This window comes from Miscanthus floridulus, chromosome 1, assembly GCF_019320115.1.
Source record: "Miscanthus floridulus cultivar M001 chromosome 1, ASM1932011v1, whole genome shotgun sequence".
NCBI classification, from domain to species: Eukaryota; Viridiplantae; Streptophyta; class Magnoliopsida; order Poales; family Poaceae; genus Miscanthus; species Miscanthus floridulus.
This window is the reverse complement of record NC_089580.1, coordinates 82,199,240-82,270,903: the sequence shown is the minus strand read 5'-3', so window position 1 is coordinate 82,270,903 and position 71,664 is coordinate 82,199,240. Positions and strand designations below refer to the sequence as shown.

At 46.8% G+C, this 71,664-nt stretch overlaps 2 protein-coding genes across 11 annotated transcripts; one reads left to right on the top strand and one right to left on the bottom strand.

The window, feature by feature from the left end:
- Positions 1 to 17,933: 17,933 nt before the first annotated feature.
- Positions 17,934 to 20,934, top strand: LOC136488426 (PTI1-like tyrosine-protein kinase 3). Of its 10 annotated transcripts, none has more exons than XM_066485377.1 (7): positions 17,934 to 18,196; positions 18,930 to 19,045; positions 19,574 to 19,692; positions 19,743 to 19,780; positions 19,894 to 20,020; positions 20,133 to 20,215; positions 20,334 to 20,934. In XM_066485377.1, the coding sequence occupies exons 3-7, from the start codon at positions 19,680 to 19,682 to the stop codon at positions 20,745 to 20,747; spliced, it is 675 nt and encodes a 224-aa protein (XP_066341474.1). In that variant the 5' UTR covers positions 17,934 to 18,196; positions 18,930 to 19,045; positions 19,574 to 19,679; the 3' UTR covers positions 20,748 to 20,934. The 10 variants fall into 10 exon arrangements, with proteins under 10 accessions (XP_066341474.1, XP_066341481.1, XP_066341491.1 ...); XM_066485384.1 differs by having other exon boundaries at positions 19,578 to 19,780; positions 20,334 to 20,351; positions 20,444 to 20,570; XM_066485394.1 differs by having other exon boundaries at positions 19,578 to 19,780; positions 20,308 to 20,351; positions 20,444 to 20,538.
- A 20,620-nt stretch (positions 20,935 to 41,554) lies between these two features.
- On the bottom strand, positions 41,555 to 43,207 carry LOC136488418 (UDP-glucosyltransferase UGT13248-like). Its single transcript, XM_066485357.1, has 2 exons — positions 42,456 to 43,207; positions 41,555 to 42,291 (listed from the first exon to the last, which is right to left on the bottom strand). Exons 1-2 carry the CDS (start codon positions 43,128 to 43,130, stop codon positions 41,560 to 41,562), a joined length of 1,407 nt encoding a protein of 468 aa, XP_066341454.1. The 5' UTR covers positions 43,131 to 43,207; the 3' UTR covers positions 41,555 to 41,559.
- Positions 43,208 to 71,664: the final 28,457 nt, after the last annotated feature.

The following is a 71,664-nucleotide window of genomic DNA, read 5'->3' as shown; positions in this document are numbered from 1 at the left end:
CAAACTACCAAATCTGTCCGAAAACCCTCCCAACTTGAATTATAAAGCAACAATACTTTTACTTCATGTAAGCATTCAAATTTTGACAACACAAAGTCTACCAATAGTTCAAGCATACCAAATACACTCAAGAAAATATAATGGTAAAGCCCAAACTATTTATTTAATTGCCTTTATTATTTTATTTAGATACTTAGGCTAAATAATAAACATATACCAAATGTGCATCATAAATTCTCAAAAATTTACAGTGCCTTACTAATGCTACCAAAAGACTTCTGTAAAATGTTCATGCCATTCTACCAAGTAAAACATCCTATGCAAAAATGACAAGGCAGAAAGGCTTGAAATAGCATAAATAGAAAACCCTAGTGAAAAGTGTCAAGCAACAGATTTTATATTTTTGTTAGCATCCATAGGGTACTAGGACAACCTCCAACAAATTTCATGAATATTGGATTCATAAATAATTTATAAAATTCATACAAGGATTACCTAATCATAAAAGGAAAATCTATAACTAAAAATCTACTCATGCACTGACCCTCAAATTTTTGCCAGAGCTCATACATGTCAAGAATAGCTTACCACAAAGATTTCATAATTTCTGGAGCACAAGAACTCTACATATAAAATAAACAAGTTTACATACATTCAAAAACACATTTCAAGTTTCAATTTAAATCCTCCAAAAACTCTGCTGCATATGCTGATATCATATTTTTCCTAAATACTACACTTCACCAAGATCCTAACAAAATTTGAATCACCAAATTTGGATCTACACAACTGGAGATATAAAATTTACAAAACCGCATGAAATCAGGGATTAAATGAGCTATCCTAATACTCTTCAGTCGATGACAGGCGGGACCCGCCTGACAGGGGACCCCACGCATCAATGACACAGAATAGGGCAGTGGCGCTGCTTGATACTATGCGGCCACGGCTCGTCGACGGCGAGCTTCACCGGCGATGGCATCGACACATCATGACCCCCACGACCTCTCGGACCTATTGACCTACTTGACCAAGCCTATCGTCGGAGCTAAGCACGGTGGTGGCATTCATGGCAGCACAGCGGAGCCGGACAACGGCGCTACGCCAGCGGTGGCCATGGGGACGCAAGTTCAAGCTCGGACGAGCATCTACTACCCAAGACAAACTCAACGCACAAGCTAACGCATGGAAAGGTGGACGGTGGCACTCCAGCCATAGTGACGGGCACGGCGGTGATGCTCTGGCAAGGTCAAGCGTGGCATGGAGGCTTACCGAGCATGGTCAGCGAGCATGGGCGGATGCGGTGAGGCTTGGGGATGGAAGTGGAGGGGTTGTGGTGGTGGAGAAGCGACGAGGGCAAGCTGGCGCCGGCAATGGCGACGGCGGTGAGTGCTCGGTGCTATGGCTGCTACTGCGGGTGAGCGCTGTGGCGACGGAGGGGCAGAAAAATGAAATGGGTGCGTGGGGCTTGAGCGGGCGAGGGTAGGGGGTGGTAAGGCGCGCTCTGGCCTGGCTTGGCCGCATGGCGTAGGGCGCCGGCGGCACACAGCGTTTGCCTCCTCCACACGGTAGCCCTATTCTGCGCCGGTCAGCCACTGAATCTATCGATTTAGTCGGTTCAGTGATCACGCTTTTGGCCTGACAGCGGGTTTTTGCGGAGCTAGATCTTTGAAACCGTGAAGTATTAGTGCCCATAATCTAAACAAAAGTTGTAGCTCTATGTACCAGCTACATTTTCTCTTCAAGAATCATGTGCCAACTCATAACCAAAACCGAGTTAAATCATCCCCAAGGTCAGCTCGTCAGACTGTCTAAAAACCCAGACTTGGAAAAATTTTCGAAGTGTAGCAAACAGTGCATTTGTGATTTTTGTGAGCTCCAAAAGACAAAGCTATGCACCTTATCATCACATGACCCAAAAATAAAAGTTGTTCCCCATACCAAATACTACAACTTTGCTTTAGTGACCACCTACATGCAAAGTCTCTAGCATATGATTCAAACTTGGTCAAACATGCTTCCTTAAAAAGATGACTCATACATGAACTATGACTTAGTGACTCATTTAGCCCTAGCCATGAATACCAAAGTTGTTCATAATGATACTCTAAACATGTTTAAGCTATTGGCAAGGTCACACAATCATTTCATGCATTGGTCACACATAGGGCTATCCAGGTCAACACATGTAACATCACTTAAGTGCTTGATCATCAAAGGTGACCTTCATGAACAATGTTCCATTTGCTAACCTAAGTGTTGCTAATATGTTTTTGTGACTCATATCAACCAATTACATGTATACACTCATGATCATATGCATATATACCAGGAAATATGAAATAACAAGCAATGTCGCATATGTTTCAATCAAATGTTTCAAGTGTAAATGGTTATATATGAATGCTTGATGCTCATGCTCATGCTATGCAAGTCAATTTATGCAAGGCTAACACCTAGGGTCTTACAGGCCCCTCCCCCTTATAAAAATCTCATCCCGAGATTTGCAAGACCTACCATTCTTCGAAAAAGGCGGAATAAACCTCTCGTAAATAATCCTCTCGTTCCCACGTAGCATCTTGTTCACTGTGATTGTTCCACACCACCTTATAGAACTTAATGATCTTACTCTGTGTTACTCTTTCCATCTCTTCTAATACTCGGATTGGTTTTTCTTCATAGGTCAAATCCGATTGGAGTTGCACGTTGGTGGGTGCAATAGCTTCTTCAGGTACATGAAGACATTTCTTCAACTAAGAAACATGGAAGACATCAAATATTGCACTCATCTCTGGTGGGAGTTGTAACTTATAAGCAACATTTTCTTTCCGTTCCATAATCTTGTATGGTCCTACATATCTAGGTGAAAGCTTCTTTTTCATTTCAAATCTCTTCACCCCTTTCATGGGATACTTTCAAGTATACATAGTCACCTACTTCAAAAGTCAGTGGTCTTCTTCTTATATCAGCATAACTCTTTTGTCTCGATTGAGCTGCCTTCATATGCTATTGGATAACATGCACTTGCTCTTCAGCTTCATTGACAAAGTCAATACCAAAGTATCTCCTTTCACCGCGCTCAATCCAATTCAACGGAGTTCTACATTTTCTGCCGTACAAAGCTTCAAATGGAGCCATCTTGATACTTGCTTGATAACTGTTGTTATAGGAGAACTCAGCTAAAGGTAACCATTTCTCCCACGAACCTTTGGAAGATATAACACAAGCTCTTAGCAAATCTTCCAAGATTTGGTTACTCGCTCCGTCTGACCTAAAGTTTGAGGATGGTATGCTGAACTTCTGATTAGCTTAGCTCCCAAAGCCTGGTGTAAGTGCACCCAGAAATGAGTTACGAACTATGGTCCTCGGTCTGAGATTATGGTCCTAGGTACTCCATGTAGCCTCAAAATCTGAGAAACATACATCTCAGCGTACTTCCCCTTCATGAACAATGTTCCATTTGCTAACCTAAGTGTTGCTAATATGTTTTTGTGACTCATATGAACCAATTACATGAATACACTCATGATCATATGCATATATACTAGGAAACATGAAATAACAAGCAATGTTGCATATGTTTCAATCAAATGTTTCAAGTGTAAATGCTTATATATGAATGCTTGATGCTCATGCTCATGCTATGCAAGTCAATTTATGCAAGGGTAACACCTAGGGTGTTACAGTGTTTCTGGATCGAACTTTCTAGGATGCGGGCGGATGGCTCGTGGACGTCGTTGATGAAGACCCCACTCGAGGATCGATCCCGCCTAGCGGCCAATTTTGCAAGGAAATCGGCAGCGACGTTGTCCCTTCGGGGGACGTGGTGCAGTTCGATCCCCTAAAATTTATATATGAGCTTGCACACCTCTTGGCAGTATGCTGTCATGAGGGGGATTTTGCAGGAAGACTCCTTCATGACCTAATCGACGACCAGTTCTGAGTCACCGTGAACATAGAGTCGCGTGGCACCAAGCTCGATGGCGATGCGTGGTCCGTTGATAAGGGCCTCGTATTCCGTGGCATTGTTTGAAGCTGAAAAAAGGAGGCGGATGGTGTAGTGAAGCCTACTACTGTCTAGGGAGATCAGAACCACTCTAGCCCTCGAGGCGGGCGCCATTACAGACCCATTGAAGTACATTGTCCAGTACTCGTGGGTCATGTCTAGGGTTGGTAGATGGACCTCCGTCCATTCGGAGACAAAATCCACAAGAGCCTAAGACTTAATAGTGGTACGAGGGGTGTACCTGATGTCATGGCCTATGAGTTTGAGTGCCCACTTGGAGATCCACCCCATGGCGTCACGGTTGCGGATGATGTCTCCAAGCGGGTATGAAGTGACGACCACAACTTCGTGGTTGGTGAAGTAGTGTAGGAGCTTCCTCATCACCATTAAGATGGTGTATAGGAGTTTTTACACCTAGGGGTACCAGACCTTGAGGTTGGTAAGTACCTCCTCAACGAAGTATACGGGTCACTGTACCTTGAGCTCGTGTCCCAGCTCCTCCCTTTCGACTACCAGGGTGGCACTAACCACAAGGTTGCTTGCTGTGATGTAAAGGAGGAGGGGTTCTCCTTGTTCAGGAGCAACAAGGATTGGGGCCAATGTCAGGGATGCTTTGAGGCTTTCCAGAGCCTGCTGGGCTTCCTCGGTCAAAACAAAGGTGTCTGTCTTTTTGAGGAGCTTATAGAGTGGCATCCCCCATTCGCTAAGCCGGGAGATGAAGCGGCTCAGGGCGGCCAGACAGCCGGTGAGCCTTTGTACACCCTTGACGTTGTGTATGGGGCCCATGTTGGAGATGTCCATGATCTTTTCGGGGTTGGCCTCGATGCTGCGCTCGGACACGATGTATCAAAGCAGCTTCCCCTTCGGAACCCCTAAAACACATTTTTTGGGGTTCAACTTGATGTTGAACCTTCGAAGGTTCACGAATGTCATGGCCAAGTTTGTGATCAGGTCACAAGCTTGGGCTGTTTTGACCACTGTGTCATCAACATAGATGGCGATTGTTGGTTTCGGCCACTCGGCTTGATCAGGCTGATCGAGCGGGTCGATTTGGTCGGCGAAGCATTGCTGCATGCAACTTTAGTAGGTGGCGCCAGCGTTCTTCAAGCCAAAAGGCATGGTCACATAGCAGTACGAACCATATGAGGTGATGAACGAGGTCGCGAGCTGATCAGATTCTTTCATCGTGATCTAGGATAGCCTGAGTAGGCATCCAGAAAGGAGAGGATCTCGCAACCCGAGGTGGAGTCAACTATCTGGTCTATGCGCGGTAAAGGAAAGTGATCCTTTGGGCACGCCTTGTTGAGCCCAGTATAATCAATGCACATTCTCCACTTCCCGGTCTTCTTTTTGACAAGAATAGGATTGGCGAGCCAGTCGGAGTAGAATACCTCTCTGATGAATCCAGCTGCTAGGATTTTGGTGATCTCTTCGCCTATGGCCCTGCGCCTCTTGTTGTCGAAGCGACGTAGGCACTGCTTGGTGGGCTTTGAGCCTGGGATAAGGCACAGTGCATGCTCGGTGACCTCCCGCGGTATCCCCAGCATGTTAGAGGGCTGCCATGTGAAGACATCATGATTGTCGCATAGGAAGTCGATGAGCTCACATTCCTATTTGGCCAGGAGCTGGGTCCCAATCCGAACCAGCTTGGTTGGGTTGGTGGGGTCAATTCCCACTACCTTGGTTTCTTCGAGCGGATGGAAGGCCGTTGAGGAAGTTGGTTTGTTGCAGTATGGAACTACCAGGGTCGATGATTCCCCAAGCTGTGGAGCTCTGATGAGTTGACGACCACAGTGGCGTGCTCGTAGTGCTCACGGTCGCACACGAAGGCATGCGAAAAGGCGCTACTCACGGTGAAGACATCGTTTGGTCCTAGCATCTTCAGCTTGAGGTAGGTGTAGTTGGGGATTGCCATGAATCTTGCATAGCATGGCCGCCCCAAGATGGTGTGGTAGGACCCTAGAAAGTCCACCACCTCGAAGGTGAGAACCTCTGAGTAGAAGTTGGCTCGACTGCCGAACGTGATGGGTAGATCGATCTATCTGAGCGGGTATACCTGCGCTCTCGGGATTACCCCATGAAAGGGGGAGCCCGCCAGGCAGAGCTCCGATCAGAGGATGCGCATGGCATCAAGGGTGTCAATGTATAGGATGTTGAGGCCGCTGCCTTTGTCCATTAGCACCTTGGTAAGGTGCTTCTTGTGGATGATGGGGTCGACGATGAGTGGGTAGCGTCCTAGTCTCGTGACGTGGGAGGGATGGTCCCTCTGATTGAAGGTGATCGGAGATTCTGACCAACTGAGGAAGGAGGGGATGGCCGTCTCGGTGGTGCATGCCTCCCTATAGCAAACCTTGTGCTGTCGCTTAGACCAGATGATGTCAGATCCGTCAAAGATCATGATGCATTCGTCAGCATCGGGGAAAACATCCCCATCCTTGCCTGTCGTGCCTCCTTTCTTGGCTGCCACCTCTTTGCCGTCTCCCTCCTTTGGCCCATTGGCCTGTCAGAGGAAACGTTTGAGGAGCTCGCAGTCCTTATAGAGGTGTTTGACGGAGTAGGCATGGTTGGTGCATGGGCTATCCATGAGTTTGTTGAAGTGGTCAGGCAGCCCTTGTTGGGGTTGCTTGCTCGTGCGATCAGCTATGGCTACCATCGTGGAGTTGTCTGATCGGCGCCGATCCTTTTTGTTCTTCTTGCCCCTCTGTGTGGAGGGGCCCTCATCTGGGTCCGCGCACTTGACCTTGCCTTTGTCCTGGCCTCCACCAAAGAATGCTCCGACCGCCTCCTCGCCAGAGGCGTGGTTAGTGGTGATGTCAAGCAGGTCGCGGGTGGTATGGGGTTTCAGGTAGCCAAGCTTGTGGATCAGGGACTCACCGTTTGTCCCGAAGAGGAATGCGCTGATGATGTCTGCGTTGACGACATCAGGGAGGGAGTTGCATCATTGGGAGAACCTATGGATGTAATCCCGCAGGGACTCACTGGGCTCTTGCTGACACCTCTTAAGGTCCCAAGAGTTTCCAAGGTGGACATACGTCCCCTAGAAATTCCCGACGAAGGCCCTCTTGAGGTCTGCCCAGTTGCGGATGCTGTCGTGCGGGAGGAATTCAAGCCATGCCTAAACATGTTCCCCCACGCAAATGGGAAGATACTAAATGATGAAATAGTCATCATCCACTCCTTCGGCCCGATAGGCGAGCCGGAAGTCTTCGAGCCAAATGCTTGGGTTTGTCTCCCTAGTGTATTTGGTGATGTTGGTAGGTGGTCGGAATCGATGTGGGAACGGTGCTCTCTAGATACGCCGGCTAAAGGCCCATGGTCCTAGGACCTTAGTGCTGGGGCTTTGATCGTCTGGCCAGCGACCGCGCCTGGGGCGTGTTTCTCCACTCCCCTCGATGGTTTGGCCAGGATCTATGTTGCCTGCTGCCGTACGGTGGACATCATTATCGTGTCGGGCCCGATGCCGGTTGCTGATGATGCTCGGGTACTGGCGGTCAGTGTGGGGTAGGCGCCAGGCTGAACCATGGTGCAGCTGTCGCCACTGAGCCACGCCTGACGGCTGTAGCGGCGAGCAAATGGAGCGATCCGTCTGGTGCGTCCTCGTTCCCCGGTGGGGAGAGAGGGCACGGGTCGGAGTTGCGACGTGGAGCTTTCCACCTATTGAACGGCGGTGGCTTCTACTAGAACCCAGAGGTTCTAGTAGACTACCTGCTCCCAAGGGTCAACGGGCTCAGAAATGCCGCGTAGAAGCATTGCTGCAGTAGCGATGTTCTGGCCAACCTGAGCAAATTATGGAAGATCGTTCCCCTCATTCATGATGTCGTGTTGGACCTGACAAGCGTGACCCCAGGCGCCACCTGCCGGGCCATGCGCATGGGGCGCAACGTGCTGTACCGACTACACCGGCGCAGGCGGCGGTTGGTTCTGCCATCGTTGTCGTAATTCCTCAGTGTGCGCTTCTACAGACATGAGGGCCCCCGCATGTGGGTCCAGAGGGTTGTGAGTCTGCGTAGACTCTACAACCACCAGCGGCTGTCCTGGAGCGTCCACCATAGTGCACTCCCTAGATGGACGGTGGTGGGGTGCCACGCTGTCGATGCTGGAACCATCACTCTCACCCTCGTCATCTGGGAGTTCGGCAGGAGCGTAGCCTGCCATTCCCATGAATTCGGATGCGAGGGGGATGATGTCAGCATCTTTCGGAGCCCCAAGCGTACGCATCCGTGGAGGACACGAGGCTGTAGGGGAACCGATCGTACGGTGTTTGTGGCGTGGGTGATACAGTCCCTCCAGGTGATCGGTGGGAGATAGTAAGCAAAGAGTAAATGACAGTACGCATATTACTTATAGCAGGGTTTGAGCAGAGAGTTTGCTCGGAATGAAGCGCAGATGCCGCGTCGTCGAAGTCATGCGTCCTAGAGTTGTTGGAGGGCGCCCCTTTGACGGGTGCCGAGATGTGAGCCTCCTCGTGGAGGTGTAGTACGCCGAGCCGATCGGCGACAAAGTCTAGGCTTCCGAAGAGGAAAGCCTAGGATGGCTCAAAGACGGGTGGAGCCCGCATCCTAGCAGTGAGAGTGCGGGAAACTCCAGCGAGCTAAAGTGAATCGTATCGCCCGAGCCCGCCACGGCGAGGGTGGCGGAAAAGTGGGCCATCTAATGACCAAAAAGTGTTGAACGTACAGCGTCTTCCCCACAGACGGCGCCATCTGTTGGTGCAGAAAATGACCAACAATTGAATATTTATAGTTTTGCCGTAGGTTATGATCGGAGGTGGCCTAGCACTCAATGACATAGGGTTTATACTAGTTCATGCAATGTGCCCTATGTCCAGTTTGGGTCGGTCGATGACTTTATTCCTGAGCCTAGGTGCTCGAAGTTTGCAGTGGGGTTACAAACGAGAAGGAGAAAGAAGGGGTGTACAAGAGGTTCGATCGGCTCTGGTCGGAAGGGCCAAGAGCGACAGGAGCTACGCTATGAGTTAAGTGTTCAAGCATGTGCTTGAGGTCCGAACCGAGCGGTTCTGAGGTTGTGAGCTTGTGAACTTGATCGGTGCTTGTTAACCTAAAGAAGGGCTCTCCTTTGTTGGAGGGAGCGCATCCCCTTTTATAGAAAAAGGGGATGGCTTTACAAGTGAGAGGGTGAGGGTATGTATGCTACTGAGCTTTGTTGCCCATGCCGGTGGGTCCAAGATAATGGTAGGTGCCTACAACACTATTGATGTCACTTAGAATGTCAAATGCATGTGGGAGATCGTGTTGCTTTCAGGAATGGTAGACGTCGTTACCTGCAAATATTGTTTGATGCCTAGAGGCAAGTGAGAAGTTTCACCACGTTCACCTGGTACGGTAAATCTTGGCGCCCACAACACTATGGATGCCTAGAGGCATGTGGGGGGCCTTACCGTATGGGAGTTTAGCGGCGCCCACAATACTGTAGAGGGAGATGTCGGTGTCTACAATACTGTTTGTGTTAGGGTGGTTGTAGAGTACTGTTCCTGCAGGCGTACAGGGTATGGTCCCTTGTATCATGGTTTGACTTGCGTGCCCTAGCTTGCTTTCTCTATTCGTCCCCTAGTCCTTTCCAAGCGGGCGTCCCCGGTCGGATGGCTCCAATCAGCTCTGGTCACGCCAGTCGGAGAAGAGCGGTGAGCAGGGTTCCTGCGAACCCTGGTCGGAGACGCGGGGTAGGAGTCGAAAGTAGTGTTTGAGCTAGGCCTTTCGATCAGAGAGGCTGGCTGGAGGCAGCTGGAGTCCGAAGCGAGTGCTCCGATCGGAGAGGTGGGCCGAAGTAGTCGACGAGCGGGCGTTGTTTCTCTTCGGCCAGACCTTCCGATCGGTGACTGGACCGCCCTTTCGGCCTATCATTTTAGACTCTTGGGCCAGCCCATTAGTTACGTGCTGTCTGCTCGGGCCGAGCCTTGATGTGGAAGTCGGTCCCCGAGGGACCCCGGGTTTATGAACCCGACACTCACGTTCTTGGATCCAGCCATGGCATAGTCCACTGTCTAGCTGCCTCTGTTAGCGCATGGTGTGCTGCGGCTCACTGTTAGTGGTGCATGCCTATTGGAAGACTGAAGAAACGCGAGATCTGATAGGGCTTCGGGGGGGATACCAACTGATGTGCACAAGGACAGAAAGATCAGCTTCTCCTACCGGAATCCTCAAATTTGCCGAGTGTTTTTATGTTTGCCGAGTGTATTCCCTCGGACACTCGACGAACACGATCTTTGCCAAGTGCTGCGCTAAAAACACTCGGCAAAAAAAACACTCGGTAAAGAGGTTGGTTTGCCGAGTGTCAAAAAAACACTCGGCAAAGAGGGGGTTTGCCGAGTGTCAAAAAAACACTCAGCAAAGAAATAAAATATTTTTCTAGAAAAGAAGGAGAAGAAAAAAATGAAAAAAAAACTTTGCCGAGTGCTCAGATCTAGAACACTCGATAAATAAATAAATCTTTTTTCTAGAAAAGAAGGAGAAGGAAAAAAACTTCGCCGAGTGCCCCGATCTGGGACACTCAGTATACAAAAAAATATCTATATAACCGCCCAGCCCCCAATGCCCCCTTCCCTTCTTCCTCTGCACCATCCCCTTCTTCCTCCCGGGCACCCGACCGCCAGCGCACCCTCCCCTTCTTCCTCCCCTCCCCGCCCTCCCTCTCCCGGGTCACCGTCCCTCCCCTCCTTCTCCCCTTCTTCCCTGGCACCGCCCCTCCCCCACCTTCTTCCCCGACACCGCCCCTCCCCGGCCTTCTTCCCCCAGTGCCGCCCCTCCCTCTCCCGGATCTAGGCCTCCCAGTCCCGGATCAAGCTGGTGGCGGCCGGATCTGGGCTCTGGTGGTGACGGGCGGTGTGCGGCGTGTGATGTGGTGGTGGCTTCGCCCCTCCCCGGTCTTCTTCTTCCCCGGCGGTGCCCCCTACCTCATCGTGGCCGCGATGGAGGAGCTGGTGCGGATGGCCCAGCTCGGTGAGCCGCTCTGGACCCCTGCCCTTGTCATAGACAGTGCTACCATTGAGACTCTCTTGATGCTTGTTAATTGGAGATTAATACTAAAATTTTTGTGGCTATAATAGTAGTAGTTTTATCAGAGGATATAGTAGCTCCGCTTAGCCTATGGTTTTCATGGTATATTCTGTTTCATATCTAAATTGTTAATCATTGAATTGTTACAATAAGAGGATATAGCAGCTCCACCAAGCAGTGTGGAAAAAGTCATGGGAATTGATGAGCACATAGGCTATGCCATGAGTGTATTGCTGATGCTAGAACACTAGTTCTGCCAAATTTTTGCTACACTGTATCAACATTTATTAATAGTTGTGATGATTGTAACTCCTTGTATTTCAACATGTTTTGTATATCTATCTAGCTTCTATTAAGTCACAAGTAAACTGCTATATATTGTTTTGGTTATATACCTAGTTTTGACTTATCTAAAGCTCCAAACTACTATATGTGCTAAAAGCTCCAAACGACTATGTTAGAATTTGATGCTAAAAGCATGCTGGGGATTTCTTGTTGTGATTGAGCAGGCGAAGGACAATATCGGCAAGAGTGTCGCAGCGCTCCAACAGCCAGGGTCGCTGTTTGGAAAGGTATTTTCAGTCCTGCAAGTTTTTCAATTATCTTACTGTTTGAAAACTTAACATATCCTGCTAGCCATAGTTTGGAGTTAGAAATGTGCTTTCCAGAGCAATAGAACTAGTTTGGAGTCAGAAATGTGCTAGCCTAAGCAAAAAAAAAATTATATATGAACCAGTACCATCTATTGCCATTAAGATGCTTTCTTCTTGATTACAAAGGTAACTAAGATTTGTTTTTGCATTTTCCTATGTGGATGTTGGGAGCAGGAGGAGCTCGTGCAGCTTAAGCGCGAGGCTTATGGCGGAAGGGTAGTTTCTATGTCAGTCCTGATCCAAAGTTGATGTTTGTCAGAAGGGTAACTAACCTAGATTCTTATTGTTCTTTTGCTTGCTTTAGACAGATTCTTGCTGTTATGGTCCATATTTATAAGCTGTAGTTATTCCGCTTGATCTTTGGAAAGGGTTTGCTACTCTCGATTATCTATCTTGATCACAGTAGTGTGAATGTGCAGCAAGCAAAACTTAAATTAGTTGTAGATGTGCAGGAAGATGCTAGCTGCAATCACTCTTCTTGATCACAATAGTATGAATGTGCAGGAAGATGGTATCTGCCGTCACTCTTTCATATTTGTATAATCATAAAGCTGACAATTGGTTCTTTTGTTTTCTCATGCTATAGCTATCAGCTGGATATCAATGTTGACAAAGCAGCCGATTTCTTTGAAGCAGTACGCAGGCTGTATTCCTCCTTAAGGTAAATCCTAGTGCACGGTGTGTAAAATTCTGAGAGATAATGATAGAATTGTATAAATTCTATATTTCTTCTCCTGGACTCATGTCTGCTAGAGTCAGTGAAGTGGATCTCCTGGCAAACCTTCAGTTTTTTGTTTGGTTGGCTGCTTGCAAATTATTCTCTAATTAGCATGAAACTGTCTGTGTATTGGAAATTGTCATGTATGATAGCGAATTGGGAAGTGATAGCAGTTTGTTTTGAAGAGCCAATTTCTCACTTGTGTGTGATCTATTTTTGGATTGCTTGGAATTTGGTTGCTAACGAAAGTTTCATGCCTCTTGCAGTTTCCCATTGACTTGGAACAATATGACCAAAGAGAGCCATTTCTTGCGCTACTGCAAGCAGGATGAAAGGATCAAGATGCCCAAGAGGGGGGGGGGTGAATTGGGCTAATTCTAAAATTCTTTGCAATAATTAAACCGTATGGCTAGCCCACTTTACCCCTTGTGCCTATAAAGTGTTTCTATTGTTCTACCGCACAAAAGTTTAGCAACCTATGTTCCAATTCTACTCTAGCATGGCAATTCTATGAATGTAAAACAAGAATTGAATTGCTCAAAGTAAATGATTAAAGTAAAGAGAGAAGGAGAAACGTGGCGATGTTTTGCCGAGGTATCGGAGAGTCATCACTCCCCACTAGTCCTCGTTGGAGCACCCGCGCAAGGGTGTAGCTCCCCCTTGATCCGTGGAAGGATCAAGTGCTCTCTACAGGTTGATTCTTCGACACTCCATCGCGGTGAATCACCGACAACCGCTCACAACTTGAGTTGGGTCATCCACAAGCTCCACCAGATGATCACCAAGCTCCTAATCACCACCAAGCCGTCTAGGTGATAGCGATCACCAAGACTAACAAGCACAAACTCTCATTTGACCACGACAAGCCCAATGAGAAGGGTAGATGCACACTTTGCTACTCTTGCTTTCACTAATGAGGCCTCTTTCCTGGATTCTCAAATTTCAATCACCTCACTAGAACCTTGCTCTTCTTGGCACTCTCAAGGGTGTTTCTCAGCTATTGGAATGAGCAAAAGTGATCCCTCACATGAATAGAGGAAGTATTTATACACCCTTGTTCAAAACGAACCGTTATGTGCCTCTGCGGGGTGACCGGACGCTCCGGTCAGTTCACCCGCCACTGAGCAGTTTAAGTTGTGACCGGACACTGGCCAGCGTCCGGTCAGCATTGACCAGGTTCGGTCACGAAAACTGCCCTCTGGAACCTTACAGTTGTTGGCCGTACTCTAGAACCCAGCGTCTAATCACTTTGCTGCTCAGCGTCCGGTCAGTAGCCGGAACCTAATCAGCGTCCGCTAAGCACTGACTGGACGTGTCCGATCATGATTCTCCCTCTCTGAGACCTTACTGGAGTTGACCGAACTCTGGTGCCTAGCGTCCGGTGACTCACCTCTCAGCGTCCGGTCGTATCTAGATGACTTCACCTTGATCAAATAAACTAACCAGACTCTGTGCCAGTGTCCGGTCACACCAGAACCAGCGTCCGGTCAATATTTGACCCTCCATTCACTTTCAACTCACAATCATATATGAATGAAGTTTGCTCCAATTGATCTAAGGGCTATGTAGGAGCTACCTAGTGTTAGATTTGATAAATGTACACCACACCTAACCCACTAGACTCACCTAGGTCAAGCTACCCATCCATACCCCCCTTAATAGTACGGCCAAAGGAAAAACAAAGTCCTAAACTACTCTAAGTGTCTCTTCAACACCAAACGACACTTAGAACTAGTCCATCCTTAACCTTGTCGACCAGCCTTTGAAAACCGAAACGATTTCTATCGTAGGGGCATCACCACCGTGATTGTCCAATCAATTGTCATTACCATGACCTAACTTAATTGCATCTGCAAAACATATGTTAGTCACAGTAATCTTGTATTGTCATTAATCACATAAACCCAACTAGGAGCCTAGATGCTTTCACAGCACACAGATGGCAGCTGGCGAGTGTAATTCCTCATTATTTTTTTCTTTGGAAAATATGTTTACCGAGTGTAATTCCTAAAAACACTCGGCAAACAACAATGGTATGCTGAGAAAAAAATTATTTTTTTCTTTGGAAAATAGGTTTGCCGAGTATAATTCCTAAAAACTCTGGGCAAACAATAATCCTTTGCCAAGTGTATTTTGGAAAAACACTCTGGCAAACGACTTTTTTTTTTGCCGAGTGTCAAATTTGACACTCGGCAAACCATTTGCCGAGTGCGCGATAAAAATACTCGGCAAATAGCTGTTTGCCGACACTGTAGATGCCGTGTGCTGTTTGCCGAGTGTTTTTTGGTTTTTGCCGTGTGCCTGTGGCAGATGGCAAAGTCACTGTTTCCGGTAGTGTGCATTGGGATTGCAAGACAAAGGCTGAGTGAAACCATATTTCAGCAAAGATAGTGTTTGATAAAGCTGCTTGTTGAGAGGATGTAGAAAAAGAAAAACTAAGATGATATTTAGTTGTATGCATGCACGAGCCGATGCAATCTGCATGACCTAGTATGGCCTGTGAGTGAAGCTCAAATTAGACGTCTCCCATCAGCTGCATCAACCCTAAATTGTACCTGCTCATGTAGACATGCAGCAAACTAAGTACGTTGTTCGCTCAGTTTTATACGCTCTGCACGTGCAGGACGAGGGGAGCACATCAACCGAACACATCCTTGATGGATGAGAGAGACTTTGCACACACCATAGTTAACGAATTTATTATCATATATCATGCGCAGCGGATGCATCTCCTAAGATTGGATATTTCACTAGGGCCATGGACTTAAAATACACGTTCAAATAGTTGGCATCAATAATACAACTATCTCAAAGCGGCCTTGATGGGATCATGTTCTCTTCATAATGAACTACATTTAATAACCAGCGTGGTTAGAAGAAAACAAGTAAATAAAACAAGGAAAAATGAAAATATACTAACAAAGTTATGCGTGATGAACGATGTAGAAATGATCTGGCTTATGCACACTATTTGAGATAGTAGATGAAATTGCATTATACATTGCTTCAAATTTGTTTACTGGTCTCAACCATGAAAGAAGATCCGTTAAATTTTGATCCATTTGAGATGCAGGATATCAAATATAGAAAAAGAAGAACATTATTATAGACAATACTACCAACCCAATTAAATTTGAGGGTTAAGTGTTTCGATGGATGAGACCCTGAGGGGAGGTTTTGCACACAATAATTTATGAATTCACATAGCATGCGCAGCTCATGCATTCATTCGGGCCGTTGACTTACAATACTCAAAGCGGCCTTGGTCAGATCATACTCTCTCTCTGAACTACTTCTATATAAATAACACAATCAAATCCATGTAGAATAATGCAACTGCCAGGGATGCTGTTCAAATAGAACTGGCCACCAGATTATTCAAAGCAACGATTGCTGACCCAACTTTTGTATGCCAACAATATGCTCAATCTCGCTCCAGAGTCCTGAGTGATTGAGGAAGATTGAACATGGCCAGAGAGGGCCAATCTCCTTGAATATGAGACTTTTGTTATCCTAAAAAAACAAATGTAGAATGGAATACAAAAACCTTGCAGTACGTATTAAAACAATTGGATTTCTCCATCTAGGCCAATAAGGCATATCTGAACATTTCCGTATTCAATAGCTGAATGGCTTCCCACTACATTGCATTCAGGAGGCACAAAACAGTAATCTGGCTTCCATGAAACTATCAAATACTCCCTCCATTCAAAAATTGGGGGCGTATTACCAAATTTTTTTTTTCAAAAATTGGGGGCGTATAATGTATGGACCTCTTCCCCATGCGCCGGCACTCATCGTACGAGACTTGGCCTCCTCGTAACTTTCGCGGCATTCATGCAGCGCCGTATCCCGTCGCTTCAAGTGCCTCGCTCCGTTCCCTCCCGTTAGCGATCCTGGCCGCGCTGGAGTATAAGAGTCACGCCAAAGGAAGTCGCGAGTCACGCCGCCGCCGAGTCACGTACGCGCTGAGAGCCACGCCGCCGAGTCGCAATTTGCTCCACGCCGCCACGCCGTCGAGTCGCGAGTTGCTCCACACCGCCACGCCGCCGCGCTGCGAGTCGCTCCACGCTGGCGCGCTGCTGCAAGACGATGGATCGCCATGACGGCGACGGCAAGGTCTCGTACGTGCATGGCGTCAACTGGGCACCAGATTCTACCGACGACGATGAAGGCTCGATGGCTGAGAGTGAAGTGCAATACGGAAGGAAGAGAATTGCGCGCGCGATGCCAGGCATGGTGAAAAGGAAAGAAAGAAGATTTCGGGCGGTGAAAAGGAAAGCTGAGCACGCGCGCTAACGGCGTTTTGGGCGGGGTTAGCGGACTGTTTGCTCGGTAATCCAATAGACGCGGGCGGAGTAAATGGAAACAGCTATTTAAGGAGCAATCCTGCATGCGCCAGCTTTCCTTGGTCATCGCGGCACACCCAAATACACCCCCAATTTTTGAATGGAGGGAGTAGTAGCAAACATCCAAAAACAACAATGCTGTTGCCTGCCGCCCTAGCCGATGTGATCAGATGCACCCGAACCTTAATTCGTTGCTGCTGTGCATTTTCAGATTTGTTTGTCGACAAAGCTCAATCCACTCGTGGTCCCTTCCTCTTTCGCTTTTTCTTCGTCCATTTGTTTGCCACTGATTCTTTTTATTTTCGATCTCAAGGTGCGAGCGGCTTTTCGGCTGCCTGCAACGTGATGAAAAATATGCAACTAAAATACACCATGTGTTTTTAGATCAAAGGCATTCATCCATCTTTATTAGAAAGCATGTCGAACACCAAAGATCCGGAACTGAGGTTACCAATTTTACAGTTTAAAGCATCGAAAAAGCAAGAAACTTAACAGACATCGACTTTCTCCCTAACTAAACACTAGACTCCTTCATGTTAAAACACAACTAGACTACAACTCAACTAAACAAAAGAGGCCGAAAACATCCAACATTGGCAAAACAGCTTCTCAGTGAGCATTCGACGCGATCAGAGGTTGATCATTGCATTTGCAATGGGTCTCAGCTTCATCTTCAGTAGAGGGCGCCAAGTCTTGATCAGCATCAGGGTCTTGTAGATGATCACCACTGGGGATGATAGCACCTTTTTGTTGAACACCATTTCATTTCGAGTCTTCCAAATCGTCCATAATGAATCTGCACATATAAAGAGTATTATCTTTTTTTTCCTCGATAGTTACACTACGTGAAAAATGGTTTGTAGCAGCGGAATGAATTTTTTGTAGGGGCGGCTGGTGATGGAACCGCCTCTACAGTGACGTGCTCGGGAGCCCAAAGACCAGCCGCCCCTATAAATGGAACAGCAGGGGCGGCTGGTAATACGAGCCGCCCCTACAAATAGGTCTGATTTGTAGGGGCGGCTCACTCAGCAGCCGCCTCCAATATTGATATTTATAGGTATTTATAGGGGCGGCTCACTCATCAGCCGCCTCCAATATTGATATTTGTAGGGACGGCTCAATAACCAGCCACCCCTACAAATCACTGTCGCTCCGCTATATAAAAGAACACCCAAAACCTAGACTGATCCCACGCCGACGCCTCTCCTCTCAGCAGTCCGCCTCCCGTCCCCTCTCAGCACACCGACGCCGCCTCTCCTCTCAGCACACCGACGCCTCTCCTCTCAGCAGTCCGCCTCCCGTCCCAGACTTCAGTTTACTGGGGACAGCGCGCACCGCAGTCCGCAGCGTCTCCCCCTTCTGCTCGTCCTCCGCCTCCGTCGTAGGTGCCGGCGCTAAGCGAGGATCCCTCCGTCCGTCCGTCCCGACGGGACCTCGACTGGTTTCGTCGGTCGCTGGTAAGGAAGCACTAACTATTTTCTTCCTCGGATTGACTGCTTGCTTTTTCGAGTTGAGATCAGTTCAGTTTGGAGAGATTATCTCGTTCCACGCCTGCGTGCCCTCGAATCCAAATCTTCCTTGTCTGGGGCGGATGCGCAACCGCTCCTCCAATCCAATCCCCTTCCGGGTTCATGGATTTACTTGATTGATTGATGCTGTAGTACCGAGTATTTTTGTTAATTTCTTTTGGGATTGGTGGTGGAAACACCAAAGGTTGCCCCTGGTAATAGCGGAGGAACTTGGTCTTATAGCGGATTTTTTTTTCTTGGAATCTCCTTCCGGTTCCAGGATGTACTAGTACTGCTCTCCACGCGCTTCTCGAAAAGGCTGACTGAAAGCGACCCGCATTGCTGCAATCACTCGTCCACTCACCTGAATAGTGAATACTATCTGAAATGGATAACCCCAAACCCTCTGGAAAGAGAAATAAAATGGTACCAGCTTTATTGAAATTATTCTCAGACTTGCTATTTATGTGAACAAATTTGTTAGCTTACACATCAAATAGGTCTAGCATTCATGCTAACCGCCTTACTAAATTTGTGTGATGAGTACAGACAGGTTGTACGCTGGTACCTATTGACGGATTGGTTGCATGTAGCCACGCTGGCTGTGTATGAGGAATGCCTTCTTTCTGAACTTTCCATTTATGGCTAACTCTGTTTTGCGTTTTTGTTGCATGCACTGAAGTGGCAACAGGTGACGGGACGTCGATATGAAGTGGTTATGTTGTAACTGCCACTTTGACGACGAGGAGGATGGCCACGACAAGGAACAGGCCAAAGCTCAGAGCAATAAGATAAACCGTACGTTGCTTGCTTTCAATGCTTGTCTTTGTTTGGTCTTGTGAATTCTGGTATGATTGGGCCAGTTGAAGGTTACATAGGATTAGGAACCAACCTTTTGTTCTCTCTTGACGCTTCATGGGAATTAGGAAACCTCAGCCGTATTGAGTCTGAAGAATAGCTGGAAGCAGTTTTCTGGCTATTCACAGAAAGTTTTCAATTTTTTTAATATGAATCAGATTATTGATGGATTCACACATAAAGATGAGGTAGATCAAGAATTTCAGATATGACTTTGGGGACTGGCTAGCAACTTGATAAACCATCATAGTGTTTCTCATAGCAAATTAACACAGAGAAAATTCAATTGTACCATAGTGTTTCTTAGTATAATTTTAAGACTGGCAAATACAAGGATACGTTGTAGTTTCCTATATCAACTGTGTAGATAGCAGATACAAAGATACCATCATATTGCTCTCTATATAAAATGCTTGAACATCTGTCATCAGATGCAAAAATCTCATTATAGTGTTTCTCACATTATAGCCAGAGTTCTTTTCTCCTACAATTGATGTCCCTGAATTGTCGTTGGATGATTTGAAACAAAAGACTGATGATTTTGGATCGAGTGCTCTGATTGGTGAAGGTTCTTATGGACGAGTATATCATGCCACTTTGGATGATGGGAGGCAAGCGGCAGTTAAAAAACTTGATGCATCTGAAAATGAGCCTAATGATGAGTTCCTGAAACAGGTGAGCACTGACAGCACTTTAAGCTTCTTGACTTTGTGTTCATATTCCTCATACGTAGTTGATAATGTCAGAAGGGGAAGCATGAGAAAATACATATGTTCTCTGTGTTGCAGGTCTCACTGGCATCAAAGCTAAAACATGAAAATCTTGTTGAGATGTTGGGTTACTGTGTGGATGGGAATGATCGTATACTCGCATATGAATTTGCAACCATGGGTTCCCTTCATGATGTTTTACATGGTATGACGTTAAGCATTCAGTACCCTTTTCATGTCACATGTGCACACATTATATTCTTTAGGATGTCATACTCATCTGTGATGGACCTGCATCATATTCCTTTGTACAACAGGAAGAAAAGGCGTATTTGAATTGTCCAGGAATTTGACCTTAGGAATGTCAGTGGAATTCTGGGATGAACTGCGCATGGGACTGGTGAGCCTTTAACCCCGCACCATTTTTCTTAGTTGCATACACTCAAATTTGGAATTCATGCTAGAACATTACTGGTCAATGTTATGTTGCAGTGACATCTGTACCTTCTATACACCAGGTTGACAAGGATTCTTTAGTAAGGAAACAGGCCTTCTACGTCTTAACAATATCACTTAGCATCTTTACCTCTTCATCTGGAAATGATAGCAGCCAGCATTCCTCCAGCAGGAGCTCAGCTGCTTTGCCTGCTCAAATCAAAGCAAATGCTGGGACAACAAAAAGAGAAAGGTGGGCTAACAAAGAAGCCAAGTCCCTTGGCGTCGGAGAGATGGACCAATCAGGTGGACACCTTTCAAATGGTCAAGATCGGTGGAAGGTCTTCTTGTTACTCTATGAGATGCTCCAGGAGTATGGGACACATTTAGTTGAAGCAGCCTGGACACACCAGGTTAGTTGGTTTCCTAGTGTTTCTCTTATCAAAAGCAGGTGTGTCTGGAGAAGAATAAGAGCTCATAGTATTATTTTTTCCTGATGTGTAGCTATTAGATCTAGTTGAGTACTTGACTACATTCATTTTTAGTCTTCGCAAAGCATCTGAAAACTTGTCTCAGATTTGCTTATCAAGCCTGACCAACGCCCATCCTACATGTACAAGTTCAGACACAGATAAGTCATGATGGAGTTGTGCATGAAAAATATATGTTCTGGTTGAATTTGAATTGTAAATTTAAATTTTTTTTGGTGAAAAAATGATTTGTAGGGGCGGTTGGTACTGTAGTCGCCCCTACAAATCGATTTGTAGGGGCGGCTGGTGTTCCCAGACCGCCCTAATAAATCGATTTGTAGGGGTGGCTACAGTACCAACCGCCTCTACAAATCAACGATTTGTAGCCACCCTTTCATAGGGGCGGCTGGCAAAACCGCCCCTACAGAGGGTTACTAGCCGCCCCTAGAAATGTTTTTCTACGTAGTGTTATCAACAAACTCTACAAGAAATTCGGCACAGTTGGTTGGCGAACTCCGCCATCCTAAAGTGTTCCTAAGGAGGACCACATGAAGACAACAATGGGGCATTGGAAAAGTATATGGTCAGTGGTTTCAAGTTTGTCACAAGTGGCACATTCCTCACCAATTCTTTTTTCTTCAACTGAACCCTAGATTGGCTTCTATCATGAGCTGCCATCCAAATAATGATTTTGACCTTTAAAGGAATATTGCATTTCCGCACAGTCGTCACATCACATATGTGTCTTTAGAGACGTCACATATGAGCTTCGGCGTGCCTCTAATAACATGTCTGTAGTAAGGTCTTATTACAGACGTGCCTCAACACGCGTCTGTAGTATACAAACAAGCGTCTGCGATTGTGTTTCAGACAGACGGTAGAGGTAAAGACGCGTCTGTGACGACCCTTATCACAGACGCGCGTAACCAACACACGTCTGTGACGAATCCTTATCGCAGATGCGCAAAACCAACATGCGTCTGTGATAACGATTTACAATAAAAAAAGGGGAAAAAACCAATGCCATTGTCTTATATATCATACATGACACGTCAAATTACATACAGCAGTCAATTGCTAATTAGCCATCTCATATACATGAAGTAATATCAAAAGCCATCACATGTCCCTCATATACTGCAAGTAAACCTACTTTCTGCTTGAAACTAAGAACAAAAGTTGCAGGCATGTAACTAATAATCTTCTTGAAGGAAATATTCAAGTCATTGGATTCTACATAAGTGATGTAATCACACAGTGAAGTCAATAAGGGGACTTAATCCATTTTCAAACCAGTACACGCACCGTAAGATGAACTGTACACACTTAGTCTCCGAGCCTGACGGTAGGTGAAGAATTCACCTAGTGCCAGGGTAAAAAAAAATAGCGACCCCAGATGCTAGCAAATCACACAGTCCAGTCCCCAGTTTAGCTAAGAACCACTTAACAAGAAAATATAGTACACTCCCCGTAAGGTGAAGTGTACACACTTAGTCGCCGAGCCAACTAGAAGATTGAGAAACATCTTGTAACAGGATCTTAGAAATTATGTCAAAATATTTTTCGAGATTTGAAGAAGTGGAGTGGGCTTAGCACTTGACCGCTGTGATGACCGATAGACCCATCACAAATTATTGGATCAAACTAGAGATGTCCTCTGTAAAAAGGCCTTTGTTAATGGAAAAACCTAAAAGTCCGTTTAACGGCCCATTATCCGCCCACGGAGAATTCAGAGTCATGCGTGCGGCGCGGATTCCAAAAACCCTAGATGTAGAGGGACGGGGGCGAGCCATTATAAACGCCGTCATCATCGGCACACACCCCCACTTTCCACTACTACTTCGTCTTCCTTGCACACTTGCTTCCACATCTGCAACCCTTCCGCCATTAGAGTTGATCTCCACAAAGAAAAATCCAACCGCACCCTCCTCCCCCAACCAGATCTAAGGCATGGCCAAAGGGAGGAAGCGCAGCCTGATGAGCCCGAAGAAATCTAGCGGAGGAATCGACGGAAGGTGGAGCTCAAACCAGTCGCGATCTGGTGTGGGTCACATCGACCTACTCTGAGGAGGATCTCAACGGGCTGGTCATTGAAGGCATCCGCCCCGATAAGGAGACCACCGGATGGCGCCCCGTAGCAGGTGAGGAGTTCCCGACTCCCCACACCCATGAACTCATTGTTTTTTAGTTCCTGCTCATCCCTTTCTTCGCGATCTGCTCTGATACTACCACACCGAGTCTCTGCCATCTGAATTCCAACACATCCTATACATTTCCATCTTCATCAATTTGTACGAAGCCTTCCTCAGCATCGCGCCACATTTCAATCTGTTCCGCCATTTCTTCTATCTGAAGCTGTCGACGGAATATCGTCGGCAGTCCTCCGAGGGGTATCCCACGAAGGTAGATTGATTGGCAGAGAGGCGTGTAATCAAGAACAAGAAGGCAACAGAGACACACGAGTTATACAGGTTCAGGCCGTCAGGTATGACGTAATACCCTACTCATGTGTTCTGTTGGATTGTATTAGTTATCGTATGATATTGTGTGAGTTTGGAGGGGTCCTTGCCCGCCTTATATACTCTGGGGGCAGGGTTACAAATCAGTTAGATCTGAGAAATAACCGGAAAGTAATAACAGATTACATGAATCTTTGGATCATACATATCCTAACAGATCTCGTAGTATTTTCAGGATATCTTCCCGGTGTCTTGCGGAAGGCGCTGAGCAGAGTCATGCCCCGCAAGGCTTCATCTTGTGGGCTGGGCCATCCCTGGGGGCGCAGCCTATGTGGTCTGCCGTGGGTATCCGGGGTTGTATCCCCCACAGAAGCCCTACTCCGAAAAGGGATCTCCCAAGGTGGTCGGTGACGTATACCTACAACTGCGGTATGAAGAAATGGTGAATCGGTCATCCACGTCCCGCTCAATGCCTCATTGAAATGGTGGACCACGAGGTGGTTCTACATCAGGAACTCGGAGCCAGGCACATCGGCCGACATCGACTCCCTAGCGGTGTCGAATGCAACCTGGTCGGCAAGGCCGAGCAGTGATGAGATGTCCCCAGTGCAAGAATTCCTAAAGAACCTGGATCAAATCAATGTGGATGGGGTCGGCGTCGCAATTAATTTCATCTGCCGCCGGATCCAACCGTGCAAGGAGAGGGTCATCCCTACGTATGAGTACGCGGGAGATGATGATATTGCTCGGGAGGCGCCTGAGAAGATAGACAAGCAAGGGCGACACCTACGCCCGTGCCCAGAAGCTCTTCGCAGCCAAATCGAAGTTGAGCAATCGGGGGCAGCAAACGCCGTTCAGCCTGGCAAACCCGACACCAGCGGTAACGATCCGACCGTCTTAGCCGTTGTTGCTCCCAGATTTGTCATGCGTTCATCACGTCTTAAATGTTTTTGCGCAGGACCGGGCAGTGTACTTCTCCAGCGTGCCGGATGATACTTGGCCGACCGATGTTGACACGCTGCCGACCAGGCCTCGGCAACCAGCAAGTCCGGTGTCGGACTACGACGCCCGAGTCCAATGACGAAGAGGAGACCGTCCCCAAGCGCTATCCGTCGAGGCACGGGAAGCAGCCGGTCCGCGAAGAGCCAGCCGAGAAGAGGAGAAGAAGAGCCACTACACCTCCCTGCAAGCCAGGACGGGGTCATGATTGGGAAACCCGCCACACGCGGGAGGTATGTTCCGGACGACTCCAGTGACGATGAAGACGAGGGGGAGACGCTCCGACAGAGGGTATCACGCAGAGCTCTCCCCACTCCGACCACTAGGGCACCCAGTCCAGCAGGAAACGCTGCAGTGGAAGAAAGCACCGGTCGACAGGCCCAAAAATCTGCCGGCCGCAAAGATGACGAAGTCCCCAGACCTGGACGAGATGCTCCAGCATTGGGGACATACAGCTCAAGCCTGAACACCTTGGGGGCAACTCGACCGCCCCCAAGCGACGCGACGTCGAAGCAAGGTGGCTCTGGCAAGCCGCTTCTGTTCAAAGCCTCTGTCAGGCGATCAAACATGTAAGTGTAGCTTCCATAGTCCATGTCAATCACTGCTAAACTTGAAGTTATTGATGAACGACTGTCATGGCGTAACGAGACGTCGACCGAAGAATTACGCCCAGTCGGCGCTGAAGAAGCGCAGCGTGAGGCAGTGACGCCCACCACCAACACTAGCTCCATAGGCGTCGGTGGTGCTCAGTCAGGGGAGGCCCCGAAGACTCCGGAACAACCAGCTGGCCCCGGAGCTGAAGACACCCGACCCTTAGTACCTATGACTGAGAGCGGGGTGCACAATCTGACCACTGACGAGCACCACACTGCATTGTTGCTTGTTACCATAAAGTCCAGTCGTTAACTCACGTTGCTGCAGGATCTGCTAAAGACATCTGAGCACCACACTCGCCTTCTAGAACGGGCTGCTCCAGCCCTTGCCGAAAACAAAAGGCTGCACGAGTCGGTGCAAGCGCTCCAGAAAAGTTTGTCCGGAGCCCACAGCGACAAGGAGAGACTACAGTTGCGTGTGTCGCAGCTAGAGTCCGAGAACTTGTCGCTGACCGACCAGCTGGGCACGGTCGAGGCCCATCTCACGAATGTTGCCGATCAAAAGAAAGGTAAGACCTTAGGCCTTATGCGGAGATATATGACATGATGCCTTGGTTTTCCCCTACGCCGTGTATTAGAGTGATCCCTATTGATGCAGAGCTGGAAATAGAGCTTGGACTGATGCGCGAAGTGATGGCGCAACTTACGAAGGAGCGGGATGAAGCGCGTGCCGCGGAAAGAAGAACCGCCGATGAGCTTGAAGGTACATTGTCACGAGAATAATGCGTCTTCCGTGGTGGTGAGCGTGTTTAACACAGCGCTTTGATGTTTGCAGTGATCCGCACCAACTCCCAGGGCAATTCACTATTGGAAACCTCAAATTTGCCGAGTGTTTTTATGTTTGCTGAGTGCATTCCCTTGGACACTCGGTAAACAAATTCTTTGCCGAGTGCTGTGCTAAAAACACTTGGCAAAACAAAAACCCTCGGCAAATAGGGGGTTTGTCGAGTGTCAAAAAAAAACACTCAGCAAAGAGGGAGGTTTGTCGAGTGTCAAAAATAAACACTCGGCAAAGATGAAAAACAAAAAAAAACACGCCGCATAAAAAAAATCCCCTCCCGTTCCCACCCTCCCCTCCTTTTCGCCACAGCTCGCTCCCTCCCCTCCCTTCGCCCCAGCTCGCTCCTTCCCCGGATCCCGTCGGCGGCCTTACCCTCCACTCCTCCTGTTGGCAGCCGGCCCCTCCTCTCCCTCTCTTCCTCGGTGCTGGCCCCTCCCTCTCCTTCCCCGGAGCCGCCCACTCTTTTCCCGGTGACCGACACCTCCCTCTCCTTCCCTGCCGCCCCCTCTCTCTCCCCGGATCCGGCCGCCACGCCCCCTCCCCATCGGATCCTGCCCCGCTGCCTCCCTCCCTCCCTCTCCTTCCCCATCGCCTCCCTCCTCCCACCCTCCCGAATTTCCCCGGATCCAGCCGCCGCGCCGCCCCTCCCCTCCGGATCCGGCCCCACCGCCTCCCACCAAGCCCACCCACCACGCCCACCCACGACGCGCCACCGCACTCCTCCCCGCTCCCCACCGCGCTCCTCCCTATGCCCCAGCGCGCCCACCGCGCCATGGATAGCGGCGGGAGGCCCTCGGCGCAGTGGCCTGGCACAGCGACCCCAGGCGCGGCAGCGCTGGCACAGACGGGCCCTGGTGTGGCAACCCCGGCGTGGCGGCGGCGCGGATCCAGTGGCACGGTGACCCCGACGAGGTAGGCCCTCCTCCTCCTCCTCTCTCTCCCAACTCTGATCCAGCGCAGGGAGGACGGCGCAGGGAGGCCGACGTGACCGTGGGGAGGTGGCGCGACTGCATCAGGCGTCGCGGGGAGGACTGGTGGTGGTGGCGGCCGGCGGAGCAGGAGGTGGTGGTGGCGGCCGATGGCTGGTGCTTGTGTTTTTTTTATTTTTTTCAAAAATTATTTGCCGAGTGTTTTTGGGGTGCCCGACAAAAAACACTCGACAAAACAACGTTTGCCGTTAAACCGTTTGCCTGAGTGTCGTTTGCCGAGTGTTACACTCGGCAAACGGTTTGCTGAGTGTTTTGGGGGCTTCTCCTGTATCCCGTAGTGATTCCGCGACTTCGAGGCACGGTTGAAGCCCAAGCAAGACAAGATCGATGCCATAGTCACGTGAATAAAACCCGTGCTGGACCACATCAACCCCGAGCTACCACAGCCCCAGGTGTACTCCTTCGGCGACAGGCCGCCCCGGCCCGATAGGATCTTGGAGAGTTGCTGGGTAGCCTTGACACGCTTCAAGAGTATCCGAGGTTCTTCGAAAATTTTGAATTTCAAATGTGAGAAATTCAAACATAAATTTCCTTGCATAGATGATATCAAATAAAAAAGTTATCAACTACAAAGTTGCATAACTTTTTAAGATCTTTAACTTTTATTTTGATCATTTCTCTATCCGAAGTCATTTGAAAAATTCAAATTATACTATGCAGCTCCTATTTTAGATGCAGCTCTATATCCGGTCGCCTTTAGAAATCGATTTCGAAGTGCAGCTGGAATAGAGCCACCTATAAAAAATAGATTTGTAGAGGTGGCTGAGAACAACAGCTGCCCCTACAAATGCATCTCTAGAGGTGACTCGGGTTGGAGGTCACTATAGAGGTGGCTGTAAATTGAACTGTCTCTAAAGAAGCTTCCGTTGCATAAAATCAATTTTGTAGCAGTGAGCTTTCTAGGAAATGTTGCTCATTCCACTCTAAGTTGGTACCCGGAGCTTTCTAGGAAATGTTTCACATTCCACTCTAAGTTGGTACTGGAAAAAGTTTGGGTAACTGATCATGAGACATTATTGTACTCGGCGTGTATGTAAACGCATGTGGTTAACTGACTGAAGCGACAAATGTGAAGACGCTAGTTAGTCCTATTATATGTATATTATATATATATCGAATCTCGATGACGTGTACTTTATAATGTATGCACATGCGCAAGATCGATAATATACAAATCACGTGGTATGTTTTTCTTTTGTGCAGTGATCAGCGGAGATCGAATTTTTGGGACAGCTCGCGCAGCTCTGCACCATAGATATTATGTCATCTTCTTGATCGTCTTGTCAACGCAGTTCGGGCAACTTCACCTGTCTTTGAAGTTTGAACCAAACACGCTCGGTAGTCTTGTTTTGTTCATAAATACAAAAGGTCGTGTAAAAGAGCCCTTGAGATAGAGTCTGCAAGGCCTCGTCGTGCGAAAATCCTGTGACCTGCAACTACGGGTGGATCACCTTCTGTGGGCTTCTCTCGGGTTAAAAAAAATGCTGTTTTTATGCCCGATTTAACAATTCAGCAAAATTAGAGACATGCCGTATCTCTACAAATAGATTTAGAGGTGGTAGATTTTGACCTGTCACTACTGAAAACAGAGACTTTGTCGAGTGTAAAATTCTTTGCCGAGTGTCAAAAATCGGGCACTCGGCAAAGACCTTCTTTGCCGAGTGCTGCACTCGGCAAAGATTTCTTTGCCGAGTGCCGAAAACTCGGCAAACACGGGCACTCGGCAAAGGACTTCTTTGCCGAGTGCCAGACTCTCGACAAAATCTCTACGCTCGGCATAGGCTGCCCGTGGAACGGCGTCGTGTCACGGCCTTCTTTGCCGAGCGCCAACCATCAGGCACTCGGCAAAGATTTGTTTTTTTGTTTTTAATTTCTTTGCCGAGTGCCCCAGATCTGGCACTCGGCAAAGATTTATTTTTTTTAATTCTTTGTCGAGCGTCTCAGATCTGGCGCTCGGCAAAGAATTTTTTTTATTTTTAAAATACTTTGTCGAGTGCCCCTGTACGGCACTCGGCAAAGATTTTTTTTTTATTATTTCTTTGCCGAGTGCTCCTGTGGATGCACTCGGCAAAGAGGAAATTTTAAAAAAAATTTAAAACATTCTTTGCCGAGTGCCTGATGGTTGGCACTCGGCAAAGACATCCTTTGCCGAGTGCCATGCCCCGGCACTTGGCAAAGTTTTTTTATTTTTTTTATTTTTGGCCTCCAATTTTTTTGTGCAGCCTTTTTAAAGCACCAGGAACTTCTAGTTATAATTTGGAGATTTTTTGTGGCTTTTTGTTATATTTAGTTACTTTATTTCATTTACTTGAATTTGTCCGGAAATTAGAAATTTGAACTGCACGTGGTACGAATAATGGAGTTTAATGATTCAAAAATTGATAGCCATGTTAGTGAGTGTTGTGAGAGGCCGTATCCAGGAACGGACCCGAAATTTCAGACATTTTGTTCACGAAACATGTCCGCGAAATTGCGTGTGAAGTGTTTATAAATTCTATAAAAAGCAAACGAAGTCCGAAAATCATGAAACTTGTTGAGATGTTGTGATATCATATGTGGAGGCTGTGATAAAAATTTTAGAAGATTTCGTGCACGTTGTCACGTACGATGCTTACAAACCAGGACATCTCCACATGTGTCCTGGTTTGTAAGCATCGTACGTGACAACGTGCATGAAATCTTCTAAAATTTTTATCACAGCCTCCACATATGATATCACGACATCTCAACAAGTTTCATGGTTTTTGGACTTCGTTTGCTTTTTATAGAATTTATAAACACTTCACACGCAATTTCGCGGACATGTTTCGTGAACAAAATGTCCGAAATTTCGGGTCCGTTCCTAGATACGGCCTCTCACAACACTCACTAACATGACTATCAATTTTCGAATCATTAAACTCCATTATTCGTACCACGTGCAGTTCAAATTTCTAATTTCCGGACAAATTCAAGTAAACGAAATAAAGTAACTAAATATAACAAAAAGCCACAAAAAAATCGTTAAATTGTAACTAGGAGTTCCTGGTGCTTTAAAAAGGCTGCACAAAAAAATTGGAGGCCAAAAACAAAAAAAAACAAAAAAACTTTGCCGAGTGCCGGAGCATGGCACTCAGCAAAGGGTGTCTTTGCCGAGTGCCAACCATCAGGAACTCGGCAAAGAATGTTTTAAATTTTTTTTTAAAATTTCCTCTTTGCCGAGTGCATCCATAGGAGCACTCGGCAAAGAAATAATAAAAAAAATTAAATCTTTGCCGAGTGCCGTATAGGCGGCATCCGGCAAAGTATTTTAAAAATAAAAAATTTTTCTTTGCCGAGCGCCAGATCTGAGACGCTCGGCAAAGAATTTAAAAAAAAAATTAAATCTTTGTCGAGTGCCAGATCTGGGGCACTCGGCAAAGAAATTAAAAACAAAAAAAAAACAAATCTTTGCCGAGTGCCTCCCTGATCCGGCACTCGGCAAAGCCGTGGACTTAGCGGTTTTTGACCGGCCGGGCAGTCATAGCCAGCCACCCCGCGCCCACGCCTGCCCGCCCCCGCCTCCGCGTTGCGCGCCGCGCCCACACCGCCCCGCTCGCCCGCGCCGCCCGCGCGCCAGCCCTCGCTGCCCACGCACCCGGCCGCCCACGCGTCGTGCCCTCGGCCGGCCCTTCCCCCAGCCGCGCCGCCCGCTGCCCGCGCGCCAGGCCGCGCCGTGCCCCCGGCTGGCCCTTCCCCTGGCCGTGCCGCCCTGACCCTGGCCGGCCCTGCGCCCCGACCGCGCCTTTTTTCCAGCCTTGCCCTACCCCGGCCGCGCCCCGTGGACCACCCGCCCCGACGCCATCCGTGCTCGACCCCGTCCCCGACTCCGCCCGATCCCGACGCCGCCTGCCCCTACCCCGTCGCCCGTCAGGTATACCTTCTCACTTATTATTGTCGAGGTAGTGGTAGTTGTAGTAGTATTAGTTGTACTAGTGGTAGTATTAGTACAACTAGTGGTAGTATTAGTAGTAGAATTAGTGGTAGTAGTAGTAGAAGTAGTGGTAGTAGTAGTAGTACAACTAATGGTAGTAGTTGTAGCAATAGTGGTAGTAGTAAAAGAACCAATGGTAGTAGTAGTAGCAATAGTGAAAATAGTAGTACAAATAGTGGTACTACTCGGATATATTCTTCTGCATGGATTGATATCCAAACTACATGGCTTCTGTTGAGCCATATGTGCTTGTCGGCCATCGTGCCGTTGTTTTTTGTAGGTTTTGGAAACCTCACCGTGCAGGGGAGGTTCTGCCGAATTTTTTTTGTAAATGACAGTATTTTGTTCCATTTTTGTAGAGAAGAGCCCGTTAGAGTTGAGTCAGAGTTCTCGCCACCGTGTCGGTCTGCCTGCACCACGTCGTCTCACCACTGCACCGACCCGCCATGGCCCCGCTAGCCTGACTCCATCGCCACCCTAGGTATAACCCCTCTTTTCGTATCATTGTCGTAGATCGCGTAACCTAGTTAGGCGTCTCCCGTTCGATAGAGATACGGTTGGAGGTATGCAGATCTTTGCATATCTATGACCGTATCTATTTCGGATTGTTCACGCTTTTTGGACAGCCCGCGGATGCGTAGATGGGTTAGTTTCCATGTTCTGCTCTAGTCCGAGACAGAGTTTTGGCATCACCTCCCTGTTGTTCTCCAGATACACACTCTTCTTTGGCAGGACGTGTATCTGGAGAACAGCGGGGAGGTGCTGCCGAAATTCTGTCTCGAATAGGAGTAGAGCATGGAAACTAACCTCATCTACGCATCTGCGGGTGGGATTAGGACCTATCCTCACCTATTAGACAGTAGGAACACCATGTAGATGCAATTGATGGTTACATTACTTGCCGATACATATGTTAGAGGATGGATGACCGTCAGTGGATGTACACGGGCTGGAGAAGTCAGAGTGATTACACCACGGAATGGATGAACAAGACCGATGCTTTCTTGAACAGTGCATTTGGCAACGCTGCTAAAGGACATTGCCTAGTTTTGTGTCCCTGCAGCAAATGTGGAAACAGGAGAAGGGTAAACAAGGTGGAAATGGGTAAACATCTTGTGAAGAATGAATTTACGCCGGACTACACCCGGTGGGTCCACCATGGTGAAGCCCATCGTATGAGAGATGAGGTGGTGAGACCACGGGTGGAGGCTTTTGATGCTGATGCCGGGGTAGCAGACATGTTAGATGACTTTCACCAAGGACAGTTCAATGAGGGACGTGAGAAGGAGGAGATGGAAGCAGCCGCACAGACGTTCTACGATATGATGGACTCGGCACAGAAACCCCTTCACGATCGGTCAACGGTGTCTCAACTGGATGCCATTGGACGCTTAATGGGGTTGAAGTCCGAGTTAAACTTAAGTCAACCTGGCTTCGATAAGATGTTGGCCGTGATTGGCACCTTGCTTCCGGAGGGCCACATTCTGCCGAAGAGCATGTACGAGTCACAGAAACTCCTTCGAGCACTTAAGATGCCGTATGAGCAGATACATGCTTGTCTAAAAGGGTGCCTCCTATTTAGGAAAGAACATGAGCATGCAAAGTTCTGTCCAAAGTGTAAATCCTCTAGGTACCTGGAGGTAGACTCTAATGATGGCCAGAAGAGGCAACTTACGATCCCCATGAAAATCCTACGGTACCTTCCATTCCTACCGAGGATCCAACGGCTATACATGACCGAGGAATCCGCGAAACAGATGACATGGCACAAAAATGGCAAACAGTACAATCCTGATAAGATGGTACATCCATCCGATGGTGAAGCTTGGATCCGCTTTAATGACAAACATCGTGACAAAGCAGATGAGGCTCGTAATGTACGTGTCGCATTGGCAACAGATGGGTTCAATCCTTATGGAATGATGGCTGCCCCATACACATGTTGGCCCATCTTTGTTATCCCCCTTAATCTCCCCCCCCGGTGTCTCCTTTCAACGACATAACGTATTCTTGTCATTGATAATTCCTAGACACCCGGGGAGTAATATGGGTGTGTTCATGGAGCCCGTGTTTGATGAATTGGTCCGTGCTTGGGACAAAGGGGTATGGACATATGATCGAGCTACAAAGACAGCCTTCAAAATGCACGTTTGGTACCACTACTCCCTGCATGACTTCCTGGCATATGGGATATTCTGTGCCTGGTGTGTTCATGGGAAGTTCCCATGTCCAATATGCAAGGAAGGTGTGAGGTTTATTTGGTTGCAGAAGGGTGGCAAGTATTTGTCGTTTGATAGACATCGTTAATTCCTACCTCTTGACCATCCATTCAGACAAGACATCAAGAACTTTACGAAAGGCGTCAAAGTGACAAACCCTGCACCACGGATGATGAATGGTGCCGAGGTTCATGCTCAGATAGGTGCTCTCGTGCCCAATGAAGAAGGTGGTTTTGTGGGATATGGTGAGCAGCATATGTGGACTCATATCTCAGGCATGACGAGGCTCCCCTATTTCAATGACCTTCTTCTACCACATAACATTGATGTAATGCACACTGAAAAGAATGTCGCCGAGGCACTTTGGGCAACACTCATGGACACTGAAAAGTCTAAGGACAACCCAAAGGCTAGAGTATACCTGGCAACGTTGTGCGATAGACCAAATCAAGAGACACAACCTCCTAGTCGTGGCAAGACCTGGAGAAGGCCTAAGGCTGATTTCGTCTTGAAAAAGGACCAAAGGAGGGAAGTACTTGAATGGATCAAGAAGCTAATGTTCCCTGATGGGTATGCAGCGAATCTAAAGAGGGGAGTTAACTTAGGCACTCTGCGAGTCAACGGGATGAAGAGTTATGACTACCACATATGGATTGAGCGGCTTCTTCCGGCGATGGTTCGAGGCTATGTCCCAGAGCATGTCTGGCAAGTGCTGGCAGAGTTGAGCTACTTATTCTGCCAGCTTTGTGCCAAGGAGCTCTCTCGGACCGTCATTGATGACTTGGAAAAAGCGGCACCCGTGTTGCTCTGTAAGTTAGAGAAGATCTTTCCACCCGCCTGCTTCTTGTCGATGCAGCATTTGATTGTGCACCTCCCGTATGAGGCACGGATGGGGGGGCCCGTGCAGAACCGTTGGTGCTATCCAATCGAGAGATGTCTGAAGACTCTTCGCAAAAAATGTAGAAATAAAGCCAGAATTGAGGCTTCCATTGCAGAGGCATACATTCTAGAGGAGGTGTCAAACTTCACAGAGAAATACTACACTGAGAAACTTCCTAACGTTCATAATCCACCCCCTCGTTACAATGCTGGCGAAAATGAATCGAACCTCAGCCTTTTCCAAGGGCAACTTGGAAGCGCAAGTGCATCGACCACTAAGCAATTGAAAAATGAAGAGTGGCGCAGTATCATGCTATATGTGTTGACCAACCTTGTCGAGGTGCAACCGTTCATTCGGTAAGTTCTAAACGAACTTGTTTCATTTCGCTGTATGTCCTTGTTTTGTCGTCCAACCCCCTTGTTTCTCGTTGGTACAGGGAATTTCTTCGTCAATCCTGACATGGATCAAGGCAACCTACCCCGCAAGAAAATGATACCCTTCTTTTACAGGGTGTGGGACCAGGGAGCCCCGATTTCATTTGTTGGTTCAAACAGAAAGCCCAAACTGATGCGCCTATAAGTGATGAGTTAAGACAGGTTGCAAATGGCTGTGCCATTAGGGTCAAGTCATTTACCGGTTATGACGTGAATGGATATCGTTTTCACACAGCAAGCTACGAGCAGAGTCGGCCCAATCGACAAACCACAAACAGCGGAGTTGTTACGCCCGGCACTGATGGACTCGACTATTATGGAAGAATTGAAGAAATCTACGAACTATCATTTTATGGTTCCAAACCTCTTACTCCTGTCATATTCAAATGCCACTGGTTTCATCCTGGTGTAACAAGACGGACCCCTAAGCTTGGGCTAGTCGAGATTCGACAGGATTCCGTCTATCCAGGAAAAGATGTCTACATTATGGCTCAACAGGCCATCCAGGTTTATTATACGTCATACGCATGCAAAGACGTCGAGCATAGGGTTGGTCTATTGTGCACAAGGTATCGCCACACGGTAAACTACCTGTCCCAAACGATGAAGATTACAACTTCAACCCAAACACATTTGATGGAGAGTTCTATCAAGAAGAGGGCCTACAAGGGAGGTTTGACATAGACTTAACCGAAGAGATAGGAATGGAAGTAGATAATGAAAGGGATGATGACGAGGACGCTGGAGACGAGGTGCGAAATCTGAAGGACATACAAATGCTTGAGCGATTACATTTCGGCAATGACAATAAAGACAACATTCCTCCTTCGGATAGTGTTGATGAGTTGGACAATGTTGATAGTGATGACGAGACCTATGATCCAGCTAATTTCAATCATGAAGATTATTTCTAATACATGTAATATTATGTTTTTTGTAATTATGTTTTGTTCATTTTTGCATATATTTCTAATACATGTAATACTATGTTTTTTGTAATTATGTTTTGTTTATTTTTGCACCTATTTCTAATTACGTCTTGTTTTTCTTTTTTATTGCAGGTGATTGAACAAAGATGGCTTGCGACCGTCATAGGTCTGTGAACTCGATTTACCAAAGACCACGCCGGTCGTAGGAGGGGGCGGAGGGGGTGGCAGAGGGATCGAACAGGAGGAGGAGGACCGCTAGCCGCAGGAGGGGGCTGTCTCCTCCCACGCCACATGAGGAGGACCGCCAGCCGTAGGAGGAGGTGGTGCCCATGGATGAGTCAGACGAGGAGTTGGTTCGGCAGATGGAGGAGGAGGAGGAGGAGGAGGAGGAGGAGGAGGTGGTGGAGGAGGAGGTGGAGGAGGAGGGGGGAGGCGGCAGGCACGGGTTCCACTTCCTCCAACTCCTCTTCGAGTGTCTACTTGCGAGGTCCCGTGAGCCTCCCACAGGTTCCGCTTCCTCACCAACGCCCAGTGATTCGCCCCGAAGGACAAAAGTAAGTAACTGTATATGTTATCACCACTACTTCATATGATATGATGAAAAAAAACTAATATTTTTTCTTAATTACTTGTGCAGGAACTGGGTGGTTGTGTCGGGTGGTAGCGCACGGCTAGTCAACGGCATCCTGGGTCTTCTGTGTAGGCAGCACTTCCCCGGCATTGTCACGTACGCATCGAAGACAGAGCCGGCCTACTCGTTTGACCACTACGTCGTCGCTTCCGATGCGGAGTACCCCAACAAGGCGGCGTGGGTGAAGGTAGAGTTTTGGGTAAGTCTCCCTTACACAACATTGCTCAATACGTCGCATTCATTGGACTTTTCTTGAAATAATGAATCGATACATCGCTTTTGTATGCAGACTTATTACAGATGCGAGGAGGGATTTGAGGCCAGGGCGAAGCAGGCGACTACCAAAGCCTGTAAAAAACTCATCACCGACATGCATCACGAGGCGCGCATCCAGGCCATCGTAACCTACTACGGGTCGAAGCTTGGAGAGAGGAAAACCAAGAAAGACGCAAGAGAGATGCAGCTGACCCGGGAGCAGTACCTTGAGGTAAATGAAGAACATCAATATTGATTCGATTTGAGATTAAGTTGGTTCAATTTGATCTTCTTATATGTCCAATACTTGATGACGTGTAGGTGATTCCCTAGTGGTGCCAAGCGTATCCCGAGTGCTGGGCGATGATGGTGGACAGGTGGTTCACGGAGGAGTACCTCAAGATGCACAGGGATGCCCGGGACCGTCGTTTACTGATGCAAGGTCCAGCACACCATCAAGGCAGCCGCAACCTCGCCGGATACAAACAAGCATGGGTACGCGAATTGATTTATCTATTGTCACGCTCAGTTCTGTCTGATTTCTAATCATCATGCTGTCTTTCTCACAGTTGGCGTCACATAGTGGCCAGGCTTGCTCGGACTTCCAGGCATGGTGTATGGCCCACAAGGGTAAGGCGACATCCTATGTCTCCTTCAACCTGGAGGACCCACCCAAGGCATACACGAACCCGAGCATCCACTCCTGCATCAGTGAGTACACTGAGGTGGCGAGGTCGCTCCATGGGGCAGACCATGATCCAAGCACCCAGGACTTCGATGGAGAGGCCGTCATGAGGGCGGGGCAAGGCAAGAAGCATGGGCGGTTCTGGCTTGGCGACGGCGTCATCGACACGGCCTCTACTCCCTCTCTCTCCCAGATCCGAGCACGGAGCACGAGCGAGAGCCCAGCCATTCGCACATGGCCGACCGCTGCACAGCACTGGGTTGACGCACTCAAGGTTATTCCTGTTTTACTCGTCATACATTGATCTTTACACACCTTAATTAGCTTTGCATTACTGAAACATTGGAGTGAAATATTGCAGGCCCGGCTGAAACAAGAAATGAAGGAACGTCAGGAGCTGGGGGCCCAGTTGGAGGCCGAGCGGGCCGAGCGGTAGGCCCAGGTGCAGAGGCTGATGGACATTACGGATTTCCTACAAGGGCTTGGGCAACGTATGGGCTTGTCTCTGCCACCTGGGCTGTTGGTTCCACCTCCGCCTCCGCGTCCTGCAACTGCAACTACTCCTGTGAGTATCAAAGTTTTTTACTTTCGCTTGTGCTTTGCTTGTATGGCCTCTATCGTCCTAGATTAGCTATCAAAATAATCTTGTCTCACATGCAATCTTTTCTTCTTTGTGCAATCTTCATCTGACAGTGGTTCGAATAATCCACCTCATGCACCTACGAATGATGCATCTGGGCCTTCACCACAGTCGCAGTGGCCGAGATGAGTGCATGTTGTATTTTTTACATTTGTTGTTCACTTAGTGATAGACTTGTGATATACTTGTGATGCACTTGTGGACTTTGATGGACTTGTAAACTTATTTGGATGGACTTGAGCACTTATTATTATATATTGTGATGGATGTGATATGGGTGGATGGATGTGTGGATGGATGAGATATATATATGTGATGGATGAGATATATATGCGATGGATGAGATATATATGTGATATATGTTTGTATGAATGTATTTGTCATGATGGAATGCAAAAAAAAATTTGTCGTTTTGGGTCACTTTGCCGAGTGTTGCACTCGGCAAAGGACCCCTTTGCCGAGCGCAACGGTCACAACACTCGGCAAAGCTGGCAAAATGGGCGACCAGGAATCAGATTTTCCAGCTTTGCCGAGTGCTGTGACTATAACACTCGGCAAAGAAATTTAAAAAAAATTTAAACTTTGCCGAGTGCCTGCCGTGTTGGCACTCGGCAACGAGTTTTTTAAAAAAAATAAAAAACCTTTGCCGAGTGCCTAGAGGGGTGGCACTCAGCAAAGAAAATTTTCAAAAAAAAATAAAAGCTCTTTGCCCAGTGCCTTCCGGGTTGGCGCTCGGCAAAGAATTTTTTTAAAAAAAATAAAAAAATCTTTGCCGAGTGCCTAGAGGGGTGGCACTCGGCAAAGAAAATTTTCAAAAAAAATAAAAGCTCTTTGCCGAGTGCCTTCCGGGTTGGCGCTCGGCAAAGAATTAAAAAATAAAAATAAAAATCTTTGCCGAGTGCCTGGAGGGTTGGCACTCGGCAAAGAAATTTTTTAAAAAAATTAAAAAAATCTTTGCCGAGTGCCTGCAGGGTTGACACTCGGCAAAGTGACCGTCAACGGGACTGGCGCCGTGATGGTCGCTTTTCTTTGCCGAGTGCCCCCGAGGCACTCGGCAAAGCCTTTGCCGAGTGCCCGATAAAATACACTCGGCAAAGAGTGCTTTGCCGATCAATTTTTTGCCGTGTGTGCTTTGCCGAGTGCCGCACTCGGCAAAGGCTTTGCCGAGTGCAATATAGCCTTTGCCGAGTGCCTCAGGCACTCAGCAAAGAACCTGAATCCAGTAGTGTGTCTCCTATATAGATGGAGCACTTTAGGCCAATACTGCCCCCCAACCCAGTTCTCCGGGAATATCGGAACCGGTCCAAAACGCATCTAAATTGATGAAAGAATATCGGTAGTTGCATCGTCAGGAGCAACATAGGATGCAGATTCATCACCTTCCAACCTTTAATTTCTATCCGCGACCAACGACGATGAGATCAATGACCTGGAGTAGCTATCTTCATTGGGGGCGCCTAGAAGCACCCCACCCCTTGTAGATAATGGCCACAACTTGGCCGCCTGCCGATGAAATCGACGCCTGCAACTGCGATCTCATCATGACAATCATTGAAGTCATCGCAGGAAACACGATCCCGACCGAAAATCGTCTGATTTCACTGGAAGGTTTATTTGACTAAACCCTAAACAACTGGAAAAAAAACTACAAGAAATTAAACAGATGGGTCCCCCCTTCTTACCCCCGGCAAACCACCTGGAGAGGAAGAAGGAGAGGGGCCCTAGGCGCGGCGGCGGCGGCGGCGAGGAGCAGGAGATGCAGCGGCGGCGTGGCGGCGACGGCTTGCTAAGACGGCAACCTCGTGCGTGCGGGGTTGGTGGCAAAAGGGAATCTTGATCATGGGACTCCCTATTGCTTTGAACTTGTTGATTTGCATAAGCACTTAACTTGGTTTGAATCTACTTCAAGTTTCTTCACGCACCCTTAAACGTTTACCTTGTCGAAATTGAGTTAAACACTTGTATAGCTTATCAACTAGATCAAACACTTGGGTTCATATTCTCATGAACAAGTCATATATACCACTTGAAACAAACAAACGTACAAGCAAGAGTGGTAGACCATAATCTTGGCATAAAGGATCCTCCCCCCATTCCAAATTATACTCTATCTTACTTTTAAGTCAAATCTCTTTAACTTTGACAAATTTATATAAAAGTATCACTACTACAACTATCATATGTAAAGGCAGCAGCACATGCTCTGGTAGCTTGGCTAGCTGCCTCTACTACATCGATTCATAGAGGCACAGCTGCCTCTACAAATAGGATTTCAAGAGATGGCTAGCAACAACAGTTACATCTACAAATCGATTTCTAGAGACGGTTGTAAATCACAGCTATACCTACAAACCGTTTCCTTGAAATCATCCAAAAAATCATAAATCGGGCCAAAAAATAGCATAAAAAATTTTTAATCCAAGGTGGCCCCACCAAGTAACAACTCGGTCGAGCAATGTGGCTTGCGCGTAACTCGTCTAACCACTCTACCAAAAAAATGGTTGTGTATATAAGGCATGTCCATTACCCTCGTATTCACTTTTCTAGATTTTAAAATAAGTATTTGGGACCCTAAATAAATTAAAATAAAAAAGTTTTTTAATTGCAAAGTTGTAGATATCATCGAGTACTACAACTTTGGCTTCAGTCATTTCTCTATCCGAGATCGTTTGAAATTTTTGAATTTCAAATGTGAGAAATTTAAACATATTTTTTGTTGGATAAATGATTTCAAAATGAAAAAGTTGTATAACTGTTAGGGATCTACGACTTTAGTTTATGTCGTTTCTCAATTCGAGGTTGTTTTAAATATCCAAATTTTATTGTGTTGCACCTATTTTTAAAGACGCCACCAGATCTAGCTGCCCTCTCTGCCTAAAGATGGAGGCATTTATAGAGGTGGCTGAAAATACCAGCCGCCCATACAAATGTATTTTTAAAGGCGATTCCTTTCAGAAACCATTTTCAGAAGCGAGTCTAGATTGAGCCGTCTCTATTCAAAAAAGATGTGTTTACAAATCAATTCTATAGTAGTGTATTAAATGCATTATCATGATATTCATGGAAAATTTAATGAAAACATTTGTTGTCGTAGATGTTTAAATATTTTTACAAACTTTGAGCAAATGTAGAGTAGTTGACGAGAGAGTATATATCACACTCGAGCAACAAACTATGACCTAAGCCTATTATTAGAAGGCAATATATCATACATGTTTGGCGAAGATCAATCTCCAGCTAGCCCTGGGCATTCGGTATTACCGAACCGAACCGATTCCTCAGTCCTTTGGTACTTCGGTTACCAGGGACATCGGTACCGATTGGTTCTTCCGAAGAATCGGTACCGACCGAATTCGGTTTCGGTTAGTTCGGTTCGGTTCCGGTTCCGACCGAACCAAGGCGCAGTGCAGCATAGGGGCAGCGCAGGGACTCCTACAGGCCGCAGGCGGCCAGGCGCAGTGCAGGTTCCTTGGTTTTTTCGGTTCCGTAGGTGGAGAACTGGATGGGAACGGGAGGCGGCTCGGGGAACTCTCAAGGAGAAGCAGACGAGGCTTGGTTCCTTGGTTTTTTTGGTTAAACGAGGGGAGGAACCGAATTAACCGAACAAAGTTCGGTTCCTACGAAATGAGAACCGAATAGGGAACCGAGATTTCGGTTCTCGGTAAATTCGGTTTGGTTCACGGTTTTTTCTGTTCGGTTCTCAATTTTCGGTAAAATTTGTCCATAGCTATCTCCAGCATTGTATCCTAGAGATATATATGAGCACACAACCAATGTATGTTTTATGAGATTGTTTGGTCTAATCGGATCATTTTGGTTTGTACGTTGCCAGAGAGCCATTTTCACAAATTCTGCACAAGAACGAGATGGACATAATAAGAGAAAAAAAGAGAACATGGATGCAAAAGAAAATCGAATAAGATGCAACAAAGTAGAAGAGCTGGACGGTACATATCAATCGTTCCTTAATCAGCACTACTTTTCAGCCATGAGATAGTGCACAACATTTCAGCACAAGCATAAGCATCAGCTAAATTTCAGCATAAACGAACAGGGTGATACATCAACGATCCTTCATTACAAATTATACGCTATCTTTATTAAGGTAGTGTGTGTATATACACACACTACTGCTGCTAATACTACTACTACTGAAGTACTAACCTGCATGGACAGGAAACACCAAAAAGAAATAGAATAGAATAACGAGGGAATGCATGGATTAACGCCTTAAGCATGGTACGGCGGTAGATATAAATTAACACACATGCAGCCAATGTGCGGTTTATGAGATTTTGTTGGTTTCCTCGGGATGATAAGACCACCATGCATATCAATTCCACCCAAATTTGCCAAGGAACTCTCTAATGTTCCTGTCCGAACTGCCACCTTCACTCATGGCCCTTTTAGTTTTTTCCCTCCAGTTGATTGCATTCTCCATGTATTCCTTGCTCTTTTCCCCGTCCATCACTTCCCTCACACACCTCTCCACCTCATCCTTGCTGACAACTCCCCCCACATCGGGCCGTGCTCTAACGCCAACTCTCCATATATCCTCGATGTACTTGGCATTCATTGGCTGGTCGGACCACTGTGGCATGGCCACCATTGGCACTCCAATGCCTAACCCTTCCATTGTTGAGTTCCAACCACAGTGTGTCAGGAAGCAGCCAACCGCGGCGTGCGCTAGCACCTCGAGCTGCGGGCTCCATGCCACGATGAGGCCCCTCTCCTCACTCTCCTTCACCTTACTGACGAAGCTTTCTGGCAGCTTGGACGTTTCGGGGGCCCTGACGACCCACAGAAAGGCCTTGCCGCTATTGTACAGGCCTTGGGCCATCTCGGCCAACTGGTCTGGACCCGGCGCGGCGATGCTTCCAAAGGAGACATAGACAACGGAGCGCGCTGGCCTGTTGGCGAGCCAGGCGTCGCACTCCGTCGCCATCGGAGCGTGCAGGCTGAAACTGTAGGATGAATCGTCCGGCATGCGGTTGTCAAGGTAGGCTGACGGCAGGGTTGGACCAACCGTCCTGGCAGCCCACCTTGAAGCCATGTACTCCGCTTCCTGTGAAATTTCAGTGTCATTTTTATTTATAACTATTCCGGCCGGCCGGCCGGCCAATGATCGATGCATGTTTTGGGTCTCATACACTCAACATACATATAGTAGACCATATTAACAAACCTCCAAAAATCAAGTACTCGGATTATAGATACGAATGAGCGAACCTCAGTCTGCAGTTCGTAGAAGGAGTTGATGAGGACATGATCTGCAACCTCGAGCCCCTGGCACTGCTGCAACAGGAGGTCAAGATAGGTGGAGGTGGAGGAGCTGTCCTGCTGCGTCAGGAACGAGGAGCAATCGGCCGGTTCCAGCTGCAGCCCCTTGGGCAGGCCCGGCAGCTCCGCCAGGACCTTGTCCACCGGCAGCTTCACCTTGCCTCTCCACGCGTGGTCGTACACCACGTTCACCGAGCAGGCCTGCGTGAAGAAGGCCGCGCACGACGCGCCGTGCTGCCGCGCCACGCGGGGCACCCACAGCAGGAACGCGTCGTACACCACCACGCGCACGGGCCGGCCGCGGGACGACTCGGAGCCGAGGAGCTCGTCCAGCGTGCGCGACCCGGCGGACTCGAGCCGTGCCAGGTACTCATGCACGTCGCCGACCTCGTCGTAGCCGCCAAGGTCGCAGCCATCGGAGATGGCGACGACGGGGACCGCTCCGTGTCCCGGCTGCGCTGGCGGCACGCTGGAACCAAGGGCCGAGCGGGCCACCGCTAGGGTGCACCCGACGCCGTGGTGGCTGGCGAGCCGCTTGCCGAACTGGAAGAGCGGGTTGATGTGGCCTTGGGCCGGGTACGAGACCAGGAGCACGCGAACGCTCACGTTCTTGGATCCAGCCATGGCGCAGTCCGCTGTCTAGCTGCCTCTGTTAGCGAGCGGTGCGCTGCGGCTCACTGTTAGTGGTGCGTGCCTCCTGGTCAAATGTACATGCGGCTACAGGTGGAGAAGTTGATCACCAAAGTGGTCAGAGAACAAGTAAATAAAACTAAAGTGTCGATGGAAATATACTAGGTAAAGGTTACGTGTCAAGAATGAGGAATAAAAACAAAATCAAAGATATGTTATAGTAATATATGGTCTGACTTGTGCGCATTATTTAAGGTAGCAGATAAAAATGTTCTATATTGTTTCAAAATTGTTTACTGAGCTCTCAATCATGAAAATTTGTCCGTTCAGTTTTGGCCCATCTGGAATGCAGCCCAAGTGGAGTTTTGGGGTGTGCCTGGTTGCTGCTGCCGTCACTACCGAAATCCTCAAATTTGCCGAGTGTTTTTATGATTGTCGAGTGTATTCCCTCGAACACTCGACGAACAAGATCTTTGTCAAGTGCTACGCTAAAAAGACTCAGCAAAAAACAAAAACACTCGGTAAAGAGGTTGGTTTGCCGAGTGTAAAAAAAACACTCGGCAAAGAGGGGGTTTGTCGAGTGTCAAAAAAAAAACACTCGGCAAAGAAATAAAATATTTTTTCTAAAAAAGAAGAAGAAGAAAAAAAAATGAAAAAAAACTTTGCCGAGTGCTCAGATCTAGAACACTCGGCAAAGAAATAAATCTTTTTTCTGGAAAAGAAGGAGAAGAAAAAAAATAAAAAAAACTTTGCCGAGTGCCTCGATTTGGGACACTCGGTAAACAAAAAAATATCTACATAACCACCTTGGCCCCCAACGACCCCTTCCCTTCTTCCTCCGCATCATCCCCTTCTTCCTCCCGAGCACCCGGCCCCCAGTGCCCCCTCCCCTTCTTCCTCCCCTCCCCTCCCTCCCTCTCCCGGGCCGCCCCCCCCCCCCTCCCCTCCTTCTCCCCTTCTTCCCTGGCACCGCCCCTCCCCGGCCTTCTTCTTCCCCGGTGCTGCCCCTCCCCGGCCTTCTTCCCCGGCGCCGCCCCTCCCTCTCCCGGATCCGACCGGTGGAGGCCGGTGGCGGCCGGATCTGGGCTCTGGTGGTGGTGGGCGGCGTGCGGCGTGGCGGCGGCTTCGCCCCTCCCCGGCCTTCTTCTTCCCCGGCGCCGCCCCCTCCCTCACCATGGCCGCGATGCAGGAGCTCGTGCGGATGGCCCAGCTCGGTGAGCCGCTCTGGACCCCTGCCCTTGTCAGACAGTGCTACCATTGAGACTCTCTTGATGCTTGTTAATTGGAGATTAATACTGAAATTTTTGTGGCTATAATAGTAGTAGTTTATCAGAGGATATAGTAGCTCCACTTAGCCTATGGTTTTCATGGTATATTCTGTTTCATGTCTAAATTGTTAATCATTGAATTGTTACAATCAGAGGATATAGCAGCTCCACCGAGCAGTGTGGAAAAAGTCATGGGAATTGATGAGCACATAGGTTGTGCCATGAGTGGACTTATTGCTGATGCTCGAACACTAGTTCTGCCAAATTTTTGCTACACTATATCAACATTTATTAACAGATGTGATGATTGTAACTCCTTATATTTCAACCTGTTTTGTATATCTACCTAGCTTCTATTAAGTCACAAGTAAACTGCTATACATTGTTTTGGTTATATACCTAGTTTTGACTTATCTAAAGCTCCAAACTACTATATGTGCTAAAAGCTCCAAACAACTATGTTAGAATTTGATGCTAAAAGCATGCTGGGGATTTCTTGTTGTGATTGAGCAGGCGAAGGACAATATCGGCGAGAGAGTCGCCGCGCTCCAACAGCCAGGGTCGCTATTTGGAAAGGTATTTTCAGTCCTGCAAGTTTTTCAATTATCTTACTGTTTGAAAACTTAACATATCCTGCTAGCCACAGTTTGGAGTTAGAAATGTGCTTTCCAGAGCAATAGAACTAGTTTGGAGTCAGAAATGTGCTAGCCTAAGCAAAAAAAATTTATATATGAACTAGTACCATCGATTGCCATTAAGATGCTTTCTTCTTGATTACAAAGGTAACTAAGATTTGTTTTTGCATTTTCCTATGTGGATGTTGGGAGCAGGAGGAGCTCATGCAGCTTAAACGCGAGGCTTATGGCGGAAGGGTAGTTTCTATGTCAGTCCTGATCCAAAGTTGATGTTTGTCAGAAGGGTAGCTAACCTAGATTCTTGCTGTTCTTTTGCTTGCTTTAGGCAGATTCTTGTTGTTATGGTCCATATTTATAAGCTGTAGTTATTCTGCTTGATCTTTGGAAAGGGTTTGCTAGTCTCGATTGTCTATCTTGATCACAGTAGTTGAATGTGCAGCAAGCAAAACTTAAATTAGTTGTAGATGTGCAAGAAGATGGTAGCCGCAATCACTCTTCTTGATCACAATAGTATGAATGCGCAGGAAGATGGTAGCTGCAGTCACTCTTTCATATTTGTATAATCATAAAGATGACAATTGGTTCTTTTGTTTTCTCTTGCTGTAGCTATCAGCTACATATCAATTTTGACAAAGCAGCCGATTTCTTTGAAGCAGTACGCATGCTGTTTTCCTCCTTAAGGTAAATCCCAGTGCACGATGTGTAAAATTCTAAGAGATAATGATAGAATTGTATAAATTCTATATTTCTTCTCCTGGACTTATATCTGCTAGAGTCAGTGAAGTGGATCTCCTGGCAAACCTTCAGTTTTTTGTTTGGTTAGCTGCTTGCAAATTATTCTCTAATTAGCATGAAACTATCTGTGTATTGGAAATTGTCATGTATGATAGCGAATTGGGAAGTGATAGCAGCTTGTTTTGAAGAGCTAATTTCTCACTTGTGTGTGATCTATTTTTGGATTGCTTGGAATTTGGTTGCTAACGAAAGTTTCATGCCTCTTGCAGTTTCCAATTGACTTGGAACAATATGACCAAAGAGAGCCATTTCTTGCGCTACTGCAAGCAGCATGAAAGGATCAAGATACCCAAGAGGGGTGTGAATTGGGCTAATTCTAAAATTCTTTACAATAATTAAATCCTATGGTTAGCCCACTTCACCTCTTGTGCCTAGAAAGTGTTTTTATTGTTCTACCGCATAAAAGTTTAGCAACCTATGTTCCAATCCTACTCTAGCATGGCAATTCTATGAATGTAAAGACAAGAATTGAATTGCTCAAAGTAAATACTTAGAGTAAAGAGAGAAGGAGGAACGCAGCGATGTTTTGCTGAGGTATCGGAGAGTCGCCACTCTCCACTAATCCTCGTTGGAGCACCCGCGCAAGGGTGTAGCTCCCCATTGATCCGCGCAAGGATCAAGTGCTCTCTAGGGTTGATTCTTCGACACTCCGTCGCGGTGAATCACCCACAACAGCTCACAACTTGAGTTGGATCATCCACAAGCTCCGCTGGATGATCACCAAGCTCCCAATCACCACCAAGCCGTCTAGGTGATGGCGATCACCAAGAGTAATAAGCACGAACTCTCATTTGACCACGACAAGCCTAATGAGAACGGTGGATGCACACTTTGCTACTCTTGCTTTCACTAATGAGGCCTCTCTCTTGGATTCTCAAATCTCAATCACCTCACTAGGACCTTGCTCTTCTTGGCACTATCAAGGGTGTTTCTTAGCTATTGGAATGAGCAAAAGTGATCCCTCACATGAATAGAGAAAGTATTTATACACCCTTGTTCAAAACGAACCGTTATGTGCCTCTGTGGGGTGACCGGACGCTCCAGTCAAGGTGACCGAACGCTCCAGTTAGTCCACCCGGTTGGTGGGGATACACTTCATGAGTACCCCTGATGTACTTTGTTTGTAGAGCTTGTCATCGAGCGCGACGAAGGTCTTGGCATGTTGAGCGATCCATCGGGCTTCAGTCCTTTCGGGCTAGGAGAACCTCGAGGAGGTCGGCGAGTAGCGGTACTCGCCAGTCGGTTTGATCGAGTGCCAATATGGCGACGTTCGTAGGTGATGTCGTCATAGAGGATACTAGGATCGGAGCCCCCGAGTGCATGGCTTGGCGATGGGGTCGGAGCCCCCGAGCGTCGGCTGGGCATCGGGGTGTGTCTGGATTCGGACTTTCCAGGATGCGGGCGGATGGCTCGTGGACGTCGTTGATGAAGACCCCACTCGGGGATGGATCCCGCCTGGCTGGCCAATTTTGCAAGGAAATCGGCGGCGGCGTTGTCCCTTCGACGGACGTGGTGTAGTTCGATCCCCTAGAATTTGTATATGAGCTTGCGCACCTCTTAGGCAGTACATTGTCATGAGGGGGCTTTTGCAGGAAGACTGCTTCATGACATGATCGACGACTAGTTCTGAGTCACCAGCGAACGTAGTGTCGCATGGCACCGAGCTCGATGGTGATGCGTAGTCCGTTGATAAGGGCCTCATATTCTAGTGGCGTTGTTTGAAGCTAAAAAATGGAGGCGGATGGCGTAGCGAAGCCTACTTCTGTCCAGGGGAGATTAGAACCACTCCAGGCCCCTGAGCCGAGCACCATTACGGACCCATCGAAGTACATTGTCTAGTACTCATCGGGTGACGTCCGGGGTCGGTAGACTGGACCTTCATCCATTCGGCAACAAAATCTGTGAGAGCCTGAGACTTAATAGTGGTATGAGGGGTGTACCTGATGTCATGGCCCATGAGTTCGAGTGCCCACTTGGAGATCCACCCCTGTGGCATCGTGGTTGCGGATGATGTCTCCAAGCGGGTATGAAGTGACAACCACAACTTCGTGGTCGGTGAAGTAGTGCAGGAGCTTCCTCGTCACCATTAAGACGGCGTATAGGATTTTTTGCACCTAGGGGTACCGGACCTTGAGTTCAGTAAGTACCTCCCCGACAAAGTATAGGGTCAATGTACCTTGAGCTCGTGTCCTGGCTCCTCCCTTTCGATGACCAGGGCGGCACTAACCACATGGTTGCTTGCTGCGATGTAAAGGAGGAGGGGTTCTCCCTGTTCAGGAGCGACGAGGATTGGGGCCGATGTCAGGGACACTTTGAGGCTTTCTAGAGCCTGCTGGGCTTCCTCAGTCCAAACGAAGGTGTCCATCTTTTTGAGGAGCTTATAGAGTGACATCCCCCGTTCGCCAAGCCAGGAGATGAAGCGGCTCAGGGTGACCAGATAGCTGGTGAGCCTTTGTACACCCTTGACATTGCGTATGGGGCCCATGTTGGAGATGGACATGATCTTTTTGGGGTTGGCCTCGATGCCATGCTCGAACAAACACATTTTCGGGGTTCAGCTTGATGTTGAACCTTCGGAGGTTCACGAATGTCATGGCCAAGTTTGCGATCAGGTCACAAGCTTGGGCTGTTTTGACCACTATGTCATCAATATAGATGGCAATTGTTGGTTTCGGCCGCTTGGCTTGATCAGGCTGATCGAGCGGGTCGATTTGGTGGGCGAAGCATTGCTGCATGCACCTTTGGTAGGTGGTGCCAGCGTTCTTCAGGCCAAAAGGCATGGTCACATAGCAGTACGAACCATACGAGGTGATGAACGAGGTCGCGAGCTGATCGGATTCTTTCATCGCGATCTGGTGATAGCTTGAGTAGGCATCCAGAAAGGAGAGGATCTCACAACCCGAGGTGGAGTCAACTATCTGGTCTATGCACGACAAAGGAAAGTGATCCTTTGGGCACGCTTTGTTGAGCCCAATATAATCAATGCACATTCTCCACTTCCTGGTCTTCTTTTTGACAAGAATAGGATTGGCGAGCTAGTCAGAGTGGAATACCTCTCAGATGAATCTGGCTGCTAGGAGTTTGGTGATCTCTTCGCCTATGGCCCTGTGCCTCTCGTCGTCGAAGCGATGCAAGCGCTGCTTGGTGGGCTTTGAGCCCGGGATAGGGCGTAGTGCATGCTCGATGACCTCTCGTGGTATCCCGACATGTCAGAGGGCTGCCATGCGAAGACATCACGATTGTCGCGTAGGAAGTTGACGAGCTCACATTCCTATTTGGCTGGGAGCTGGGTCCCGATCCAAACAGTCTTGGTTGGGTTGGTGGGGCTGATTCCCACCGCCTTGGTTTCTTCAAGTGGACGGAAGGCCATCGAGGAAGTTGGTTTGTTGTAGTCTGGGACTACCGAGGTCAATGATTCCCCAAGCCGCGGGAGCTCGGATGAGTTGACGACCGCAGTGGCGAGCTCGTTGTAACACCTCTGGTGTTTTGACCTAGCACTAAAACTTGACATGTTATCATATGCATTGCAAAGCATTCATAAAGTAGAAAAATTTGAATGCATTCACTAAATAAGCTTTATTTCATAAGTTGTTATTTTATGTGATGTATGTGATCCAAAACTCTAAATACAGATCATGACCACAAGTGTCAAATTTCATGTGATCATGTGAGACCATGTGTCAATTGACTCAAATAACCCTAATGGTCCATGTAATTGGTCAAAAATCATAGTTAAGTAAAAAGGTAAACAAATCAAATTTGAATTCAAATTCAAACCATAAAAGTCCTTTTTGACCCTTCTGTCTATTTCAAAATCTATTTGGTATTTGGGGGTCTGACAAAAAGCAAAGTTGAAGCTTATTTTATAAGGATCAACTTTGGTATTCAAAGTTTTTAAAGTTTACATATAAAATTTGGAGTAATTTTGAAATGATTCAAATGCTCAAATGCACCCCAAATTCAAATTTCAAAATGGAAGCAGAATTTGAAAATGTTCATTTAAGCAAAGTTGTAGAACTTTTGATTTTGAATAACTTTTATTTTTGGAGATTTTCAACTTCTTTAGAAAATTTGGGAGTAATTTGTAAAATGAACTCAGTGGCAATTCTGTAAATATTTCAAAAATTCAGTTGACAGCAGAGCGCCACCGCCTGCTCACCACCGAGCCGCCGCCGCCGATCATCTTCACCGCTTCCTCGCACGGTGACACGTCTTTGTCTCCGTGGCGACCTCGTTCGGGAGCTGGCGAAGCTGGACGCGCCTTCTCCTTCTATAAATAGGAGCACCCACCACCGTCATCCTTCTTTTCCTCCCATTGGTTCGCCACCGGTGACTCTACCGCACTCGTGAAATTCATCCTCACCGCAGCACCTCATGCCAATTGCGCTTACCAGTACCTCCTGCCTTGCCCTGCCGCTCCTTCCAGGTCCGCTCGCCTCGCCTCTAGCAGTCTAGCGCCACCGCACGACGCCTTCTTCCTCGGAGCCGACCGAAGCACCGCCACCACCGACCTCGCCGTGGCCAGGACGCTCCAGCCCGTCTCCGGCCTTCACCAAGTACACCGTCATGTTCGTGGTGAGCTCCTGAGCGTGATGCTCTCTCCGTTTTACTCTCTACCACGCTGTAGCCGGCATTGTGCCGTGCGCCGCCGTGTCTGTGCCACCGTGGCCGCCATGGCCGGCGTAGAGCTTCCTCCGGTGCATCTGCAACTGTTCTGAGGGTTGGGTTAGGTTCGCGAGGTGTTGTAGATCATGATGGTGCTGTCCACCTCATCGGAGCCTCGCCGTCGGCGCGTTTTGGCTGACCGGAGCCGGCAGCGCCGCCGTGCCTTGTTCTGTGTCGCTGACAGCGGGTCCTGGCTGTCAGTGAGAGAGAGAGAGAAAGAACAGAGAGATTTTGGTATTTTCTAAATTTTGAATAGTGCAGTAACTTTGTAAATTCATAGGAAAATAATTACAGCTCCAAAAATTCTAAAAATTTGTGTATAGCTTCTGTACATGTTCTATTATGGTTTAAAAATATGAAACTTGAAATTTGTATAAATTTTTAATGTTCAAAAATTCAGTCAATTAATTGATAAATGTAATTTCCATGATTCTGTATAACTCTAAAAATTATGAAATTTGTTTTGGTACTCTAATTTGTCATGAGGAAGCTTACATAAAATTTTGAGGTCATTTGGAACAAGTTCATTTTTTAGCTTAATTCCAAATTAATTCAAAAATGGATAAAGGCAAACCCTAAGTGTTAGTCGAGGGTTTGATCTTGTTTTGGTCATGTTTTGTGACCAGTAGGGTTTCAAGATCAATTTGATCAAGTCACTTGTGTGGTCCTTGATGGTCGAATTGCAAGTTGGTTTTGTTGGCTTAGCAACTGTACCAGTGAAGGAAAGTAGTACTCAAGGTGTTATTGTATTTCATGCACCATGAAAGCATCATGTTTACATTATCATCATGTTGAAGCATATGTTATTATTTCGTGTAGAAACCAAGAGTGAACCTGATCCTAGTTGAGCAAGTTGTGGAAGAATCCCCGGTTGTCTCGGGATTCGATAATTGTGGTACTGATCCGGAACCCGAGATCGTCAACGAAGGCAAGCCCCGGTTTATGCATTAAACCATTACCTTGTTTACTTTGAAAAGTTTATCACCTATGTTACCTATTGCATTAAGTTGATTATTTCGAATGTTACCTACTTGATGCATTGCCTACCTTGTTAATTGCTTACCATCCTTGAAGATGATTTCATTTACAATGGCGTAGAATGCTTAGTATGCTTTATGGTAGGCTTTCAAAGTAAAAGTTTCGATACAATCAAAGATGGCATACTGGCCAAAGAAAGAAAGAAGATAGAATGAACTAGAGACTAGTCGGGTGACTTATCTTGAATGTTGGGTAATGTTGCCGACTATGTCGCTTAAAGGCCACTCATTGTGGATCTTCTGAATGAGACACTTTGTAGTACTGGTCACATACTCCGGTAAGCCTACTTCGGCTAATCCGATACTAAGACGAATGCCCACGCACTGGGAGTAGAGAGATGGCGGGAGTAGCGTGTACCCTCATGGCTGGAATGTGGCCTGGATTTGAGGTGTGTTGTGCTCTCGGGTGGTGTGGAGATGGCTTAGTATAGGAGGATCCGGTAGCAAGGTTGATATATGCAAGATTAAGTTCTACATATGTCAGTGTGATAAGGAATCCCTAGCTGGGACTTGAATCAATTCGAATTGTCGGTGCTCCGTGGATATGGAGACTCGTTTCATTATAGAAGCAATGCAGGACTGGTGAATTACTAAAATTTGAGAAAAGGAATGAAATGAAAAGGATTGGAACATGGAATATGAAGACTTAGTTGAGATAATGAACTAAGACAACTTAGGGGTAAAACTTGAAAATAGGATCAAGAATAGTAAGCTTTTGGCAAAGAACTTTTGAATCTTGCTACATCCTTACCTTGCCCCAACACCTGCATCTCTAAAGTATTTCACCCCCTTTTACATCAGGGTCAGTTTTGTTGAGTACTTTTGTACTTAGGGTTTGTTAACCCTTATTGCAGGTGAGTCGCATGCGCTAGGCTTGTTTTGGTCCCTGTTGCATGTTAGTGTTTGAAGTCGATGACGATGAGGAATGACGAATGGCCTTTGGACAACAGCACTAGTTTGAATGATAAATAATGTTAATGTAATATTATCCCGCTACTATGGTTGTATGTCACTTATGGTTTTGTAAGTTTGAAACAACTGGTTTGTAAACTATGTTATCGTAAGACTTTCCGCTATATTTTACTCTAATGTATATATTTGAATAAACTATTGTAATCTACAGTGTCGGTGATTGGGATCCTATTCGGAAAAGATTCAGTGGATGATTTAGGGTTTCTCGAGGACACCCGACTGACCTGTTAAGTTGTTGGGAACTTGTGTATGCTATCAGAGGTCTGTTGAGACAACGATAGATGCACGTGGGCCCAATTTCTTAGGAGGTTCTGCCACAGCTGGTATCAGAGCAGGTTCTATCTAAGATCATTGTAGGTTACTGTGGAAAACCTTCAAATTGATTTAGATCAAAGAAAGTAAACTTGATATTTTAAAGTTCAAATTCTTTCTTCTTACCTCTGATCTAGCCTCAATCCTATCTTATTTGAAAGTTTGTGGCGGATAATATGATTAGGTTTCTCCTATGTATTAAAAATCTAGTACTTTTGATTATATAAATCTTTTGTACCTAGATTCGTAAGATCGATTCATGCATCATGCTTGAACACCTTGCATAATAATTCCCCTTAAAAGTGGTTGGGTAAGTAATGTCAATCCCATTCTTGCTAACCTCCATTATCCTCAAGCTATTCTTATAGTCCTACCCTAAATTCTACCAGCTATGGCAAAGACCAAGATAACCACACGCAAGTCCATCGGACCTCACGGAGTCCCTCGTCACCAGTTGGCACCGTGAAACCATGAGCTTGGTGAAGGAAGTTCCAGGACCTTAGGAGATGAAGGATCTTCAAGCAATCCCACCAACATCGAGAACCTTACCATGGAGCTCAACACTCTTCAGTCGAGCTCATGCCAAAGATCAAGAGAAGCTGGCAGGAAATGCGAAGGGACATCACCAAGAATATCGAGCTACAGGAATGAAGCCTAGACATGAGAGGATGTGGCCAACGAACGCATCCATGAGTTGGAGTTCTATGTAGAAGACCTGGAGATGGACAATGCCATTCTTCATGAGAATGTTCACATGATGTACGCTCAACTTCATCCTCCTCATGGGAATGGTGAAGTTACAGATGAAGAAATGATTGTAGATCCAGGAGAAGTCCACAATGAAGAAGAGGAGGAGGACCCTGAGGAATTAGGGTACTTCTCAGATGAAGATGAGGTTTCATCCGGTATGGACACGGACGCCGATGACTTAGAGCTTGGAGTAGTAATAGTTCCTTTACTGCTTTTCTAGTAAACCAGGGTTGTCTTATGGGATACAAGACATGTAATATAAATAAGTAACCCTTTGTAGCATGAAACATTTTAACTGCTTTCAATAAATAATAATGTAAATAAACGTGTCTCTCTAACAGATGCCTCGTCCTATCACCCGAGCTGGTGCAAGTACTTCACATGACTAGGATGATATCCCAAGTCCTCCACCAATGCCTCTGACTATGGCAGATGACATAGCCGCACTTAGTCAATGCAACGGCAGAGAATGCTAGGTTGTTAAGGGAATTGGTTCAGAACCAACAAGCGCCACACCCTAATCGTGGCCGCCGTAGTAATGGAAATGACGAGTCAACCTATATTGATTTTACTGACACACTGTCCGCCTATGTTCTCTAAGGCAGAAGAGCCTTTAGAAGCTGACGATTGGCTTAGGATAATAGAGCAAAAGTTTGAGCTAATTCACTGTACCTGAGATTTAGAAACCAAGGTTTACAGCACAGCAACTCCAAGGAGCTGCCTTCAGGGCACACTATATTCTAGATGGTGTGATGACCATGAAGCTAGAAGAGTTTTTGGCTCTTAAGCAAGGGGAGCACCCGGTGATGCACTATGTTGGGCACTTCAATCACCTATCACAGTATGCTATAGAGTATGTGAATACTGACAGGAAGAAGAAGAATCATTTCCTTAGAGGCCTGAACACCAAACTTCAGACCATGATGGCAACTTGTGGCAACTGCAACTTATCATAAGACAGTCAACATTGCTATCGCTTCAGAGGAGAATTACCACCGACACATGGAGGCGAAGAAAAAGAGAGTATCTGCTTCTGGATCGTCAAGTGGAAAGCGTCAAAAGATGGTCTACCATTCTCAAAATCATGGCCGTGCGCCATTCCACCCACAACAAAGCCAAAGCAGGCAGCAAATCTTTATTCGCCCTGCAACTAATACGCCTTATCCTCATCAAGCACCACAACAGCAAAAGAATACAAATAATGCAAACCGCGCTGCTACTCCCCATAATCACAATTATCCATGTTATAATTGTGGTAAACCCGGACACTTTTTCCGAGAATATCCGTATCCCAGGAAGAGTGATCCTAATGCACCTAAAGCCCCTGTTACTCAAGCTCAGAATCAGTACAAGGGCAATGCTTAGAACAGTCAGAAGGGTCAGGCTGAGAAGGAAACTAGAAGGGTCTTCTATACTTAGGTGGAATCTATTCTAGAAGGAGAACCAGTAATGATTGGTATGTTTCCCATTGCTAAGTACCCTGCAATTACCTTATTTGATTCTGGTGCATCCCATACATTCATCAATCGTACATTTGTTGTGAAGCATGGGATAACTATTGGGGAAACAAAAGAACCATATCATATATAGTCACCCGGGGGACGAATCTGTACAAGGGAGGTAGTTCAGCATGTACCTATTGATTTGGGAGGTTATGAGTTCCCTACCAATATGCTGATATTAAAGGATCAAGATATAGATGTGATCCTTGGTATGAACTAGTTAACTCAACATGGGGTTGTCATAGATGTCATGCGTAGAACCATAAGGGTAAATGTACTTGACAGCAAAACCCAACTTCTCATCCAACTTCCCTTTCCTAAGAGTACAGTTGGAACAGTCTGTGCAACTACTGTTGAAGAAGCCAAGAAAATTCCTGGTGGTATGTGAATTTACGGATGTCTTTCTGATGATCTGCATGGTCTACCACCAGACCGAGATGTAGAGTTTAGAATTGATCTGAAACTAGGAACGACACCTGTGTCCAGAAGAGCATATATGATGCCACCCAAAGAACTAGCAGAATTAAAAATCCAACTACAAGAGTTGTTAGACAAGGGTTTCATTCAACCCAGTTCATCACCTTGGGGATGCCCTACTATCTTCGTGAAGAAAAAGGACCAAACCTTAAGGTTATGTATTGACTATCAGCCGTTAAATGAAGTCACCATAAAGAACAAATACCCCTTTCCCCGAATTGATTTGCTTTTTGACCAACTTGCGGGAGCTAAGGTGTTCTCGAAGATAGACTTGAGATCAGGCTATCACCAGCTTAAGATCAGACGGGAAGATGTGCCGAAGACAATGTTTACCACCCGTTATGGTCTGTATGAGTATTTAGTCATGTCTTTTGGACTGACTAATGCCCTGGCTCATTTCATGTACCTGATGAACTCCATTTTCATGCCCGAGTTGGATAAGTTTGTAGTGGTGTTCATTGATGATATTCTTATCTATTCTAAGAGCAAAGAGGAACATGCGGAACATCTCTGCATTGTTCTACAACGATTAAGAGACCACCAATTATATGCCAAATTTAGTAAATGTGCATTCTGGTTAGAGGAAGTACAATTTCTGGGTCATGTGTTATCTGCTGAAGGTATAGCTGTTGATCCGAGCAAGGTAGAAGAAGTCCTTAACTAGGAAAGCACCTACCACTGTTTATCAAGTTCGTAGTTTTCTAGGGTTGGCAGGATATTATCGTCGGTTCATCCCTGACTTCTCTAGAATTGCAAAGCCAATTACTGAACTGCTGAAAAATCAAACTAAGTTTGTATGGTCAACAGAATGTGAGAAGGCCTTTCAAACATTAAAGAAGTTGCTGACAACTGCACCTAGTATTAGCACAACCTGATATCAAGAGGCCATTTGATATCTATTGTGATGCATCTGGAATTGGTATTGGTTGTGTTCTTATGCAAGAGGCAGAGTCATAGTGTATGCTTCTAGACAACTCAAGAAGCATGAAGAACATTATCCCACCCATGATCTTGAATTAGCCGCTGTTGTTCATGCACTCAAGGTTTGGTGACATTATTTATTGGGCAATATCTATCATATCTATACGGATCACAAAAGTTTGAAATATATCTTCACTCAGTCAGAGTTGAATATGAGGCAAAGAAGATGGTTGGAACTTATCAAAGATTATGACTTAGAAGTGCATTATCATCCGGGCAAGGTTAATGTGGTTGCCGATGCCCTGAGTCACAAGAGTCATTGCCATTGTCTGACTGTCAAACCTATGCAACAAACATTGTGTCAAGAGATGGAGCATCTGAATTTACAAATCATAGAACAAGGTTCCCTATCTAATATTGCAGTTGAGTCCACTATCAAAGATCAAATCACTACTGCTCAACGGAAAAGTAAGAGTATAGCCCATATCAAAGATAAAGTCAGATCTAGAAAACCAACATGTTTCAATATTGATGAACCCGATGTCGTATGGTTCAAAGATAGATTGGTAGTACCCAAAAGTCCGGAGCTGCAAAAGCAGATTCTTGATGAAGCTCATTCTACAAGATACTCCATTCATCCAGGTAGCAACAAAATATATCATGATCTAAGAAAGAGATAATGGTGGACCAAAATGAAAATAGAAATAGCTCAATATGTGGCCAAATGTGATATTTGTTAGAGAGTCAAAGCGGTTCACATAAAGATTACAGGTCCATTACATTCATTGCTAGTTCCATCTTGGAAGTGGGAAGATATCTGTATGGACTTCATCGTGGGATTGCCTAGGACATCTATAGGCTACAATTCAATATGGGTTATTGTTGATCGCCTAACCAAGATAGCTCATTTCTTACTAGTTAGAGATAAATATCGAGCAGAATAGTATGCAAAGCTTTATCTTGATAGAATCTTCAGTCTGCATGGGGCACCCAAGACCATTGTCTCTGACTAGAGGGTCATTGTTCGTATCTAAGTTTTGGAAAAGTCTACATGAGTCTTTGAGAACCAAACTTATCCGTAGTTCTACTTATCATCCGCAAATAGATGGACAGACTGAAAGGGTAAATCAAATTCTTGAAGATATGTTGAGAGCCTGTGTCCTTTCCTATAGTGCTAAATGGGATGAATGCCTTCCCTTAGCTGAATTCTCATATAACAATAGCTATCAAGAGAGCATTAAAATGGCACCATTCGAAGCATTGTATGGCCGTAGATGCCAGACACCTTTAAATTGGTCAGAAGCTGGAGAACGTTGGTTCTTTGGGCCTGGATGTGGTCAAGGAAGCTGAACAGAAAGTTAAACTCATACAAGCTAATATGAAGGTAGCCCAATCCCGATAGAAAAGCTATGCTGATAAGAGGAGACGACCGCTAGAATTCAAAGTGGGAGATCATGTCTACCTCAAGGTATCACCGATGAAAGGAGTTCATTGTTTTGGAATTCGGGGAAAGTTGGCGCCCCATTATGTCGGTCCTTTTCAAATCCAACAACGATGTGGACCGGTCGCCTATCGCGTCAAGCTACCAGATCACATGTCAGCAGTGCATGATATCTTCCATGTATCCTAGTTAAAGAAGTGTCTTCAAGTACCTGACCAAGTGATCGACTTTGGTGATGTAGAACTAGAACCTGATTTGACTTATGATGAGTACCCCAATAGAGTCTTAGATCAGAAAGATCGAGTCACTCGAAGACATACAATCAAGTTCTAAAAAGTACAGTGGAATCAACAGACTGAAGATGAAGCTACTTGGGAGTCTGAGGATTACTTAGAAGAAAACTTTCCTGACTTCTTCGTTTCTATCTAGTTGCAATACCTTATCTATGTTGTAACTTGTCTCTTTTGTCAAAATAATGGAAAACCCCCTCACTAGCTTTTTGAACAAAGTTATGATGTGTTAGTCTGACACATTTCCTTTTCCATTACTTAGCCTTAGGTTTTAAATCTCGGGACAAAATTTCTTTAAGGGGGAAGGGTTGTAACACCTCTGGTGTTTTGACCTAGCACTAAAACTTGACATGTCATCATATGCATTGCAAAGCATTCATAAAGTAGAAAAATTGGATGCATTCACTAAATAAGCTTTATTTCATAAGTTGTTATTTTATGTGATGTATGTGATCCAAAACTCTAAATACAGATCATGACCACAAGTGTCAAATTTCATGTGATCATATGAGACCATGTGTCAATTGACTCAAATAACCCTAATGGGCCATGTAATTGGTCAAAAATCATAGTTAAGTAAAAAGGTAAACAAATCAAATTTGAATTCAAATTCAAACCATAAAAGTCCTTTTTGCCCCTTCTGTCTATTTCAAAATCCATTTGGAATTTGGGGGTGTGACAAAAAGCAAAGTTGAAGCTTATTTTATAAGGATCAACTTTGGTATTCAAAGTTTTTAAAGTTTACATATCAAATTTGGAGTAATTTTGAAATGATTCAAATGCTCAAATGCACCTCAAATTCAAATTTCAAAATGGAGGCAGAATTTGAAAATGTTCATTTAAGCAAAGTTGTAGAACTTTTGATTTTAAACAACTTTTATTTTTGGAGATTTTCAACTTCTTTCGAAAATTTGGGAGTAATTTGTAAAATGAACTCAGTGGCAATTATGTAAATATTTCAAAAATTCAGTTGACAGTAGAGCGCCACCGCTTGCTCGCCACCGAGCCGTCGCCACCGATCATCTTCACCGCTTCCTCGCACGGTGACACGTCTTTGTCTCCGTGGCGACCTCGTTCAGGAGCTGGCGAAGCTGGACGCGCCTTCTCCTTCTATAAATAGGAGCACCCGCCGCCGTCATCCTTCTTTTCCTCCCATCGGTTCACCGTCGGTGACTCTGCCACGCTCGCGAAATTCATCCTCACCGTAGCACCTCATGCCAATTGCGCTTACCAGTACCTCTGCCTCGCCCTGCCGCTCCTTCCAGGTCCGCTCACCTCACCTCTAGCAGTCCAGCACCACCGCACGACGCCTTCTTCCTCAGAGCCGACCGAAGCACCGCCACCACCGACCTCGCCGTGGCCAGGACGCTCCAGCCCGTCTCCGCCTTCACCAAGTACACCGTCGTGTTCGCGGTGAGCTCCTGAGCGTGATGCTCTCTCTGTTTTACTCTTTACCGCGCTGTAGCCGGCATTGTGACGTGCGCTGCCATGTCCTGTGCCACCGTGGCCGCCATGGCTGGCGTAGAGCTTCCTCCGGTGCATCTGCAACTATTCTGAGGGTCGGGTTAGGTTCGCGAGGTGTTGTAGATCATGATGGTGCTGTCCACCTCGTCGAAGCCTCGCCGTCGGCACGTTTTGGCTGACCGGAGCTGGCAGCGCCGCTGTGCCTTGTTCTGTGTCGCTGACAGTGGGTCCTGGCTGTCAGTGAGAGAGAGAAAGAACATAGAGATTTTGGTATTTTCTAAATTTTGAATAGTGCAGTAACTTTGTAAATTCATAGGAAAATAATTATAGCTCCAAAAATTCTAAAAATTTGTGTATAGCTTTCGGTACATGTTCTATTATGGTTTAAAAATATGAAACTTGAAATTTGTATAAATTTTTAATGTTCAAAAATTCAGTCAATTAATTGATAAATGTAATTTCCATGATTTTTGTAGGCCACTGTATAATTCCAAAAATTATGAAATTTGTTCTGGAACACTAATTTGTCATGAGGAAGCTTACATAAAATTTTGAGGTCATTTCGAACAAGTTCATTTTTTAGCTTAATTCCAAATTAATTCAAAAATGGATAAAAGCAAACCCTAAGTGTTAGTTGAGGGTTTGATCTTGTTTTGGTCATGTTTTGTGACCAGTAGGGTTTTAAGATCAATTTGGTCAAGTCACTTGTGTGGTCTTTGATGGTAGAATTGCAAGTTGGTTTTGTTGGCTTGCAACTATACCGTGAAGGAAAGTTGTACTCAAGGTGTTATTGTATTTCATGCACCATGAAAGCATCATGTTTACATTATCATCATGTTGAAGCATATGTTATTATTTCGTGTAGAAACCGAGAGTGAACCGATCCTAGTTGAGCAAGTTGTGAAAGAATCCCCGGTTGTCTCGGGATTCGATAATTGTGGTACTGATCCAGAACCCGACATCATCAACGAAGGCAAGCCCCGGTTTATGCATTAAACCATTACCTTGTTTACTTTGAAAAGTTTATCACCTATGTTACCTATTGCATTAAGTTGATTATTTCGAATGTTACCTACTTGATGCATTGCCTACCTTGTTAATTGTTTACCATCCTTGAAGATGATTTCATTTACAAAGGCGTAGAATGCTTAGTATGCTTTATGGTAGGCTTTTAAAGTAAAAGTTTTGATACAATCAAAGATGGCATACTGGCCAAAGAAAGAAAGAAGATAGAATGAACTAGAGACTAGTCAGGTGACTTATCTTGAATGTTGGGTAATGTTGCCGACTAAGTCGCTTAAAGGCCACTCATTGTGGATCTTCTGAACGAGACACTTTGTAGTACTGGTCACATACTCCGGTAAGCCTACTTCGGCAAATCCGATACTAAGATGAATGCCCACACACTAGGAGTGGAGAGATGGCAGGAGTAGCGTGTACCCTTGTGGCTGGAATGTGGCCGGATTTGAGGTGTGTTGTGCTCTCGAGTGGCGTGGAGACGGCTTAGTATAGGAGGATCCGGTAGCGAGGTTGATATATGTAAGATTAAGTTCTACATATGTCGTGTGATAAGGAATCCCTAGCTGGGACTTGAATCAATTCGAATTGCCGGTGCTCCGCAGATATGGAGACTCGTTTCATTACAGAAGCAATGCAGGACTGGTGAATTACTAAAATTTGAGAAAAGGAATGAAATGAAAAGGATTGGAACATGGAATATGAACACTTAGTTGAGATAATGAACTAAGATGACTTAGGGGTAAAACTTGAAAATAGGATCAAGAATAGTAAGCTTTTGGCAAAGAACTTTTGAATCTTGCTACATCCTTACCTTGCCCCAACACCTGCATCTCTAAAGTATTTCACCCCCTTTTACGTCGGGTCAGTCTTGTTGAGTACTTTTGTACTTAGGATTTGTTAACCCTTATTGCAGGTGAGTCGCATGCGCAGGCTTGTTTTGGTCCTTGCTGCATGTTAGTGTTTGAAGTCGATGATGATGAGGAATGATGCATGTCCTTTGGACAACGCACTAGTTTGAATGATAAATAATGTTAATGTAATATTATCCCGCTACTATGGTTGTATGTCACTTATGGTTTTGTAAGTTTGAGACAACTGGTTTGTAAACTATGTTATCGTAAGACTTCCGCTATATTTTACTCTGATGTATATATTTGAATAAACTGTTGTAATCTGCAATGTCTGTGATTGGGATCCTGTTTGGAAAAGATTCGTGGATGATTCGGCTTTTCTGAGGACACCTGATAGACCTGTTAAGTTGTTGGGAACTTATGTACGCTATCAGAGGTCTGTTGAGACAATGATAGATGCATGTGGGCCTGATTTCTTAGGAGGTTCTGCCACACTCGTAGTGCTCACGGTCGCACGCGAAGGCGTGCAAAAAGGCGCTACTCATGGTGAAGACAGTCGTTTGGTCCCAGCATCTTCAGCTTGAGGTAGGTGTAGTTGGGGATTGCCATGAATCTTGCGTAGCATGGCCGCCCCAAGATAGCGTGGTAGGACCTTAGGAAAGTCCACACCTCGAAGGTGAGGACCTCTGAGTGGAAGTTGGCTCGGCTACCAAACATGATGGGCAGATCGATCTGTCTAAGCGGGTATGCCTACGCTCCTAGGGATTACCCCATGAAAGGAGGAGCCCGCCAGGTGGATCTCCGATTAGGGGATGCGCATGGCACCGAGGGTGTCAATGTATAGGATGTTGAGGCCAGCTGCCTCCGTCCATTAGCACCTTGGTAAGGCAGCTTCTTGTGGATGATGGGGTCAATGACGAGCGGGTAGTGTCCTGGTCTCGCGACGTGGGAGGGATGGTCCCTCTGATTGAAGGTGATCAGAGATTCTAACCAGCTAAGGAAGGAGGGGATGGCCAGTCTAGGCGGTGCATGCCACTCTATAGCAAACCTTGTGTTGTTGTTTGGACCAGATGGCAGTCAGATCCACCGAAAGATCATGATGCATTCATCAGCATCGAGGAAAACGTCCTCAGTCCTTGTCTACTGTGCCTCCTTTCTTAGCTGCCACCTCCTTGCCGTCTCCCTCCTTTGTCCCGCCAGGCCTATCAGAGGAAATGTTTGAGGAGCTCGCAGTCCTTGTAGAGGTGTTTGACGGGATAAGAGTGGTTGGTGCACGGGCTATCCATGAGTTTGTTGAAGTGGTTAGGCAGCCCTTGTTGGGGCTGCTTGCCTCGTGCGATCAGCCGTGGCTACCATCGTGGAGTTGTCCGATCGGCACTGATCCTTTTTGTTCTTCTTGCCCCTCTGTGTGGAGGGGCCCTCATCTGGGTCCAGCGCGCTTGGCCTTGCCTTTGTCCCGGTCTTCACCGAAGACTACTTTAACTGCCTCCTCACCAGAGGCGTGGTTAGTGGTGACATCGAGCAAGTCAGCGGGTGGTATGGGGTTTCAGGCAGCCAAGCTTGTGGATCAGGGACTCAGTAGTTTGTTCTAGAGAGGAATGCGCTGATGACGTCTGCTGTCGACAACATTAGGGAGGGAGTTGCATCGTTGGGAGAACCTATGGATGTAATCCCGCAGGGACTCACTGGGCTCCTGCTGATAGCTCTTGAGGTCCTAGAAGTTTCTAGGGTGGACATACATCCCCTAGAAATTCCCGACGAAGACCCTCTTGAGGTCCGCCCAAGTTGCGGATGCTATCGTGCAGGAGGAATTCAAGCCATGCCTAAACATGTTCCCCCACGCAAATGGGAAGATACTAAATGATGAAATAGTCATCATCCACTCCTTCGGACCCAACAGACGAGCCAGAAGTCTTTGAGCCAAATGCTTGGGTTTGTCTCCCTAGTGTATTTGGTGATATTGGCGGGTGGTCGGAATCGCTGTGGGAACGGTGCTCTCTAGATACACCACCTGAAGGCCCATGGTCCTAGGACCTCAGGGCTGGGGCTCCTGGTCGTCTGGCCGGTGACCGCGCCTAGGGTGTGTTTCTTCGCTCCCCTCAATGGTTTGGTCGGGATCCGTGTCGCCTGCTGCCGTACGGTGGACATCATTATTGTGTCGGGCCCGATGCCGGTTGCTTACAATGCTACGAGTGTCTTGGTGTGGATCAGGCTGCTCAGGTACCGGCGGTCAGTGTGGGGTAGGCGCTAGGCTAGACTATGGCGCAGCTACCGCCCCCCGAGCCATGCCTAACAGCTAGTAGCGGCGAGTGAATGGAGCGACCCATCTAGTGCGTCCCCGTTCCCCTGGTGGGGAGAGAGGGTGCAGGGTCAGAGTCGCGACATGGAGCTTTTGCCTATTGGACGGCGGTGGCTTCTACTAGAACCCGGAGGTTCTGGTAGACTGCCCGCTCCTAAGGGTCGACGGGCTCTGGAACGCCACGCAGAAGCATTGCCGTAGCAGCGATGTTCTAGCCAGCCCGAGCAAATTGTGGAAGATCGTTGCCCTCGTTCATGAGGTCGTGTTGGACCTGACGAGCGCGACCCCGGGCGCCACCCGTCGGGCCACGTGCATGGGGCGCAATGTGCTGTACCGACTGCGTCGGAACATGTGGCGACTAGTTCTGCTGCCGTTGTTGTAATTCCTTGACGTGTGCTTGCGCAGACACGAGGGCCCCCACACGTGGGTCTAGAGGGCTGAGTCTGCACAGACTCCACAACCACCACCAGCTGTCCCGGAGCGTCCGCCATAGCGCACTCCCAAGATGGACGGTGGCAGGGTGCCACGCCGCCAATGCTAGAACCATCGCTGTCGCCCTCATCATCTGGGAGTTCGGTAGGAGCATAGCCTGCCATTCCCACGAATTCGGATGCGGGGGGGGGGGGATGACGCCTGCATCTTTCGGAGCCCCAAGCGTACTGCATCCGTGGAGGACACGAGGCCATAGGGGAACCGATTGTATGGTGTTTGTGGCGTGGGTGATACAGTCCCTCCAGGTGATCGGTGGGAGATAGTAAGCAAAGAGTAAATAACAGTACGCATATTACTTATAGCAGAGTTTGAGCAGAGAGTTTGCTCAGAATGAAGCGCAGATGCCACAGTCATCGAAGCCATGTGTCCCTGGAGTTGTTGGAGGGTGCCCCTCCGATGGGTGTCAGGATGTGAGCCTCCTCGCAGAAGGTGTAGTACGCCGAGCCGATCGGCGACAAAGTCCTAGGCTTCTGAAGAGGAAGGCCTAGGATGGCTCGAAGACGGGTGGAGCCCGCATCCCAACCGGTGAGAGTGCAGGGAAACTCCTAGCGAGCCGAAGCGAATCGTATCGCCCGAGCCTGCCACGGCTAGGGTGGTGGAAAAGTGGGCCATCCAATGACCAAAAAGTATTGAACATACAGCGTCTTCCCCACGGACGGCGCTATCTGTCGATGCAGAAAGTGACCAACTAGTGAATATTTGTAGTTTTGCCATACGTTATGATCGGAGGTGGCCTAGCACTCAATGACATAGGGTTTATACTGGTTTAGGCAACGTGCCCTATGTCCAGTTTGGGTCGGTCGGTGACTTTATTCCTGAGTCTAGGTGCTCGAAGTTTACAGTGGGGGTACAAACGAGAAGGAGAAAGAAGGGGTGTACAAGAGGTCCGGTCGACTCCGGTCGGAAGGGCCAAGAGCGACAGGAGCTACGCTATGAGTTAAGTGTTCAAACGTGTGCTTGAGGTCCGAACCCGACAGTTCTGTGGTTGTGAGCTAGTGAACTTGATCGGTGCTTGTTAAGCTAAAGAAGGGCTCTCCTTTGTTGGAGGGAGCGCATCCCCTTTTATAGAAAAAGGGGATGGCTTTACAAGTGAGAGGGTGAGGGTTCGTATGCTACTGAGCTTTGTTGCCTATGACGGCGGGTATAAGATAATGGTAGGCGCCTACAACACTGTTGATGTCACTGTAGAATGTCAGATGCATGTGGGAGATCATGTTGCTTTTCAGGAATGGTAGACGTCGGTAGCTGTAAATATTGTTTGATGCCTAGAGGCAAGTGAGAAGTTTCACCACGTTCACCTGGTACGGTAAATCTCGGCACCCACAACACTATGGATGCCCAGAGGCATGTGGGGGGGGCCTTACCGTATGGGAGTTTAGCGGTGCCCACAATACTATAGAGGGAGATGTCGGCGCCTACAATACTGTTTGTGTTAGGGTGGTTGTAGGGTACTATTCCTGCAGGCGTACAGGGTATGGTCCCTGGTATAATGGTTTGACTTGCGTGCCCTGGCTTGCTTTCTCCGTTCATCCCCTGGTCCTTTCCAAGCGGGCATCCCCGGTCGGATGGCCCCAATTGGCTAAGGTCGCGCCAGTCAGAGAAAGGCAGTGAGCAGGGTTCCTGCGAACCCCGATCGGAGACACGGGGTCGGAGTCGGAAGTAGTGTTTGAGCCAGGCCTTCCGATTGGAGAGGCCGTTCAGAGGCGGCTGGAGTCCGAAGCAAGCGCTCCGGTCGGAGAGGTGGGCCGAAGTAGTCGATGAGCGGGCGTTGTTCCTCTTCAGCCAGACCTTCCGGTCGGTGACTGGACCGCCCTTCTGGCCTGTCATTTTAGACTCTTGGGCTAGCCCATGAGTTACGTGTTGTCTTCTCGGGCCGAGCCTTAACGTGGAAGTTGGTCCCCGAGGGACCCCAGGTTTATGAACCCAACACTCACGTTCTTGGATCCAGCCATGGCGTAGTCCGCTGTCTAGCTGCCTCTGTTAGCGCGCGGTGCGCTGCGGCTCACTGTTAGTGGTGCGTGCCTACTGGAAGATTGAAGAAACGTGAGTTCCGAGAGGGCTTCGAGGGGATACCAATTGATGTGCACAAGGACAGAAAAATCAGCTTCTCCTACCGAAATCCTCAAATTTGCCAAGTGTTTTTATGTTTGCCGAGTGTATTCCCTCGGACACTCGATGAACAAGATCTTTGCCAAGTGCTGCGCTAAAAACACTCGGCAAAAAAAACACTTGGTAAAGAGGTTGGTTTGCCGAGTGTCAAAAAACACTCGGCAAAGAGGGGGTTTGCCGAGTGTCACAAAAACACTCGGCAAAGAAATAAAATATTTTTTCTAGAAAAGAAGGAGAAGAAAAAAATGAAAAAAAAACTTTGTCGAGTGCTTAGATCTAGAACACTCGGCAAAGAAATAAATCTTTTTTTCTGGAAAAGAATGAGAAGGAAAAAAATAAAAAAAACTTTGCCGAGTGCCCCGATCTGGGACACTCGGTAAACAAAAAAATATCTATATAACCGCTCGGCCCCCAACGCCCCCTTCCCTTCTTCCTCCGCACCATCCCCTTCTTCCTCCCGGGCACCTGGCCCCTAGCGCCCCCTCCCCTTCTTCCTTGCCTCCCCTCCCTCCCTCTCCCGGGCCACCGCCCCTCCCCTCCTTCTTCCCTTCTTCCCTGGCACCGCCCCTCCCCGGCCTTCTTCTTCCCCGGTGCCGCCGCTCCTCGACCTTCTTCCCCGGCGCCGCCCCTCCCTCTCCCGGATCTGGGCCTCCCTCTCCCAGATCCGACCGGTGGAGGTTGGTGGCGGCCGGATCTGGGCTTTGGTGGTGGCGGGCGGTGTGCGACGTGGTGGCGGCTTCGCCCCTCCCTGGCCTTATTCTTCCCTGGCGCTGCCCCTCCCTGGCGCCGCCCCCTCCCTCACCGTGGCCACGATGGAGGAGCTGGTGCGGATGGCCCAGCTCGGTGAGCCGCTCTGGACCCCTGCCCTTGTCATAGACAGTGCTACCATTGAGACTCTCTTGATGCTTGTTAATTGGAGATTAATACTGAAATTTTTGTGGCTATAATAGTAGTAGTTTTATCAGAGAATATAGTAGCTCCGCTTAGCCTATGGTTTTCATGGTATATTCTGTTTCATGTCTAAATTGTTAATCATTGAATTGTTACAATCAGAGGATATAGCAGCTCCACCAAGCAGTGTGGAAAAAGTCATGGGAGTTGATGAGCACATAGGCTGTGCCATGAGTGGACTTATTGCTGATGCTAGAACACTAGTTCTGCCAAATTTTTGCTACACTGTATCAACATTTATTAACAGCTGTGATGATTGTAACTCCTTGTATTTCAACATGTTTTGTATATCTACCTAGCTTCTATTAAGTCACAAGTAAACTGCTATATATTGTTTTGGTTATATACCTAGTTTTGACTTATCTAAAGCTCCAAACTACTATATGTGCTAAAAGCTCCAAACAACTATGTTAGAATTTGATGCTAAAAGCATGCTGGGGATTTCTTATTATGATTGAGTAGGCGAAGGACAATATCGGCGAGAGAGTCGCAACGCTCCAATAGCCAGGGTCGCTGTTTGGAAAGGTATTTTCAGTCCTGCAAGTTTTTCAATTATCTTACTGTTTAAAAACTTAACATATCCTGCTAGCCATAGTTTGGAGTTAGAAATGTGCTTTCCAGAGCAATAGAACTAGTTTGGAATCATAAATGTGCTAGCCTAAGAAAAAAAATTATATATGAACCAGTACCATCGATTGCCATTAAGATGCTTTCTTCTTGATTACAAAGGTAACTAAGATTTTTTTTTTGCATTTTTCCTATGTGGATGTTGGGAGCAGGAGGAGCTCGTGCAGCTTAAGCACGTGGCTTATGGCAGAAGGGTAGTTTCTATGTCAGTCCTGATCCAAAGTTGATTTTTGTCAGAAGGGTAACTAACTCAGATTCTTGCTGTTCTTTTGCTTGCTTTAGACATATTCTTGCTGTTATGGTCCATATTTATAAGTTGTAGTTATTCTGCTTCATCTTTGGAAAGGGTTTGCTACTCTCGATTGTCTATCTTGATCGCAGTAGTGTGAATGTGCAGCGAGCAAAACTTAAATTAGTTGTAGATGTGCAGGAAGATGGTAGCTGCAATCACTCTTCTTGATCATAATAGTATGAATGTGCATGAAGATGGTAGCTGCAGTCACTCTTTCATATTTGTATAATCATAAAGCTGACAATTGGTTCTTTTGTTTTCTCATGCTGTAGCTATCAGCTAGATATCAATGTTGACAAAGCAGCCGATTTCTTTGAGGCTGTTTTCCTCCTTAAGGTAAATCCTAGTGCACGGTGTGTAAAATTCTGAGAGATAATGATAGAATTGTATAAATTCTATATTTCTTCTCCTGGACTTATATCTGCTAGAGTCAGTGAAGTGGATCTCCTGGCAAACCTTCAGTTTTTTGTTTGGTTGGCTGCTTGCAAATTATTCTCTAATTAGCATGAAACTGTCTGTGTATTGGAAATTGTCATGTATGATAGCGAATTGGGAAGTGATACTAGCTTGTTTTGAAGAGCCAATTTCTCACTTGTGTGTGATCTATTTTTGGATTGCTTGGAATTTGGTTGCTAACGAAAGTTTCATGCCTCTTGCAGTTTCCCATTTACTTGGAACAACATGACCAAAGAAAGCCATTTCTTGCGGCATGAAAGGATCAAGATGCCCAAGAGGGGGTGAAATGGACTAATTCTAAAATTCTTTGCAATAATTAAACCGTATGGTTAGCCCACTTCACCCCTTGTGCCTAGAAATTGTTTCTATTGTTCTACCGTACAAAAGTTTAGCAACCCATGTTCTAATCCTACTCTAGCATGGCAATTCTATGAATGTAAAGACAAGAATTGAATTGCTCAAAGTAAATGCTTAAAGTAAAGAGAGAAGGAGAAACGTGGCGATATTTTGCCGAGGAATCGGAGAGTCGCCACTCCCCACTAGTCCTCATTGGAGCACCCACGCAAGGGTGTAGCTCCCCCCTTGATCCACGCAAGGATCAAGTGCTCTCTATGGGTTGATTCTTTGACACTCCGTCGCGGTGAATCACCCACAACCGCTCACAACTTGAGTTGGGTCATCCACAAGCTCCGCCGGATGATCACCAAGCTCCCAATCACCACCAAGCCGTCTAGGTGATGGCGATCACCAAGACTAACAAGCACGAACTCTCACTTGACCACGACAAGCCCAATGAGAAGGGTGGATGCACACTTTGCTACTCTTGCTTTCACTAATGAGACCTCTCTCTTGGATTCTCAAATCACAATCACCTCACTAGGACCTTGCTCTTCTTGGCACTCTCAAGGGTGTTTCTCAGCTATTGGAATGAGCAAAAGTGATCCCTCACATGAATAGAGGAAGTATTTATATACCCTTGTTCAAAACGAACCGTTATGTGCCTCTGCGGGGTGACCGGACGCTCCGATCAAGGTGACCGGACGCTCCGGTCAGTTCACCCGCCACTGAGCAGTTTAAGTTGTGACCGGACACTGGCCAGTGTCCGGTCAACATTGACCGGATGCGTCCGGTCACGAAAACTGCCCTCTGGAACCTTACTGATGTTGGCCGGACTCTGGAACCCAACGTCCGGTCACTTTGCTGCTCAGCGTCCGGTCAGTAGCCAGAACCTGATCAGCGTCCGCTAAGCACTGACCGGACGCGTCTGATCAGGATTCTCCCTCTCTGGGACCTTACTGGAGTTGACCGGACTCTGGCGCCCAGCGTCCGGTCACTCACCTCTCAGCGTCCGGTCGTATCCAGATGACTTCACCTTGATCAAATGAACTGACCGGACTCTGTGCCAGTGTCCAGTCACACCGGAACCAGCGTCCAGTCAATATTTGACCCTCCATTCACTTCCAACTCGCAATCATATGTGAATGAAGTTTGCTCCAATTGATCTAAGGGCTATTTAGGAGCTACCTAGTGTTAGATTTGACAAGTGTGCACCACACCTAACCCACTAGACTCACCTAGGTCAAGCTACCCGTCCATACCCCCTTAATAGTACGGCCAAAGGAAAAACAAAGTCCTAAACTACTTTAAGTGTCTCTTCAATACCAAACGACACTTAGAATTAGTCTATCCTTAACCTTGTCGACCAGCCTTTAAAAACCGAAACGATATCTATCGTAGGGGCACGACCACTATGATTGTCCAATCAATTGTCATTACCATGACCTAACTTAATTGCATCTGCAAAACATATGTTAGTCACAGTAATCTTGTATTATCATTAATCACCGAAACACAACTAGGGGTCTAGATGCTTTCACAGCACACAGATGGCAGCTGGCGAGTGTAATTCCTCATTATTTTTTTCTTTGAAAAATAGGTTTGCCGAGTGTAATTCCTAAAAACACTCGGCAAACAACAATGGTATGCTGAGAAAAAAATTATTTTTTTCTTCGGAAAATAGGTTTGCCGAGTATAATTCCCCAAAACTCTCGGCAAACAATAATCCTTTGCCGAGTGTATTTTGGAAAAACACTCAGCAAATGACTTTTTTTTGCCGAGTGTCAAATTTGACACTCGGCAAACCATTTGCCGAGTACGTGATAAAAAATACTCGGTAAATAGCTGTTTGCCAACACTGTAGATGCCGTGTGCTGTTTGCCGAGTGTTTTTTGTCTTTACCGTGTGCCTGTAGCACACGGCAAAGTCACTGTTTCCGGTAGTGTGCATTGGGATTGCAAGACAAAGGCTGAGTGAAACCATATTTCAGCAAAGATAGTGTTTGATAAAACTGCTTGTTGAGAGGATGAAGAAAAAGAAAAACTAAGATGATATTTAGTTGTATGCATGCACGAGCCGATGCAATCTGCATGACCTAATGTGGCCTGTGAGTGAAGCTCAAATTAGACGTCTCCCATCAGCTGCATCAACCCTAAATTGTACCTGCTCATGTAGACATGCAGCAAACTAAGTACGTTGCTCGCTCAGTTTTATACGCTCTGCACGTGCAGGACGAGGGGAGCACATCAACCGAACACATCCTTGATGGATGAGAGAGACTTTGCACACACCATAGTTAACGAATTTATTATCATATATCATGCGCAGCGGATGCATCTCCTAAGATTGGATATTTCACTAGGGCCGTGGACTTAAAATACACGTTCAAATAGTTGGCATCAATAATACAACTATCTCAAAGCGGCCTTGATGGGATCATGTTCTCTCCATAATGAACTACATTTAATAACCAGCGTGGTTAGAAGAAAACAAGTAAATAAAACAAGGAAAAATGAAAATATACTAACAAAGTTATGCGTGATGAACGATGTAGAAATGATCTGGC

What these genes read in the sequence shown, in the direction of transcription:
- LOC136488426 (XM_066485367.1), top strand. Translation starts at nt 18,955, where the DNA reads ATGAAGTGGTTATGTTGTAACTGCCACTTTGACGACGAGGAGGATGGC. An exon ending in CCTTCATGATGTTTTACATG is followed by an intron (nt 20,021 to 20,132) that starts GTATGACGTTAA and finishes TTTGTACAACAG; the next exon opens with GAAGAAAAGGCGTATTTGAA. An exon ending in ATGAACTGCGCATGGGACTG is followed by an intron (nt 20,216 to 20,333) that starts GTGAGCCTTTAA and finishes TCTATACACCAG; the next exon opens with GTTGACAAGGATTCTTTAGT.
- LOC136488418 (XM_066485357.1), bottom strand. Translation starts at nt 43,130, where the DNA reads ATGGCTGGATCCAAGAACGTGAGCGTTCGCGTGCTCCTGGTCTCGTAC. An exon ending in TCTACGAACTGCAGACTGAG is followed by an intron (nt 42,292 to 42,455) that starts GTTCGCTCATTC and finishes GAAATTTCACAG; the next exon opens with GAAGCGGAGTACATGGCTTC.